The 72,089-nt window shown below is 35.7% G+C and overlaps 2 protein-coding genes across 2 annotated transcripts in view; one reads left to right on the forward strand and one right to left on the reverse strand.

Annotated features, from left to right (window-relative positions):
• The first annotated feature begins 4,463 nt into the window (after positions 1–4,463).
• On the forward strand, positions 4,464–35,953 carry ITGA4 (integrin, alpha 4 (antigen CD49D, alpha 4 subunit of VLA-4 receptor)). The gene is made up of 27 exons (XM_008940320.1): positions 4,464–4,478; positions 6,470–6,886; positions 6,985–7,114; positions 8,422–8,489; positions 9,169–9,298; positions 12,819–12,904; positions 13,227–13,286; positions 13,379–13,516; positions 14,576–14,687; positions 17,005–17,099; positions 17,473–17,563; positions 18,901–18,946; positions 19,314–19,468; positions 21,399–21,553; positions 24,667–24,816; positions 26,168–26,244; positions 28,910–29,060; positions 29,807–29,905; positions 30,373–30,452; positions 30,807–30,893; positions 31,445–31,535; positions 32,256–32,363; positions 32,630–32,749; positions 34,116–34,235; positions 34,744–34,842; positions 35,046–35,165; positions 35,861–35,953. The coding sequence occupies exons 1-27, from the start codon at positions 4,464–4,466 to the stop codon at positions 35,951–35,953; spliced, it is 3,093 nt and encodes a 1,030-aa protein (XP_008938568.1).
• Positions 35,954–39,684: 3,731 nt separating this feature from the next.
• The window catches only part of CERKL (ceramide kinase-like), a 50,645-nt gene continuing 18,240 nt past the window's right edge, over positions 39,685–72,089 (reverse strand). Inside the window, exons 2-13 of the mRNA XM_008940331.1 lie at positions 66,301–66,543; positions 58,711–58,842; positions 53,537–53,600; positions 52,005–52,147; positions 46,155–46,229; positions 44,544–44,721; positions 44,209–44,277; positions 43,886–43,914; positions 43,693–43,801; positions 41,955–42,051; positions 40,582–40,757; positions 39,685–39,862 (exon numbers count right to left, since the gene is read on the reverse strand). Of these exons, the coding sequence (XP_008938579.1) occupies positions 39,781–39,862; positions 40,582–40,757; positions 41,955–42,051; positions 43,693–43,801; positions 43,886–43,914; positions 44,209–44,277; positions 44,544–44,721; positions 46,155–46,229; positions 52,005–52,147; positions 53,537–53,600; positions 58,711–58,842; positions 66,301–66,543 (1,397 nt within the window). The 3' untranslated portion in view covers positions 39,685–39,780. The remainder of the gene's footprint in view (positions 39,863–40,581; positions 40,758–41,954; positions 42,052–43,692; positions 43,802–43,885; positions 43,915–44,208; positions 44,278–44,543; positions 44,722–46,154; positions 46,230–52,004; positions 52,148–53,536; positions 53,601–58,710; positions 58,843–66,300; positions 66,544–72,089) is intronic.

Consider the following 72,089-nt stretch of genomic DNA (forward strand, 5'->3'; position numbering starts at 1 on the left):
TGCGGGCGGTTTCTTACGGCTCCTTTCCAGATTAAATTGGCGTTTATAGGACGCTGAAGGGCGAGATAAACGCTATTGACGAAGAGCCGCAACGATGGCACCTTTTATTCTGTGAGAGAAATGAAAGGCACCAAAACTTGATTTAGAGAATTGTGACAGCTCCTGTTCCCACGGTTTTCTTTCGCACGTTTCAGCATTTAGTTCAAAAGTCTCGTTAAGAGTTTCGGTGTGTATGTATTTCTCAGCAGAAAGCTAGTGCAGCTTTCCGAGCAGAGGGTGAGTGTAGTTAGCTCAGAGTTCGGGGATGAAAGTAAGTGTCTAAGTCATCTTTTCTTCTGCAAAGCCTTCCCTTCGTAGAAACCAGCCCAAAGTAACTCTGAACCACAGTCATCTCAGAGACTAGTTCCTCCCGCTTGCAGATTTGTTGAAAAATTCAGGGGAGCAAAACTATCTATGAGTGAATTCAAGTTTTCCAGCTTCTGCATTTAAGCCTAATTCCTTTCTACCTCCCAGAGGTAGAAAGAAACTTCCCAGAATAGAAAGAAACCGCATGTTTGAGAGGTGTAACTGGATGCACTTCAAATTCCAAGTGTTTGATACTTGTTAAAAAGGAGAACAGTTTGCAATGGGTTACCATGAATATATGTGAATTGCTTTGGGGTCTGTTCTTGTCCCCCTTGCATACAGTGCTGTTCATTTTATCCCTATGCTTGCATAGAAAGCTTCCTGAACTTTCTACCCTGCTGTGACAGAGAGCATCCGATCCGTTAAAACCATGAACTTGCTGCGCGGGAAAGGATTTTGAAAATATTTGAACCAATGAAAGTGATAGTGCTCCATCAACTGCTAGGCTTTCAGGGCAGAAAGTGGTATTCTGTAACAAGAATGTTAATTATGTCTCTACGCATCTATTTATAATCCTTAAAACTGTCAGGTTATGCTCTTTTTTTTCCCCTACGGATAGAAATAAGTTATTTTTTGTAACTAACTAAAAAAAAAAAAAAAAAAAAAAACACAACCCTTCAGTGGTGCTTTACTTGTAGCTACATAAGGAAAAGGCAAGCAATTGCTCATGGAAAGAACTGCAGTTAAGCTTATTCTAGCCCAAGTAGGTTGAGGGAGGGGGGGTTTAGCTTCTTTTTTGTTTGTTTGTTTTTTCTCAATTTTCTTCCAATATTAGATCTAACTAACTAGTCAGCTAAAGTGGTGAAATAGCATATGCTAACAGGCAGTAAACCCCTGCTCCTGGATTGGAGGTAAAAATAGTCTTTCACTGGGGGGTGGGGTAGGAAAGGAGGGGAAGCATTGAAAGTTTCAGGTTCTTTGAAAACTCCATACATCTGTAGTACTTCTCTACTTACTCATTTAGAGCTTTTGATTCTCCACTGGCTAAAAGTAGCTTGATGGGGTTTTCCTTAGTAGCTTAGGGGATTCTGAATGAAATGTTGCAACAGGTGAATGAAATGTTTATGTGGTTCAAAAGGCTTAATTTAATACAGCTGCTATTTCTGAAGTTTAGAGGCCACAGGTTACACAATGATGTTTACTGTTTTATCCTGCACTTCTGAAAACAGTGATACCACAACAGACGTTTGCAAAACGTTTATTTCATTTAGTGCTAGATGACATCTTTTCATCACTAAGGTATGTCTACAGTATTTCTGAAGTTAAATAGGTACACTAGAGCAATTTCTTTGCTGTAAAACAGGTCACTGAGATCAATGAAACGGCTGTGGTGCATGGGATGCAAATGAAGTAGGATAGTATCCAAGGTTTGTTAAGCCTCTGCTATCCTGCCGAGTGGCCACAGGAATACACAAGGGAACCTGAAATTGCAAAGCTGAACTTAATTATCCCTTGTCTAACTCATTCAGGCTGTCAGCAACTTTTGGACATAATGGTTTTATCAATGCTGTGTCTTTCAGTCAGTGATCTCCCTGTTCTTCTGTTTGATTCTTGCCAGTGACAAGTTTGAGTTCTGATTTTGCAGAATAGGGTAATTTCCTTAAAAAAAATGTGCAAGGATATATTATATTGCAGGGGCAGGCAAATTGAGAAATAGCTGCTTCTATATTTCTCTTAAGTATTTGAATTCACACTTCTTTCAGTAGAAGAATCTTTGAAATACTAAGTTTCTAATCATGAGTCATAGAAACGTAGAGGTCACAACAGGCAATAGAAGTAGGTTTTTCCAAATGTTGGGCCTCTGTAATAAATGGACATGAAACACTTGGAGACATAAATACGTTGAAATGCTTTGTTACTATTTTTCACTAAAATAGCCTTGAAACTGGCATAACTAATTAATGAAGGATTCATGCACAATTAGGAAGCCTCTGATCACACAAAACTGCTGTTGTGTTTTTTTATGTCACACATTCTATCTGCTTCCTCAGTAGACAAAGAGTTGCTGGGAATAGTCCTGTGCTGCAGTCACACCAGCATCTGGAAATAACTCATCTGGACATACTTGAGAGAATTTTAATGTTCAAGGGGTTGCAGGGGCCTAGGCTGGTTTAGGAGCCAACAGGCACCATGAGATATACCATCGTAAGATACATTAGCAAGTCTGTTTTCTCAGCCCCTTGCTGGCACTTTTAAATCTCTCTCTGGTTCTTGAATAGAGAAGTCATGTTTTGAAAGTTTGTGTTCTAGTTCTAGTACTTGTGTCAGTTCTATGAACTATTCTAGACTGCCAATTTATTTGTATTGGATTATTTTTAAACATTGACTTGTTAGATGAAGAGGCTCACCTAGATCAAATTCTAGGCATAAGTACATAAGTGCTTCAGGTTTATGGTTTGGAACATTAAGTGTCCATCTTCTACTAGTTGGCTAGTGTGTTCAATTTTGAAACCTTGCCCTCGTCAGTTTGGGGTAGCCTTAGGTTATGGCAGAGGAACTTGAACAAAGTTCTTTAGATGTTTTGACCTATTACATTTTGGATTTGCAAAACATTACAGAAAGTCTTCAAAAAAATTGTTCTCACATTTGAGATGCAGTGATTAATTGGGTAAAAATACAGGAAACAATTCACAAAATTTGCCATCCAGTCTAAAAAAAAAAAAAAAAAAGGAAATAGAAAGTTTTAACTACAAGTGTACAGAATAAATTCGGTGTACATTGTTTAATGTAAGGCCAGAAAGCTCTGTCCGCAGTTTCAGCCTTCCACCCTTCAAGTCCCTGCTACAATTAACCTATGAACAAATTGCCCTCTAGCTCCCCCAACTGAATCATTACAATGGAAGTGTGAACAGTTGATGGTTCTTCCCAGAAGGCTGACCTGTGTTTGTTCAGGTTTGATTTCAGTAAGTTTTACCTTTAGTAGGTTGACTTTTTGATCTCACTTGCATTACTCATGCCCTGCCAATGATCTCCTGAGAAGTAGCGACACTGTTCCAAAGAAGACAGGACCTGCTGGACCTCATTCTGTTATGGAGTTATGGAAAGAGCTTGCACTTAAATGTTTTGGGTAGAAGTGGTTTGAGGGATGTAAGAAGGATAAGGCCTATCAAATCTGTGAAAAGAGGAAGTATTGCCCCAGATGAATGAAGAGAGTCAGATGAGGCCCTGACATCTATGAGCAGGATATCAGAAGGCTTGTCGTCTTTGCAGTAGACTTCATAGTTCTAATCAATTACCAACAGGACCAGAGGAGCTCTGGGAGGATAAAAAGGATCATAGGAGGCTGTTGGGTATGGAAAGCACCGGAGCAAGTTACATAAAACTGTTTTCTCAGATGGCATTGCAAACATCTGTATTAGAGTCCTTGAGGCCAAAGCTAGAAGTGGCTCTGTAAGTTGTGACCTTATTTATATGCGGTTGTGCTGTTTCTGTGGATGCGTGCAGCAGGGGTTGTAGCAGACGTGTATCTTCCAGCTGTGTAATGTACCCAGGCTGGGCAATTACTTATCTCTCGGTGACTTTATGACAGTGCATGCTCCTTTTCCCTGAGGCAACCAAGCTGCCATGTCCTCTTGAGCTTATGCAGTCCTACTTGGTTGTTTGTGCAGAATTCTCTCTTCTCACTCAATAAAGCTTTCATAATGTCATACCCTGAGCAGGGGCTTGTCATGATGTCTGGGATGTCAAGCTCACATTTCTCTCGCCCACTTTTAAAGGTGATTGAATACGTGCCAATCAGAGAAAGAGAGGAGACGTAAAACAGGACAGCAGGTCAGCAGAGGGCCAAAGTGAGCCTGAATCAAAAATGTGTGGAGTCAAGGCAAGGGGGCATACAGTCCAATGAGCGTGAAGGAATGCTGGTGTTTTTTCTTGTTATGGACCTCTGAAACAGGCACAGGAATGAAGTGCTGAGACGTGAGAAACTTCTTATCTCTCGTGTCATCATTATTTGGTCTTGTTTGACTTATTGATAGGAAGTCCCTGAAAGCCTCCTGAAATCTAAATTTGTGGTACTGGTCTTCTCCACTTCTTCCATTTCTTGCAAATCCATATACGCTATGAGCAAGTCCCAGGTAAGTCATTGTCATATGAGTATGGAAAGCATTGCTAGAGGGTAGTTACAGAAGTGCCTTTTGTGATTTAGAGGATTAATTGTTACACTTGGGAGTGTAATGGAATTTTGTTTTCTGAGGAGTTTTCAATCAGATTAACATGCTCTATAATTCATGCAAACTATGGAAATGTCTCCCTTGGGCAGTGAGGAGTTCTACATGACCTAACTCCAAAATTAAATTCCAAACCTAAATGCCAAACTTGTGTCTGAAAATGTTATATATTCAGTAGGCAGAAGTTCATCTCACTGATGTTAGCCAAGTATGAAAATTTGGAAGCTTATTGCTTAAACCTCAGTAACTGACAACCTGCAGAAAAATCAACTTCTTTTTAGTAGTTCTAAAATAATGTGTTTTACTTCATGCTTGTCTTGGAGTAAGAACCCACGTGTTGTTAATTACTATTCCTTAAGTGATCTGCAGGAATTATTAAATTACAAAAAAATCTCTTGGCCCAAAGAAAATTGAATGTGATGTTATTGTGAGTGCCGAAGGTGGTTCCAGTTTGCTTGGACTTTGCATAATATTTCCTTTATGTCTTGGGGGAAGGCATGTGTGGGAGGAAGTGGTAAAGAAGAGATGAAAGAGGGGCAGATGCCTCTTGGTCCTGTGAAAGGTGTTATTTTTAGTAGAAGGTAGAATGCAGTTGCAGTGTGCAGAATGTGTCATCCTCCGCAGTATGGTGAGGGGTTCCTCACTGCACTACTCTGGTGTCTCCATTGGAGAAGGGAGAAAGCATGATATTTGGAAAAAGACGTGGAGAGGTAGTACAGAAGTAGAAGAGGTAGTGCAGAAGTAGAAGAAACCAAATCTCCATCAGTTTCTTCAGACAAATGTCAGTTGCTTGCCCTGTCACAAACCAGTAGGGAAAAGCTCAAAGTAATGTTTGTTGGGTTTTATTACTACAAATGCCTCTCCTGGTGTTTTCTTACCATGTAATAAAGAATTATCTTGTTCCATTAACCTGGTCTTTTCTGTTGAAAAGTCCATGACTTCCTAGGTATACAATCATTTAAGTCAGTGTTGGTTGTGAGAAGGTATGTAGCAGGGCCCACAGTCATTAGTCTTTCTCCTGGCTACTGAATAGTCTAGATGTATCCCTTGATTCTGTTTCCAAACTTAATCAATATTGTGTATGTCCTGTAAAAGGGATTCAACAAGTCCACTAAATTACTCTCTAATGCATTGGACAGTAATAGATTTCAGCTCTGGTGCAAGTACGGATGGGGGAGTGTGTGTTTGATTTATTTTGCTTTCCTGTCAAACGCTGTCCCCACCAGCCCTGGTGCACTGCCGTCCCCACCGGCGCCCTCTTCTGGGCGACTAACCCACTAAACCCCTAAGTTTCAGGTTCACCAGTAACTGTGTGGAATCTGGGAAAGTTAAAATCCTGCAAAAGAGCTTGTTCAAGTGACATATGTTTCCTTTTTTTATAAGACGTGTTTTCATAAACTGTGTCCTGCCGATGCATAGAAAAAAACTTGTTCAATAATTTGGTTAATGCTTATTCATATGAACATCTTACAAATGAAAAGCTTGCTTTATAGAACTTGAAATACTTTTAAATGTGTAGTTTCTACTTACCATGGGTACCACCGCTGCTTTCTAGAATGAAGTAAATATGTGCTAACCTGGCAATACTGTAGATTTTTCAGGGGGTTAGAAGGAATTTCATTAAGTTCTCTAAGGTTTTAAAAATTTCACTCTCCTTAGAACAAAGAGCTACTGCTAAGTAACTGCAACAGTGCAAGAGATACACAGGACATTCATGCAACATGATCTGAGATCCCCTGTAGAGATTGCAGTCATACAGTCTTTATCTGATAGACATTTGCAGTAGAGATCACTTTAAGGCTAGCAACTGATAGATGTGTAGTTGGAGAGCTGCTTGCTTTAGGTAAGAGTTTAGGTAGCACTCATGGGTATTACTTGTGTTTCTTATGAACTTTTAGGCTGAAGAATACTTGCAAAGTCAGCCTTTCCATCAGATTGAGTGTAATGTCACTTTCTGTCCTAATTTTACTAGCGATGGAGAATCCAGTCCTCACTGCCAACCTATTGTGTTCAGAACATACATACAATTATATGTACCTTTGTTCAAGAAGGAATTGAAAAGTCTGCATGGCCTATATAAGAAAGAGCTCAAACCCATCAAAGCTGAGTTACTGCGGTCTCTCCGTAGAGTTCTGGTGTGCTCCCGTTACCCACCACAGGGCCCTTCAGCTTGTCCTCCTGTTCAGACCATTGGTCTTTGTGTCCTAGGCGACCCCAGTGGAGTGTTCTGTGGGAAGACGTGTTTGGAAGGGCGTGATAATCAGTGGCTGGGCGTCAGCTTATCGCGGCAGCCGAAAGAGAATGGATCTATCGTTGTATGTATTAACCGCTGGAGCTGCCTGTCTGTTTGTCAGACTTCCTTCACCTTTCTTACGCCTCTGTCTCAAACATAACGTTTGGTTTTTATCCATAGGCTTGTGGACATAGATGGAAAAATATCTTTTACATCAAAAATGATCACAAACTCCCATATGGTATTTGTTTTGTCATCTCTTCTGATTTTCGAACTGAACTGAGCAGAAGAACATGCCCATGCTATGTCGGTAAGCAGAATGCTTGGATCCCTTGTAGGGAAGGCTGGGATACGTACTTGCACAGTGTAGTTTGTGAAGAGCCTGTGTTGCTCTGAGCAGGCTTTCTGCAGCCAAACATTTGAAGATTGAGTGCTGATGATATGAGCCCAACTTACAATGTAACTTTGGGAGCAAGATGTTTATCCCTTCAAAGAAAAGCTGCTTTCAACAGACAAAGAAAATAGTTTACATAGGACATCAGAGTACCTGCTTCTTGGACTAGATCACTGAATGATGTGTGCCCCTCAAAAATAGGCCAGTAGAGGACATCCTTTCTTTATTCTGTCATTTGCTTGCTCTACTCAGAGGAGTGCTTCACAGCAGAGTAGCAGTAATACCTGCCAGTGATTGTGCCACCTGCTCCTTGGTGTTTGATACAAACCTGCTGTGGTTCCTCGACACAGGGTGTGTCTCTATTCTTTACTTGCCTTCTGCCAACACCACCACTGTGGCATGAGATCGTCAGTGGTCCTTCCTCAGAGGACTTCAGGAGCAGAATAAGAGTCAAATAAATCCATCCCTGCCTTCCCTTTCATACCCAAATCCCCATCCAGGAGAACAATCTTGTGACCCTGGTCCTTGCCAGTGCAAGGAAGACCTGACAATCTGTCCTTTCTGTGCAGAACAATAGAGTAATGCCATCAAATGTCCTGCTGCTCCTTCAGAGACTGTTATAGAGACTTGGTGAAATCATGCTTTTGTCTTCAGTGACTTTTTAATTGAAAAAATCTATGGATGAGATGAAGGGAGCCCAGATGGGAGACAGATCACAAAGAAATGCAGGAAAATATAGCTGGATGTAAAGATAACTGCTAGGGATGATAAGATACCAGTATGTCTAAGATAGCCATAACACAAGTCTTTAAGAGCACTAAGGGAGGATCAGGGCAACTCCTATCAAGATACATAAGCCTGTCAATCAGATTACACCAGAATTATATGGAATGGAAGAGAAGAGTTGAGCTTATCTAGCTGTCAAACAATTTGTACTATTTCATTCATGGAACAATTTAAAAATAAAAGTATTGCCTTTAAAGTCACAAGATTTCAAAGGCAGCTGTGATCAAGTGATACACAGTGCTTTGAGTTTGTTACAACAGTGTATTGAAGGTAAAGGCTATATAGTAGAAACCAGGCTTTATAGTTTTATTACAGAACTGAAAAACTATGTTGTCTTGTTTTGGTTTTTTACTTGTCTCAACTTCTGTTGAAGACTTGGGAACAAATTCTGGAACTACGTGCTTCTCACACTTTTAATATTTCTTGCCTGTTACTAGAACATGTACGCAAGTTTGGAGAAAACCATTCGTCGTGCCAGGCTGGAATGTCTACTTTTTACATTGAGGTACGTATTAAAAGATACCAGAGTTCTCTCTCTAGACAGACTTACTTATATGTATACGTACATAAAAGTGTATGTGTTAATGCAAATATTAACAGTCTTTTACTTTGGAAGGGAAAAATCAGTCTTTTCTAATTTCTTTTTAAATGAATCTTGATAAGACTTGTGTGATAATTCCCAGCTAGTACTTCTACATTTATTTTCAAGAATACTTTTACATCTTACTAAATCCAAAGTTACTTTCCATCTGGAAAAAGAACAGGAATATAACAAAGTATGAAGTTTAATTATTCTCTTCAAAAAAAACCTGTTTGATATGGCATTAACATTAATAATGCTTATCTTCTTGCTTTAAAGAGTTATATTCAGTATTATTTAATCTCCATTTCTCTCTAAGATTATGTTTTCTAAAGCTCTCTTTTGAGGCGAGAAGAGAATATCCTGTTTGTTGCACTCTTTTAAGTTGTTTGCAACTTAAAGTTTTTAATACCTGTGTTTTTAGAAAGTCTGAAAATTATTGTCTGTGAGCTAGTGGTAATGCACCAGTACTGACCCAGATGCATCTTCAGTAGCATTTCTTTGAATTCACAGGAGATCTAAAGAAAAGCATTTTGACTTGTTTTCTTTATTTTCATGAATATTTAAATATGAATGACATGGCTTTGTTTTATTTTTCTTTTAGGACTTAATTATTATGGGAGCCCCTGGATCATATTATTGGACTGGTTCTGTTTTTGTATACAATACAACTGCAAACACAATCCATGGTTATACAGATTCAAATAACCAAGTGAAATTTGGCAGTTATCTAGGTACTTACAAATATTTATTACTTGACAAAAATATAAGCCAAAGAATTATCTAAATAGCTGATCTTCAAGTGAGTGTGGTGTTTATGAATGCCTTCTTTATTAATGCCAGAAGCACTGGTTCTAAAGATGTGTTCTAATTTTGTTAAAATATTATTTAATTATAAGGCTTCCTCTCTGTTCTTTTTACACGGAAACTTCTCAAACATTGGATTTCTGTTTTTATCATCTCTCCAGTTTCTGTCAGTTCTTGATTTAGAAGGTAGAGCTATGCTTTTGATTAGCAATAGTTTGCACTTCACTGTTACATTTGAAATGCTGCCAAGGGCTTTCATAGGAATAGATGTAATTATTTCACATATGATAGAAATGTGAAAAGTTTGCTACAAGGAAATCTGCAAGGAAGCAAGTCTTAATTGCATTGTCAATAAGGGGAAGTAGCTATGACCTTTAAAGACAGACTTGCATCCAATCAGTTTTTGGGTTGTTTTGGTTTTTTTTCTTATTCCAACCATATTTTGGTTTGGACACACAGTAAGGCAAACCTTATCTATAAATGTCTGCAAAGAAAGCCATGAAGCTCCTACTCATATACCTGTATCTGTGTAATTAGCTGAATGTAGTGCTAGAATTTATAGGGTCTATGCCAAGAACCATCAACAGCTTCAGTTTTCTCACTACACACTAAGAAAAGCTTGTCTGTCTTTCCTGAGCAAGAATATTTTTGCTGTGACCATTGGTATTTGCATTTTCCCATTCGTAGGTCCAGTTCACATGGATAAACATTTCCTGTTTCTGATTTTACCCTTTTGACAACAGGAAGCAGGCATACATTATGAAATAACTATTAAGAAATCCAAAGTGGCTAGTGCTTCAGAACCCAGTACTGAGCCTTGCAGAGGCTGCAATTGGGCTCTAAGGGAAAGGGAAGCAAAAGAGATGCAGGGTGCTAAAAGGTGATCAGATACCCACATCATTATGGTTCAACAGTAGCACTCCTAACCTTTCACAGGACAAATGAAGAACTTCAGAGAGTGCTTGCTGCAGCTTTCTAGTAACAATCAGCAGAAAAAAAATATTGCACCTGTCTGGGGAAAAAAAAAATCATTCCAGATTTCGGCTCCTGCAAGTATAAGAGAGAGAATTTCTGTACTGAATGAATCAAATAATTGATAGCCAAAAGCCAGATACAGGCAAGTGGATAAAAGCTTGCATAAGGACCATGCTGGAGAGGGTGCAGGGAAAGCCTGCCAGGATATGGTAGAAGGTAGGTCTCTCCTAGTTCCCTTGGCCATCCAGGACCTGAGATCAGCTGGAGTTTACTTTACAAATGTTTCTCCAGTGACCTGGTGCAACTGTAACAGCCAGCATACTGGCTCGACAGAGCCATGTCTCTTTTAAACTGCCATTTCTGCAGGAAAGTGAAGAAAAGGACCTTTAGCTCACCTGTGTGTCTGTCTTTGCAGTAACAGATGTGATAAACCTTAAATTTTGCTTTGTTTCATGCTACTTAAGCCTCTGCTTTGTTCCCTTATAGTAATACATGATGTAGTTGAAAGTATGTGAAGGTATCTTTTTTCCCAATTCTCAGCTTCTGTTCTGTCACATCTTTGGCATTGTTCAAGGTCAAAATCTACTTAGAGTTAGTTCTGTTGACAAAGATACATTTTATTAAAGTCTGAGTGTGCTTCTCCCTTAAACAATGAACAAAAATAGCCTTTACAAGTCATGGAAGTATATTGTGACCAGAGTGCAACTCAAGCACACGACTAGATGCAATTATCTACTTGCACTGTCCTTATACTGGCAGGGACTGAGAAGTTGGCTTCTTTATTTTCATTTTTCATTAGACTGTCAAGGAGTAATAATAAATGAATTAGAGATTGCAGGAAGAGTGGACCAAAGCATCATAACATTTAACATTTTCTTTAAGTTGAAAGAAATAAATATATTTAAGTACTAGACGATTAGAAGAAAGAAGGAATTTAGAAAGTCAAGCTAGGAATACACAGCTTTTTGATAGTATTTCCTTGACTGCTTCAGAGTATCTTGGAGATTAAGAACTGAGTTCTTTAAAGGGAATTAGCCAAATAAGTCAGTCTTTCAGGTCAGTTTGGTCTGGTGAAAGAGTAACGTTAGGCATTTAACAAACAGACTTAAAGAAATCACAAAGTAATAGTTTCTTTCAGGAATCTGAGAACTGCAAGCGGTGTTTCAGAAAACTGAAAAAAAAATGTAGCACTGACAAAGAGGAGAGACTTCTGGAGTTGGAAATAAAATGGCATTTGACTATGCCTTTAAATTTAAAAGGTCAAATAATTAATTCTCCCTCTCCTACCCAACGTTCTAATACCACAGTAAAAATGAGGACTGTTTACTGTACCTTTTGTGTGTGTGTGTTTGGCTTTTTGGTTTATTTTGTTTTATTTTGTGGTTTGGTTTTGGTTGTTTGTTTTTGTGGTTTGTTTTTTGGTTTTTTTTTAAGTTTGTTAGAATTACCAATATTTACACTTCACCAAAACCAAAACAACTAGAAAATAAAGGTCAGAGGAGGTAAATTAAGATTCATCCACTTAAGTGTATTTTTTTTTTTGTCGAATGAGTAAAAACTAGGTGTAGACCTTTAAATGATAAATTGCCTTGTTCAGGTTTTTTACCTTAAATGATGAAAAGAAAAAGCTGTCTTAATGAGAGCTTGAATTCTAGACAGTTATCTTGACAGATGAAAGATTTAAGGCTTGTTCTCATCTGATCCAAGATGATTTTTTCATTTTCTTTGCGTGCTGTGAAAATCAACACTCAGTCAGTAAATGCAAGAGTTGCAGAATATATTAACTGTCTTCCCTGTTTCAACTTGGCCATAATGTATTCTGGAAAGGGTAAGGATGACTACAGATCAAGGCATTAGCTTTCAGTTTGTGATTCTGTGGCTGGATGTTTGCACCAAAATATGGTCCTGTTTGTTGAGACCCATCTGTACATGTAGCAATATGTTACATACATTCATTTATGCAAGCTGATGCAATGTTTTCTTATTACATAACCAAGATTTTCTTCCAGTTTCTTCCTGACATTTGCATATGTGTATATCTGTGGTGCCCTGTGTGTGTATGTGCACATGCGTGTAAGTAGCACTTTAATTTTTCTGCAGCCCAGTTACAACAACAGTCAAAGAGTAATAATTAAATCAAGAATTTCCACGTTGCACTGTATGAACTTTTGATCATTTTTATTTGTATTGTAATATGGACTCAGTGAACAATTGCAGACTATGTATTAACAGAAGGAGTTTGCAATTTATTTTATTAGCCTTCAAAGTATAGGAGATAATGAGAGCCTGGGAAGAAATGAGTGTTTCTGACATTTGCTTCTGTTTGCCAGAATTTACCATTTGTATTGACTTTGCTTATATTTGAAAAACTTTCTTTTCTGTTTTCATTGTGGTGTTGACATCTTTTATACGTCTCGCTATATTAAAAAAAAAAAAATTTCTATTATTGAATAGTGCATTTCTAATTTACAGGATATTCTGTTGGAGCTGGACATTTTCTGACATCAGCCAGTATAGAAGTAATTGGAGGGGCTCCCCAACAGGAGCAGACTGGTAAAGTAAGAAATTTTCTATATTATTGGTTTGAAGAATATCCCCCTCATACCCATGATTTTCCAATTTAGATTAACGTATTAAAGGCAAGTGTTGGATAGGCAATGATTTCTCACAGGGAGAAAAGTGAAATAAGGAATGAGGAGACATAGTCTAGATAACATTGCTGTAAACTATGGTGTTAAAGAAAGGCCCAGATAGGAAATAATAAATCGCTTTGCCTCGTGATATGTTGCTTTGCTAGTTCACTAGCATGTGTTGTAGAGAAAGCACAGGACAGTATTTCAGATTACTACTTGCTGAACACTTATTTTCTTTTCATTTTAGGCATATATTTTTAGCACTGAGAACCAAATAAATATTCTATTTGAACTAAGGGGTAAAAAGGTAAATCTTTCATACTACTTTTCTGCACTGTAGAACTTTCAGCGTGTCTTCATCAAAATTAAAAAATAATGTGATTTCTTGTTTGCACACAGTTTGGTTCTTATTTTGGAGCTGCAGTTTGTGCTGTGGACCTGAATTCAGATGGCCTCTCAGACTTGCTAGTTGGTGCTCCAATGCAAAGTACCATCAGAGAAGAAGGAAGAGTTTATGTCTATATGAATTCAGGTTCTGTAAGTATTTTCTCTTAAAAACACATGGCAACACAGTCACTCTAGCATAACGAGCTAAGAAGAGACTTCCTCTCCTTTATCATACAGTATTTCAGGATGTAGGAAAAACACCTGTAGAACCATGATGACATGGTTCAGTAGGACTCAGTAGGACTGTGGAGCACACCTCCAAAGACTAGCTGTGTAAACTGTAGCCTGTTGTTACTTACACTAGTGTTAGAGCTGAGGACAGACTGGCTGTGTTTCACAGTAACTTCAGGCAGTGACAGGCTGCCACTACGGCCTCTTCTCACGCCCTCCTCCATTACTGAGCTTTCTATATCAGAAAGCTGATACAGAAAACTCAGTTGCTCTTCACGTGCCAGTTCAGAAAAGTTATTTAGCACTTCAGAAACAAACAAGGAATGACAAGTTTTCATGCAGTTAGTGGTACCCATCAGGAAGGAGACTGGTAGTCCTCACTTTGGCAAATAAAGTAACGGGACAGATCATGCTTTAGAATTAGCTTCCTTTTATTCTTTTTAAGGATCAGAAGTGAAAGTACAATCCCTATTCTTTGTGTGATTTGAATTTGGCTTTGTAAATTTTATCTTCATATCTTACTTCCCTTTCTTCCTCTTCACACTAATGCATACTTATTCTCTTATTCTTGCAGTTAACTTTTTCTTAGCATGTTTTCCTCACAGAGAACTAAGTCATTCCATGATTCCTGCAACTAAGGCACACACAATAGCTCTGAAGCAGGTACCGTTTGCTACTTTTTTAGCAAACAATTTTCTCAGAGCAGCAAGCCCCTGTATTCTGATAGGAGCTTGCTGCTGTTTACAGGTGTTTGCTAAGGGAACACATTGCTCTTCTTTTTCTTAAAGAACAACCTTCTTATTCTTTATTGTTCTTACGCTCAGTACTGTTAAATATCTTTGATAATGCTTGCTTCTGCACAAAGGAGTTTAGCAGAATTTTATATTGGCATTCAAGGCACTTTTAACATTTTGAGTAATATTCCAGGTCACCTGGCAGATGCTCTGTTGATGTGCCATTGACTCTGTTTTCCTTCAGGAGGCAAAGATGATAGAACTGAACATAGAACTCAGTGGGAGTGACTCATATGCTGCCAGATTTGGAGAGTCCATAGCCAGTCTAGGAGACATAGATAATGATGGTTTTGAAGGTAAGTATATAAAGAAAACCCCTTGGGTTTTATTCTGTCTAAGCAGTGCACTGTTCTAATAAACAAAAGGATTATGGAAGTCACTATTTTGTCATGGTGACCTGGCCTTCCTTTTCTAGGCCACTGTTTGAAATATAGCTGTTTCAGAGTCATTGATGCATAATACCAAGAGATTAGGTTCTGTCACTTTAATAAAAAGCATGAGCACAAGGTGGTAACATAGTCTGAAACTCTGCGTGATAGACCTTCCAGGACCATTCACTGGCTGTTTAGGGAGCCTCTAAAAACATAGCTGACTGGGAGGCCTACAGCTAGGCTGAAGACAAGCAGAGGGGGCCTGGCCCAGTGGCCTCATTCATCTTGTCATGTTTTCAAACAATTAGGAATAGTCAGTATTCCTGTCTGAAAAACTGGCACGTGCTTCTCTCCAGCAGAAAGGCAGGCACAATAAGTTGTGCAGGACAGGATTTTTCTATTATTCAAAAATTAATAAGCAGTTTCAGTTTTCCCATTATCAAAATATGGACTGTATGCAGGGAGCTACTATCCTTTGTGCAAAAATTGTGAGCTGATTCTGGGTGGTATCTTTATGAAGTCCACACCTTTCCTCACGCTTCTGAATTACTTTATATATGGTCCAGGATTGTCCTTTCACTCTTTTTTTTTTTCTGTTCTTGGTCCTGTTCTGTGACCTGGAAAGCTTGGAACAGTCATTCTCTTCCTATCTGGTCTTCTGGTCTCCTTTTCCTTACAGTAGTTTGGATTTTAGTGAGCTTATTTTTTTGCTTCTCTTTTTTGTTTTTTTCCTCCTCTGGTACCTGTTCCTCAAATTCTTGTTATATTTCATTACTCTTGTTTTGCATTACCTTCACAATTCTATACACAAGTTTCAGGTTTTGCCCCAAAACATTTGCCAACTGCAAAGGAAAACTGTGTCTAAATACAGGGCTGAGGAACAGAGAAGTAAAATCAAATTAATAGCAGCATGGCAAATTAGATGTATGACACAGAATATAATGTAAAACAGGCATCCTAAAACTGCAGGGGAGGCAGAGCAAACAAGCGGATTAGCTTTTGAAGGGAGCAAAAACATTGAAAAGAAAATTAGAGTCAATATTGAGTGTGGCAGTAGGAAATTTTGTAAGAAAAACAGCTGGAAGCAAAATATAAAGAGAAACTGGGTGTTAGAAACCATTTGTCTGTAGTAAGTAATAAAAAAACACATCAGAGCCAAGTTCTTCAATGATCTAAACCTTGTGAAGATAATGGTGTGCGTGTTGATGTAGAATCTGACCTCCTCAAGAACATATGTGGAACTTTAATTAGCACGACTTGGCTGTCCTATTTTCATCTCACCAGTTGAGACTACATGCTTTGTGTGTTTGAGTCACCAAAGCATGGATTGAGTCAATATGGATTCAATCAGAGAATTGTTCAGTAAAACCAAATTGTCAGAGCCTTGCTTTTCCTGGGATTTTTGGTTTGTTGCAGCATACAGTTTTGCTGATTTGCAAGTAGTTCAGTTTTCCCTATTTGTGAATCAAAGTTCACAATTACTAACTTGTATTAGTGACTTTCAAGATGATATAATTCACCTCCCCCTCCATCCTTCCACTTTTTGATTAACAGCCTCTGGCTATTTGAACCATGGGACTTTCTGGGGTAAGGGCTGTTGAGGGTGGATGTGTTGGCTGGTTGTGTGTTGCCACATCTCTCTGGGATTAAATCATGCAGGCATAAAACATGTCCCTTTGTACAAACCAGCTACCTTCATTTACTTGTTAAATGCTTCCTCAAGCCTGTTATCACCTGTTAAGGACATTTTCTAGAAAAATAAAGGCGTCATTTCAGGCAGCTTAATGAGAGTACTTCTTGTGTTTTACTGATTTAATGCATGTGGAAATAGCAAAGTGCAGAAAAATCATCATAGTTCCCTGAATACAAGGCTTGGGGGGATTTATCTTTTTTTTTTTTTTTTTTTTTTTTTTTTTAAGAAAGGCCATGATAATTTTGGCTGTTCCTCATGATAGCCTCTTAACCTCTTAAGGGTCAAATTCAGCATTGGCATGAACAGAGTTGTCTTGAACAAAATGGCTGTGTTTGGCCCTTATGTTCCAGAAATTTAGTACTTAAGGCAGAGTCAGATTACTGAGCTGGTCTGCGCTATTTCCATTTGCTTTTTATCTTAAGCACTTCTTTTGAATTCAGTCAAATAAGTTTGGTCTGGCATTGCATGCATCATCACTTGGATTTCTTTAATTCTTCCTTGTTCATGTTTCCTAGTCAACTGATTATTGATAAATTGTTTTTTTCACAGATGTAGCAATTGGGGCTCCACAAGAAGATAATCTAAAAGGGGCTATTTATATATATAATGGCAGACAAGATGGAATAACACCATCATTTTCACAGGTACACTTTTTCAATAGAAAATAATCAATCCAGAAAAAAGTTAAGCTTAAATTTGAGAGAGCTTTCCCTTTGTTTAACACTCAGACAGTCTGATATACTTTAAAATACTTCGATTTTTTTTTTTTTTACATAGTCTGTGATTTCCAGTCATAATATAACCTGTAACAGAAAAAGAAATTGTTTTGGAGGTCTCAGTGTTTCTGGGATGTAACATTTGCAGTAATTGAGAAATGTTACTTTCAGAGGTACATAGATATAACTGCCCTCAGCATCAAGATGCTTGTACTAACATTTTTCCTTGGAAATTGCAGTTCAAAGATTAACTTTCCAAGAATAATTTTCTCTTTTGTTTTGTTTTTTTTTTTCTCCTCAGAGAATAGAAGGACGTCAAGTCAGTAATTCTTTAAGCATGTTTGGACAATCCATAGCAAGTGGCATTGATGCAGATAACAATGGTTATCAAGGTAAATTAGACAATTTTGTTTATTTTTCATTTTTAAAAGAGATTCATATGGAGCAACCCTACTGTGCTACTTGTTACTTTTAACAGAAGCAAAAACTGTTCTTAAGATGACATGTTGCAGCTTGAATTTTAGGAAGGGAAAGAAAAAAGAGGTAAAGCTGAGGCCAAGCAGTCAGTTTTCATGGTCATCTATTTATTACTTAAGAACTGAGAACATTGTAACAGGAAGATCATAGTGCACAAGAGGAAGAAAAACATAATTTTTATTTTTATGGAAGTTATCTTATCTGCTAATGTCTCAATGAGCTAGTTTGGGCACTGGAAGCAGGTTTGGTGTTCAGAGTAGTGTGCTAATCAAAAAATCTTAGTGATATTCACATAGTCTGGATTTTCCAGGAGTCACTGAGCTCCTCGACTCTCAGTCTGTGTGAACAAGACATTAACCTGACTCGGGGCTCGTGGAATTGGATTAAGACTGTTGTGGAGCTATAGAAGTGCTAATCTGGTGTAAAACAACTTGGTTCCAAGTATATGATCATTGGTTTATACATATTTTCAAAATATTCTGACATTTTGCAGAGAAGTGTTATGTCAGGTATTGCCTGTCATGCCTCTCTGGGTGTAAAAGCATCATGTTATCCTGAACTGCATGCTGTGTGCTCTGTCTGTGTCAGCAGAAAAGTTATCCAGGCTAATTTGAAGTGCGAAGAGGCCATGCACCAGTTGTCTTCTGTTAGGTTGCCTGTTGTTTACTGATCTGGGAGTCGCATCCTCAGACCCTTATATCATTTAGACCCATCTGACAGATGCACTTTTAACTGTCTCACTTACGAGATATATATATTGTGTGTATTACCTTATTGAGTGAATAGTTTTTAGTTAGTTTGAAATAAACTAAATATGTTTACTATCTACTTCTATGTATAATTTCATACATATAAGATATTATATATATAACTGGATTGTTTATGTATATGTGTGTGAATAGAAATTTTGAATATTTGGATTTAAAAGGAGGCAAGTACCTCCTGTTTAGCTGACTTGTCCTTCAGGATCAGCCACTTAAATGTGCAGTAGAAACCAAATCATCACATTACAAGTATCTGTAAGCTCATCAAGTTAGCACACAGTGTTAATGGACAAGGGACAAGTATTTGAGGAATCATAGTCTAGATTAAGAAGAACAGCTTTCAATATTATTATATACCTTTTAATAAATAAAGAGCAAATGGTGTTTTAATGCTGACCAAAAGGTGAATATGCCACAAAATACTTATACCTGAGAAGTGATTACTTTTGACAAATTCTACTCTACTGATTTTTTTCTTTTTTTTTCAGATGTAGCAGTTGGTGCATTTCTCTCTGATGCTGCTGTAGTGCTGAGGTGAGATTGCTGTGTTTCAGTGCTTTTAAAGCCCATACAATTTAACTGTATTTTTTAATACAGCTTAATAAAATAGTAGAACATTTTAACATCATGATATTCTTGGTGTCTTGAACTTCAGTCATTAGGCTCTTGAATGCTCTACTACTGAAACATTTAAGTAAACACTTTGAAGAAAAAGAAAATATTCTGAAACTTCTTGAGGCCACAGACAATGTGCATACCACTATTTGGATTCTGAAAAATGCAGATAGCTTAAAAATGGTAATCTGTAGAATATGAAAAGTATTCTGTCAGAGATTGTTAGATTCTAACAATAAGCTATTTCTGAAATGTTTTCTGAACATTAACTCTTTTCTTTTCTTAGAACAAAACCAGTGATAATTGTTGAAGCTTCTTTAAAACATCCTAATTCAATAAATCGAACTAATTTAAACTGCATGGAAAATGGCCACCCTGCTGTCTGTATGAATTTGACGATATGCTTCACCTATGCAGGACGAGAGGTACCTGGTTATATTGGTAAGCTACCCAGAAAAAATTCCAGCATATGTATTCATTTTAAATGCACCTATCTATAGAATAATCCTATTGGTATTCAGTGGACCATTAATCTGAGTTCAGAATAAAATGAAAAATTAAAAACATGCATACCTTTTTTAGCTTATAATTACCCTATAGTATCGAGTCATTACAGTTTTATTCAATTTAGAATAACAACACATTCCTGCAAGGACTACTGTAATTATTTGGCCTGGAAGTGATAGTGACATTAAAGAAGTGAGATATTGTGAGGATGAAGGTAGAACTTCAGAGTGCCTATTGCATTGATGTAACCTAAAGTTCTGATGGCAACTGATTTAGATGAAGAAAGACTCATTTTTAGCTAGATAGGTGGGCTGTGACACTGGTCACAGAAAGTTCCACTGGGACTGTGGACAACCATTTAGTAATATTTTCATGGGTTTTGCAGCAGTACTGAAACAGTGCCATCATAGGCTATTTCCAGTACCTGAATTAACTTACCTAACAGTGGTGTGATTAAATTCACTCATAGTTTTTGAACTGCATTGTAATGATGCCATTTCAGATGGTCCCTTTCACAGCATCATAATAACTATATCTACCATTTTGATAGTTTTTTTAAATGAGATATTATACCACTAGCGTTCACAAAAAAATAGACTGCACTCACTCTGTGAATGCTTTCTTTTACATAGTTGCCCAGGGACCATGTTCTGTTTTGCACAGGGCCCAGCAGGAGTGTTGGCCAAGTTTGTCTGAACTTTCCACTTGCAAATGTCTGAGCTGTTGCTTTGCAATTAGGTAGGGAATGAATGGTGGGTGAATGTCGTTTCTTAATGTAGAATCAAATGGATTATTCAGCATGGTATTCAGATGTCCTCTAAAAGCAATCCTCCCAGAGACTGACCAAACCATATGGGACTGCTATAAAAAGTTGTCTTACACTTAGCAATAGAGAAAAGATGTTCCCTTCAGAAAGCAGCTCAAGCACCTGATCATTATGTGAAAGAAGGAATGCAGCAAAATTACTGAAAAATATATCTTGTATTATATCTCATATAACGCATGTTTTGCCTTAGGCAAAGCCTGGTATTGCTTGAAGCAATATTCATAGTGAACTTATCTGAAATAATTTACTGTCTAAATTTGACTGTATTGCCTGGCTGCTTTTAACCTACTTGTAACATGCTATTTGTAAATGGGAAACAGCCCTGCAAATAGACTGTATGTAAAACTAAATTGCTTAAATCTTCAGTGTGAGAACATGAAATATATTTAAGGAACACATTAGAGAGCACATCCAATGATGAGCTGTAAGGTTCCAAGTTCAGATCTTTTGAAATTCTCATTTGTTGTGAAAGATGAGTAGTCAGGTTTACTCTTGCTGGACTTGGACATAAGACATTTCAACTTACATAAAAAAGACTAGAGGGAATTCTGCCTATCCTAACTCAACTTTTGGCAAACATTAAGAACTAATAGATTGGTAATGCTCTGAAACTTACTTCCAATTTGTTATTATAACAATTCATGCTAACTTACATAGAAAGAAAAAGATGAAGTTAAACAACACTTGTAAATGTCTGTTGACTTGTTTGTTTGAAAATAATATCAGCCCTGTAAATAACTGAAGCAGGTTCTCTTTAAATAGATTCTGGTAGAAAACTATGACTATAACCTGACAAAGCTATCCCTCATGTAAATGCATGTATCAGAGATCAGTCATGATGCAATCAATTTTCAGAGGACTAGAAGCTTTCGTTAAGTATGGATTTATGTCAGAGGATTTCTAAGCAGAGCATCTAAAAATTTATATCATGGAACATACTTAAGGAAACGAGTCAGAAGACAATTTTGATTATAAACTTCTGAAAATTATAATTCTTAAGCTTTTATAACTCTTGTTTTTCCTGGGTTTCATTTGCAGTTTTGCTTTACAATCTGAGCGTTGATGTAAACAGAAAAGCAGATACGCAAGCAAGATTTTATTTTTTCTCCAATGGCACATTTGATACAATCTCAGGAAATATAAAGATTTACAGCAAGAATATGGCTTGCAAAGATCATCCAGCATTTATGAGGGTAATGTAATTTTCAATATGTATTGCCCTGTAAATCCTTTGTTCTCTTCTGTAAAGCACACCTGTTGCAAAAGAACCTATTTTGTTTACAACTTTTTTGTAAGTAAAATATTTGTGCTCATAAGTTCCACAGTTAATCTATTTTAATTCTGATGCTTTCTTAGCTTTCTCTTGGGAAGTCAGTGGGTCTGCCATCTCCTAGTGAGAATGTGCATAATAAGAATCACAGCGATGAAGTAGAATATGAGCATTCTTGACTTTTTTTTTCCACACTTTTTCTTGGATGACAGATCATAGATTAAGGCCAGTTTGGAACAACAAAAAAGATACGGTAGAACATACATTTTATGATGGAACTTTCCTATGTACTCTTTATTGCAAAATCGTTAAGCTTGTAATTACACACAGAAAATGTTTATTATGTTTTGTCATTTGTAACTATTTCAGAGAACATATGTATGGTCTTGCTTCCCTTTTGACTGTTAAGTAGATGAGGTAGACTCACCTGATAAGAAACGAACCCATTCTTGACCCAGACAAAGTGAAAGAAGATGATTGCTTAGAAGGGAGCCTGTAAGCATGATCTGTTTTTTGAATTTGTTGCAAGGAGCCAAGGGTGCAAAGAACACTACTTCCTTGGGATTGTTAGATTTTTTTTTTTTTTTTTTTTATTTCCCCCTGCAAGGGATGCAGCACTTACCAAGGGAAATACTCAGGGAGTCTAGAGGTGGAAATGGGGAAGAACATTTGCAAGAGTTTCATGAATGAATTTAGAGCTGAACAATGGGAAGAATGTCCACTGTCCTGAAAAAGCAATCTCTCTACTCTTTTGCTCACCAAAGTGAAGCCTGCACAGATGTGTTCTTCTCCTGGCCGTATCAACCTGAATTGTGGACCAGATTAGTAGTGAATGTGGTCACATTCCTCTATGAAGGTGTAAAGACAACTTTGTTATAGAAGGAATCTGCTGGTAGAAATGCTTCAAAGGAGAAACCATAGAGATAGGAGTCCTGCCAGGGCAAGTGGGAATGCCCCAGGCTGTTGGAGATCTGCAAGGTGTCAGCTAGCCAGGGGTGGCTGTACCAACACCAATAAGAGAGACAGTACCAGCTGCTCAGCAGGAGAAAGTTGTCTATTGGTTTCTCCAGAACTAGTGTTCGATTCAACAGCAACCATCCTTTAAATTGAGGATGATACTGACTTGGAAACAAGTTAGTGAGAATCTAGTCAGTAGGATCCTAACAGCAATAGTAGTCACAAAGTCACTATTAGCATGGAGGAAATGAACTGTATATTCATGCTTGATATGTCCCTCTGAAGGATGAGTGAACGGCCTGTCTTGAAAGTAAAAACAGCAATCAGGACAAGGATGTAATAGTTTTTTAGGCAATCCACTGGACAAGAAAGAATAGAATAAAAATAAAAATTTTGGAGAACAAATGGCAATAATTTGAAGTCTTAAATCACAATCAGTGGACATGGAGGAACCATATTTTATTAAACTCAGGAAAAATAGACTTATTTCCTGTAAGATCTTATCTAGAGGGGAAAAGAATTCTTTAAAGAAATACTCAGGACAGGGAATATTTAGATGTAAGGGGAAACGAGTAATAGAATAATGGAATAGTTTACTTAGTCTTTTCTCTTAAATCTTCAAGGTTGAAATTCTGACCTTTAGAAGCAAACATCTGTTGGGATGACTGGTGCAGTTGATCCTGCACAGAGGCTGGAAATTAGGCAACTGTCTGCAGCTGTAGAGAAGCCTGCAGGGAAGAAGTCTTCTATATCTTTTTCTTCTTCCTCTTTACTTATTTTTTGTTTCTGACACTATTAGAAGAAAACTCTTCACAATAAAGCTTTGGGGTAGAAAGGAAAGCTTATGGTATCTACTGGAAAATTGCCCAGATGCATCTCAGCTGCTAGTTGCACCTAAGGGAGTGTTACTCACAGGAGCAATGGCAAATTGGCATGTGTAAATGTTTTGTAAGCTAAGAGAGATCTGACTGACAGTCGACCTTGTACAGATTGCTGTACCAGCATCAGCAGGTATTTGTGTAGGAGGAAGGGTATGATTTGGCTCATCACTTCCTATAGTCTGTCATTAGTATTTTTTCCTTCATATAATTCAGTTTTCTTTTTAAGTCTTAATTAATAGCATTACAAGCATCTCCTTCCACCCACAGAGATTTCTGTACTTGTATGAAGCACCTAAAGTTAAATAAGTGTGAATGTCTGTCAAGTACAGTCTTTGCAAGAGATGATGTACATTTTATGTATTTTGAGTAAAGACTAATTAATAGCTAATTAGTATAATGGAAGTAATATAAAGCAGATGCAGAGAAGACCTTGTGGAAAATTATTATGAATTAGATAATATGTGATTTGGCCAAAGTAAGCTTGCAGATAAGAATTAATGTAGTGGCCATGTGGAGCGACAATCAGTGTCTGTCTATCTCCTACACTTAGGGAATCTTTTAATCAGGTTTGCTATTGTTAGTACTCTGTCCTTCAAGCTGTTCAGTTTTCACAAGTAGGTAGTTTGGACTCTGATCTACAACATTCCTACACAGTTGAGGCTTAATGTACAAAATGGTCGTGTATTAAGGAGTTCAACCTTCTTAATACAGAATAGGAAATGAAGAGAGAGAAAAACAAAAACTTAGTGGTACTGTGGGAGAACTACTTTTCATTTCATACAGAAATATCCATGGGGTTTGTCTGGCATTACCCTACTGGTTAACTTCATCTATTTTAGCCAGCTTTTGCCTGTTTTTTTCTGTTTGGGCAGTACAGCATTTCATAGGTATGTGTAAGGCATTGTTATTGACAGAAATAGGTTCACTAGTCAATAAGATTTATTTTAATAAATGACTCTTCCATTCTGAAATGCCTGATGCTGTCATTGAATGTATTTTGCTTTTCTGCATTTCTGATTACCTCTTGCAGCGACAAAGATGTCTGGAAAAATATATGAGCCATATGGCATATGAAATTATTTTACATGTAAAAAATCCTCCTCTTTAAGTTAGTTCTAGAGAACCTTGTAATCTTTAAAACAGAAGCATACATGTCTTGTCTTATATGATTAACTCATTAGGTTTCCAATTTTCATAGAAAGATGTAAGGGATATCTTGACTCCTGTGCATGTTGAAGCAAGTTATCATCTGGGGCATCATGTTGTACAGAAAAGAAATGCTCAAGAATTTTCACCACTTCAACCTGTTCTTCAACAGAGGAAAAAAAAAGATCTTATAAAAAGCAAGGTTAGTGTATGCGTTCTCTTTTTTCAAAAGCAGTAAGTAAATATTCATATTTAAAAAAAAAAAAACTTCACACATATGAAGCAATGTATTTGCTTATATATAGCATGTGAAGGAATGCCTTTTCCAGACCAGCACCCTAAGGCCTTGTTCTTAGTTAATAAATCAGCATACTGAAAAATGCCTAATTTTCCACCAAAAAAAAAAAAAATCTTTCCAGAAACAGTACAATTTGTATTATGATTTAAAGAAAAAAAGTTATGTACAGAGAACATGCAAGAATGTAGAATACTATATACCTCAGAACACACAGGTATGAAATTGTCTTTGAAATATTAATTCTTCTATTTCATTTCTTATTTCAATCTAAAGGATGAGTCACTTCTCACTATGAAATTGTTCTTTGAAATCCTGTGTTAAACATTCAATATCATATTTGTATTAATCTTGGAAGTGTTTCAACAATGTTGCTGAAATATTTGTTCTGTGAAGATATTGCAGGTTTTCAAACACAGAGTCTCTAGGGGGAAAAAAAGAGTGTATTCTTTGTTCTTAAATGAGTATGAAATTAATTTTTTTCTCAAAAAAAAACCCCAACTTACTAAGGGTTAGTAGGCTTTTCGTGTGACTTAAACAGAAGTCAGGATGCTCTGAATTTTTGACTACTAAGCATATTACGGCTTTTCAAAAACAGTAAAATTCATATAATTCAGATTTCATGAATAGTTATATATATATATATATGAATTATATGAAAGTCTGTTAGAAGCCTGAGATATGTAAAAGCTCCTTTCAAATGGCATGCTGCTTCTTTTCATCTTCATTAAAAATTTTGTTTTAGAAACCACAGAGTTAGAGAGAAAGAGGGTGTTGTGACAGATAATAGTGACAGAAATGTGCTCTATAGCATACTGATAACCAGGGCATGGACACATGCAACTCATGGTGTTCTCTAGTCTTATCAAATAGTACTAACAGTATGATAAGTTACGTTTGTGTAACAGAACTCTCTTGCAAAAGTTAACATGCTGTATCATAGGAGAGACTGCAGAGACCTCAGTTCTGGGCCCTCCAAATTAACCTGCCATTTTTATGTACTGACCATATACCCACTGCTTTTTGCCTGTGAGAGGCCAAGCCTGTAAAGTCTCTCTCTTGCTATTCTGGGCGTGCTGAACGTGTTTGGAAAATGGCAAATCGTAGCCTGATTTAACTGGTTTTAGGAGCAAGAGCTATTAGCTTATTCCAGATACCTGGTAACAAGGTGATAGGTTTTTTTCCTTTGGAAATACTTTTATTTTCTGTAAAATGCATAATACACTGAAGTGCTTTTTAAATTATTTGTCTTTTATAGTTTGTTTTTGCAAGATTTTGCTCCCAAGAAAATTGTTCTGCTGATTTGAGAGTTTCTGGAAAAGCTGTTTTTCCAAAGTAAGTATAATGTGGCTTTGATTTTTTTTGAAGGAGATTCGATAAGATTTTATCTAAATTGTTGCTTAATCTCTTGTATGTAGAGAACATTAATTTGCCCAAATAGACAATGGACTCCCTGAGGAAATACGAGGAATAAAGCTGTGTTTAGGTGAAGAATATTTTAAAATCATAAAACTTCCAGGAAGCATAACAGAAAAGTATGTGGTTGAAGAACCGTTCTTGCATTAGAAGATTTTACAGCTCATAAAATACATGTTCTTCACAAAAAGGAAAAACTTGCATTCTACACTTCATATATAACTGGGCTAAGGTGCAGCGCGTGATGCCTGCTCAGTGTGGAGATGTCAATTTAACAGTAGTTATGACAAGCTATCCATTATTTCTGTGGCTTTTATGAAGATACTGTACTTGCACTGTACAAATAAGATACTTTAGTTTTGTCGTAAGACATTGTTATGTTTAATTTTTCAATTATAAAATAATTCAGTGGCTCTTCTTCCTCATTTACTTAAGAATATTACATCTCCAGTTCTATATGGCTGATTGGGGCACCAGATGGTTGATTATTATGTGAGGTTTAGACTTTTTCGCTACAAGAGTTAGCTTGCATTTTCCAAAATTCATCTTGTTTTGTGACTTTTTTTTCATTTACATCCCTTTTTTGTTTTTATATATACCCTTTAGTATGTTTCAGTTTTTCCCAATCCATCAATTACATACCACATTTAAATCCTGTTACTATGCAAAATAATTAGTACAGTTTCAAAGTATTGAAATAGAATAATTATCTTGCAGAATCTTTATTACACCAAGCAATACTTTGTGAGATATGCGTCTATTTAGCAACATCTTTGGGAAGTTTTAAGTCATGTACCATCATTTCTATTCATAGTGGATTTTAATTATTTAAGTTATATTTTATCATTACAAGCTTATTCTTTGTTGAGTATTACACTTTAAAGCAAGAAACATGGGCTGTCGTTGTGCAAACAGAGAAATTATACCTGTGGTAAATCTCGGCTAGTTAGGTATTTTGTGCGTGACCTGCATTTTCTTCTGTAATTTATCACGTTTAAAGTTGATGCTACTTTAATCAAGGTACTAGGTCGAACAACCCAAAATGCCACCCAAAGATGATGACAATCACATAATGCTGATTAATCACACCAGTGTGATCCTGAGCACAAGCTTTTTCATCTTCACAGATTTCAGAATAAGATTAGTATCTTTCTGCCTACTTTAACACATGGCCTACAGCATGACTCTTAAACCCCTTCATTTGCGTAGGCTTAGAAGGTTATTTCATTTGAAGGATCATGTATTTTTCAGAAAGAAAAATGGTGTGGCATTTCCATTTGCGACACTGGCGATACATTTTATAAGCACTTGCAAGATCTAAGAAAGGAAAACAGTTTACAAAGTACCTGCTTGGCATTGGAGACCAGTAGCAGATTTTCAGTGTAAATAGGCTAAATATCTTGATAAAGTGTGAAGTATCACCTTAAATTACATTTTGCTCCTAGAATCTTGATTAAAAACTAGTTAGCTGTGAAGCATTAATTTATTTTGTCTAGACAGAATGCATTCATTATCCTTGAACAGCAAAGCAAACACTTTTAGTCTTAAAACAATGAAATCAAATAGGAATGTCAATGTAATGCATATAAGTCTTCATGTATATGCTATCATGTTTTGTTTAAATTGCTTAGATTTTGGCCTGCTCTGTAAATTTCTAGTCGGCATCCTCTATTTTTTTAATGAAGAATGAAATATGATTACCAGGGAAAAGCTCTAGTTCAGCTTTGTTGTAGTCCCAGATGTGCACCTGGTGCTTTTGTGTACTTGTGTGTTAAGCTGGGAAGCATCTTTGTGACAGCATCTTGTTAATGAGCTTGGCTTTAATGCGTAGAAGAGGACTGAATGGTAAGCATATAACTAGTAAAAGAACTTTAAAATTTAACCCAAACTTAATCAAGCTACTGAAACATTAACATTTTTCTTGAAATCGCTTTTGTTTTGGAACCTATCTGCTTATGCAGTGCTTTTACCTTCTGTTGCTTTTCTAAGTGCCAGCTTCTTTCCCAAAGGTGTTCAGTGACTAATGCTTTGGTTTCAAGCCAGAATATCTGATAAATGTCTATTTCTAGGCAGCTTTTCTACAAGTCTTAATTAAACTTTAATGTCAAGCTGAAGTTTACTTTTAGCCTCCCATAGGGTGTCTGTACTTGTAACATGATTATAGAACACTACATAGATCATAAGATAGGCATGTTCACTTGACCTCTTTGTGACCTGTTTCATATTAATCCTATGCTTCGAGTACAAAGACTGAATTTTTAAATAATGTCTGAAAATACTGTAGCAGTAGCACATTGCTATTCTTGTATGTAAAGGAAAGGATTTATCTTGTAATAGCCAGAAGCATGACTGGTCTGATGATTTTCTTGCTCTTGCATTAACAACCTTGGCCTTTATAAAAGTACAGTACTGGAGCCGACTGCCATGTAACTGGTGTAGTACCTTCAGTTACAGGTCTGAGTAAAAACTATCCTAATGATCTCCAGCTAAGCTTTATCAAAACCAAATGAACCTAAGAGCCATGGAGGAAAATTGGTGTGTACAACCTGTATATAGAATTACTTTTTACTTTTTATTTTTATAGGCCTCATGATAAGAAAACATATCTCACTGTTGGAGGTGTGAAGTCTCTGTTGTTGAACATTTCTCTGCTTAATGCTGGAGATGATGCATATGAAACTGTCCTCCACATTCAGATCCCTAGAGGTCTTTATTTCATCCGACTTTTAGAGCTGGTAAGAACAACAACAACAACAAAAAATCTGCCAAAGAGCAACCCTTCGATATTTTTTCTTTTTCAGCCGGATATTTTTCAAATTGTGTTAACGGGATTGTTGAGTTTCTGTAGATACTGACAAACTACACCCCCTCTAAGAAAAAAGTTGGCAAAACTCCAGTTACATTCTCAGACTTCTAGTGGCCTTAACTCTGTGCAATTTAATCAATACAGGTGACTTAAATAATTTGAATAACAGGGTGTGATGGTTGCAACAATATTTTTTTTTTTAAGAAAGGTTTCTAAATGTATTTCAGGATGTTACTTGCTACTTTTTTGTCCGATGATCATGTTTTCTGTGATCATAAAGATATTGTTGAATCTTCTGGTTTTTGCAGACCCATAGTTTTATAAAGAAGTCACAAATCTAACTGTTCTTTTTCTGCCTTTAAAATTACTGCTCTCTGTAGAATCCCTGACACCTCTCAGAGGTTGGCATTAAACTTGAGTGGGTCTGGGTCTGATTGCACTATTAGCAAACAGAAGATGAAGTAATAGGATGCAGTAATCAATATAAGGACATCTTAAAGTAGTAATGAATAATATGAATGGTCTGTATATTTGCATCAGTGATAACAAATATACAACAATAACAAACACCTCATTCAGGAAAATAAAAACCACTCAGTTTCAGTGCATGCATGGAATATGAAATGCCAGAAAGAAGTTTTATTTTAACCATTAATAATCTGTGCTTTGTTTTAGGAAGAAAAACAGATACATTGTGAAGTATTAGATAAAGAAATTCAGGCGGTAAAACTTGAGTGCAGCATTGGCTACTTATATGTAGATCAAAAATCAAAGGTAAGCTATGTATGAAATTCGTAGCTTTAAAAATGCTCTATCTAATTTAGGATTTTCAGGGAAAAAAAAAAAAAAAAAAAAAAAACAAAAAAAAAAAACACCTTGGTTTTCAGAATCTCTCCTTCATTCCAAACTAATGTATTTTAACATGTTGGTATCTGAATCTCTCTGCTACTTTCAAAATCAGTTGCTTATTCCAGGGAGTGTCTGGAATAATTCATTAATGGACAAGATAGTTTGTATTATGCATCAGTGCTTTGCTTCCTAGCAAAGCGAGGTGTCTAAGGCTATGAACAAGCACGTTAGGCCAATCGAAAGGCGATACAAGACAGAAAAAGCATGTGGTTTCTTACTTCTGATTTTTTTTAGAGCAGTAAATTCTAAATGAATTTAACACAATATTTTTATTTAAACTATGTTAAGACACACTATTACTTGATATAAAGAAAATCTTATTTGTTCTACAGCTTGATTTTAGTTTCCTCTTGGATGCAAGCTCGTTTACCAGAGCAGATGACGACCTCAACATCATCATTAATGCTACCTGGTAAAAACTTAATAAAATTGCTCAATGTGAAATATTACTAGCTTTGGAAAACAGAATAAGGGACACTGAAAAGGCTTAGCAAAGCACAATTGTGAGAAAGCGCATTGCTTGCAAATTTGTAGAGAGAGGGAAATTGGAGGAAAAAAAAAAAAAACCACCAGATAATAGGTATTTAAACAATGAGCACTTTTTTTGCCTGTATAAAATGGTTTTTTTACTGTCTGCCATGTTGTTACCAACAAAAAGTTTTGTTTTAGTAAGCCAAAAGATCTCTTTAGCATGAGTTTATTGAAATATTGTGCAGCACATGATCATGCCTTCCATACTCATTTTCCTCTTACTGTGTCTTTATAGTAAAAATGAAGATGAGAACATGTTGCTGGACAACACACTAACTTTAGCTGTACCTCTAAAATATGAGATTGAATTAAATGCTCATGGGTAAGTCAGTTATTGCTGTACCTGCACCTCCTATGCCTATAGAACTGTTGTCTTGCTACTATTTTAAAATCCCAAAGCTTTTAAGCAGAAGCATGATGTAGCTGAAGAATCCTGGGAATGAGATGACACAGCTATCCTGAGGTCTCACCCATACACTTCAAAGATTTTGTTTCCACTACTCCAAGATGTTACCAGTGATATTTATAGCACTTTCAACTTGTCTCTAAACAGACTAATGTTTTTTAAGAACAGGAATATATTTTATAGAAAGAGGTATTTATTAAGAGCACAGCAGACCCTCAGATTCCTTCCTTAATATGGATTTGTTGTGGGGCATTCATAGAGCATAGTTTTGGGTGAGGATTTATGACTTCTGATTCATCTGTCTTTTTAAGAGGAAAGACTATGATGGTAGAGATGTTCCTAGATTAACATAAATGCAAATTCAGGTATTTGGAATCAATCTTACTGGAAATGGATGGCATGGAGCAGGAAGTTATGCTAATGATATGTAGCAATTCTATTAATTAACAACTTCTAAACCATTGCAGATTTGTATCACCAGCTTCATTTGTTTATGGAACAAATGAGAAAGATTCACCAGTTACATGTATGAAGGAGAATATCAACTTCACTTTCCATGTAAGAGTTTCTCTTTGTAAACCCTTTTATCATTGCTTTGAAGGTTAATGCTTATATTTCCAGTGTGTCTAATGACACTGCACAGTTAGTAAGGGAACTTTTAAGAATACAAGGGCACGGTGAGCAACTTTTGTGCATTACTGATGGGAAGTGGCTGTTAATACCTCTTTGAACACTTTTTTCAGTCTGGACAAGGTTTGGAAAAGCCTTTCTCTGAATGGTCAGAGGAAAAATACTTAGCACAAGCAGGATTCAGAGTGGTAGAGCAGTTCTGACTCCCCACTTCTACCATTAAGAAATACTTTAACAGGAATTATCTTACGGTTACGGTGAGCAAAGGAAGTAGGAGCTCCTCATAAGAGGATCTATAGGTATCAGATTTGTCTCCAATGGATTAAAAGCAGGAGTTAGACATTAATCTCTCATAGTTCCTTTTGCATATTCTCTCGGAAGGCAGTCTGTATGACCTCAGGGTAGTCATCACAGCTTAACACTACTTACTCACTGGGTTCAGAGAAGGGTTCAGTCAGCCTACAGAATGAATTAAGCAAAAGGTTACAGCTCCTAGCAGAATCCACTTTCATGACAGCATGACAATGGAGGTGCTACCCTATTCTGTGATGTTCTATGTATTTATACTTTATATCTTTTTTGTTTGTTTGTTACTTGAATAATTACCATGAATTAAAGCTTTAAATATATCACATTCTTTCTCACAAGGTTATCAGTGCAGGACCAAGCATGGCTCCAAATACAAACTTAGAGATAATGATACCTAATGCTTTTCCACCCACTGACTTCAAATTATTCAATGTATTGGATATCAAGGTAAGCATAGGTTACTTAATTATATTAGCTATTTCTAATTCTATGAAGAAGAGGAGCAGAGCACAGCAGAACTGCTAAGTATGTGTTCAGTTTGTTAGCTATAGGGAACCAGAATTAACAACAGTAGGATGATCTTCAGCCCCATGTGCTTCAGAACTCTCAACGTAAAATTTGCATTCCTTTTGAGCTTCTTGCTTTTCAGAATTGTATATTCTGATTATCTGATCTTTAAAGTCTAACACTGACGACGTTATTTTTATTTCCAGACAACAGTTGGACAGTGCTCCTATAATAAATATCCCAGAAACTGTAGTGCAGCAGAAAAAAATGAAAACATATTGAAGGATGTTGTCACTTTCTTTTCAAAGCCTGCTAAGAGACAAATGGTAAGGTCTGTCTTTTGGTGTCAGTAGGAAATAAATGACTGTATGAAAGAGCCTTAAGAAAAGGTATCTCTTACGAAGTCACCAGAGCAGTCTTCCAAGGATTTGCAGTGAGATCTGTGATAAGTTCAGCATACTCCTAAGTGACCTAAGTGAAAAGGTAAGAACTGAGACAAGAAAGTTGATTAATGATACATCACTGAAGTCAGTGTGGATGACAGTCACATGTGGAGAACTGCCAAAGGGTTAGGTAACTGAGTGAGGGGGCACACAGAACGGCAGATGGAAGTCAGTAACAAATCAAAAATTAGGCATCGGGAAAAACAGTCTCAATTTTAGTTATGTGAAGTATGGAGATGAAAAATCCATTGCCTTTTCCACATCAATAAAAGTGCCATCAAATGTAGCTAGTGCAATCAGTAAAAAAAAAGTACTCATGGTGGAACTGCTGACCAAAGGGTGTTATGAGTCCTAAAGATAAGTGAATTCCAGGGCAGACTATACAATTAATGGGATTGAAAGTCATTAGGAATTAAAATGTATATGGAAATCATTTTTGGCTCAGGAACTTCTTACTAAAAATGTTTGGGAGGCTGGGAGGATATCGTTCATTGCCTGGCCTGTTCAAGCTCATCCCTCTGCACCTGCTCATAGACCCTGCTGGAGATCGGATACTTGACCGGTCCAAACCAGAACTGCTATTCTAGTGTCACATTTTTGAGGGTTTGTTCTCACAGAAATATGTGTTCTGCAACTTGTGTTTGCTAAAGGACGATTTTGTTTAATACTTTAATCTTAAAGGAAGCTGGATGTTTTTAAATATGTTAATTTGGGACTTCAAGTAAGCACATTACAAAGAACACCATCCAACCAATGAGGGACAGCCTGCACTGGAATATCAAATCTGAACTTAGGCATTGCAGTCTTGGACAAAGAATATAGTCATGTACAGGCTTGCTTGTTTTCCTTCTCCAGAGTTTAGTGAAATGGTACTAGCTGTCAGTGTAAGGATCAACCAGTCATACTGTTTCTACTGGATATCATATAGTCATTGCCACATATCATTCTTTAAAAGCTAATTTGAAATAAATGTTAAATAAAAGCCATATAACCAAATTATAACATTTTTCAGTCAAAACAAAAATTAATTTTTAAGAAAAACAGCTTCTTGTCTTCTGTAACAATTACATTGGTCCCTTATACTGTTCCTTTAGCACCTATGGATCAAAAAGGACAGGTGACAGCATAGCACCCTGACTTTTCAAGAGCAAGCACACATCTTTTTGTTTTACTTTATTCCTGAGTGTCTTTAATGCTAAGATGATAAAGTTGATAAACTTAAGTTTTATTCTTCCCTTCCCTTCTACAGTACTGCATGAAAAATGACAGCCTGTGCTTACAAATACGTTGCAAGCTTGGAAACATGGAAAGTGGAAAAGAAGCAACTGTTCAGCTGCATCTGGAGGCTACTCCTTCACTTTTAGAAATGGTAACACATGAACTTTTCACATATGAGGGGAATATTTGAAGGCATATTTACAGTATTCTCTGCATATAAAACCCAGGTATTAATATGTTTGCAAACAGTATGTTTAAATCCAAGTCGTTTAGGTGTTAACCTATTTTATGTTTTCAATGCTAAGTCTCAAGGTTATAGATGACAAGTGAAAACCACTGAAAAGTATGTATTTTAGATTACCACTTCATTTTATGGTATTGTTTTGCCTGTTCTGGACAGGTTATTTAGGACTGGGATTTAATTTCAACTCATAATTGTACTTTGCTAAGAAAAGTAGCATGGATGTGGACTTAAGTAAAATCCAACTGGGCTGCATTCCAGCTTCTGGTACTAATTTGTTTTGTGATCAGAAAAAGGCACCATTGTGTGTTTGTATGAGATTCTGTTTCCGTGAGCAGCTGTGTTACCATTTTTGCTGAGTAGGAATTAATGTGTTGAAGTTATTTTTTAAAAAGATAGGATTTTTTTTTTTAATCAGGATGATGCATCAGCATTGAAGTTTGAAGTAAGAGCAACAGCCTCAACAGAAAAAAATGAAAAAGTTATTGAGCTACACAAGGACAAGCAAGTTGCATATGTAAGAATTCTCTTAATGCATTTGAGATAAACTTGTTAAAGTAGAAAAACCAGCAGCAATTATAATTGTGGAATTCTATACCTATCTATGCCCAGTGTTAATTACTTAAGAATGTAATTAATTTCCCTAGTCTGTTTTAGTACCTTTTAAGGGGAAAAAAAAAATGAAATCAGTTAGCACTAAACTTGTTTTCTGCTTTCCAGGTCTATTTGGAAGGAGTGCACCATCAAAAGCCAAAATACCATGTTACTGTGCTAATTATTGGAATAGGCTTAATAGTTGGTGTTACCTTGTTTTTGCTTCTTTCATTTATATTATGGAAGGTAAGTGTTCAGTATTTCTCAGTTGTTCTCAAGTCAGGAATTCACACAGCTCTTTGGACCTGTTAATGCAGGTTAAGGGATAAATAATACGTTATTATGATCTGTCCTTTCTAAAGAAATGGAATTCCTCTTGTGATGTGTGTTCTTTCAAAATACTTCTCTATACGATGTATTTCATGCCAGAATAAAATGTTTAAAGATTTCAAACTGCAACATAAATGCTAAAAAAATCCTGTGTATGTGTAAATAGAAAACTATGAAGGATGCAGCTTCTCTGACAAGCAGTTAAGAGATTAACTTTTTTACCTCCATGCGGACTTTCTCCATCATTTTTCCCAGGGAAGTGTAGAAAGGAAACTTAACAAGAAAGCTTTATTACTATTTCACATTTTAAAAAAAAAAAAAAAAAAAGAAAAAAGAAAAGAAAAAAAAATGGATTCTCTGGACTGTTATAGTTCACAAGCCCATATATCCTTATTCCTTGCAGAAGAGTATTAGCCTCTCAAAAAAGTAAAAGAAAGAGCAAACCCACTTTTTTAATTGAGTAACGCCTGATTACCTGGTATGACAAAGGAATGGCAAATACTATTGTTGCTAAACACCATATATATGTATGTTATTTTAGTTCATCCTTTATGGTTTAGATCTGATAACAAATATATGCTGATAACAGATTCCAAAATTATGTATTTCAGATTGGCTTTTTCAAAAGGCAATACAAATTGGTCCCTCAAGACAACAACAGAAGAGACAGCTGGAGTTTTACAAGTGGGAACAAAGATGACTAAGGTGGCAAATAAATGTATGATTTTTAAACTAAGAAAATAAGATTCAGGTTAATTCACAGGAGAAACATCACTGACAAGAAAGTTGGTCTTGAGCTCACTTGCTCTTACAATATACATTTAATTTCCGTGAACTGTATGGAGGACTACACCTTAGAGTACTGTTCTTTTTCTAATCTGAAAATGGTAAAACAGTTTGTTTTGAAGTCTCACAGTGATATTTGATATGCCATATGTTTTCAGTCAGAAGAACACTAAATATAAAGAATAAATTTAAAGAATTACTTACTGGAAAGAAGAATCTCTAGGAAATAATAACTTTGGGCCAATCCTGGAAGATAAGATCTCAAACACATTAGCATGAGTTATTTTATTCATTTTCTAGTTTCAGTAACCTTTTGATTAGACATAAAAGAAGAAATTTTCATCTTGCTTTGGCAGTTTTACAAGGGTAAATTAGCTTAAACCAAGAGAAGGACCAGAAGTAGAGAGCAAGGATGTAGAAAATGGCTATCAGAAGCTTTCTTGGGCTTCTGATGGTAACCTCATGAGCTTTTGCTTCACAGGCACAGCCACAACACTGCAGAGACTTAGATACCCAGGCAAGCCAGGACCAGGAAGGTCAAAGGTGGATCCAGAGGAGGGAATTCTGTGAGGTATCCTGGAGATGCAGCGCAGAAGCCTCTCTTAGCTGTAGAAAGAGTAATGTACTGGAGCTCATGATTTCTATCCATCTTTAATGTGGTACATGCAAGTACGACAGAATGAGTTGTTTCATCCATTCCTCAGATATTGCTGCCATGATGTTTTGGACTTCTCCAATGAAGTATTTTTGTATTGGGTGTTTTTCAAAGCAAGTATTTATTTTTATTTATTTGAAGAATTTTCTCGTGTACTCAGCATAGTAGTTATTTAGCACTGCCATTCTTCCAGAACAAAACAATTTCTCATGATGGCAGAGAAACACATACCCAAAAGCCTCCAAATGCCAACCGTGCTGGGCCAAATTTTATCTCTAGATGTGCCACCCTTCACCTGAAAGTACTTAATAATGAAGCCATTTGGAGAGCTAGCTGGAGTTCCTGTGAAGTTGCCAGATAAATACCATCCAGATAGGAATCCTCAGAAGCCCCTCAGCAGAAAGGCAAATGACTGAATAGAAACGTGGTTCAGACCACTGCTCTGCTACTAAAGGAAGTTTCTTCAGCTGGGTGAGTTTGCACTGTCACCTAGCTCTGGGGAAACAGTGTAATCTGGGGCGGGGGAAGGGAGGGAAGTTGCCTCCCGGTACAACTTGAGAACCTACAACTTCTTCAGCAACTGAATTTATTGCAACAGCGGTAGGCAAGGCGGCCTCTCCTGCCATGCCTTTGATGTCTTTCTAACTGCAAGGAGAAACAGATGTAGCGAGTACGTACACTCTGGACGTTCACCATCACACAGAAATTAGCCTGACACTCAAAAGCAGTGCAGAGTGCCTTCAACAAGCACTTGTAAACAACAAGCTAAGAGTGTTTGGTGCCATACAAGCCACATTGTCCACAGATTCTAAAGGCAGTGGGGACCATTTTGTAATTTCCTTTCACTTCATTTCATGCCAAAGATGTGGATAACTCTAAAGTATATTTTCCCTAAAATCTTCAGCATAAGGACGAATGAATGTGCTTATATTTAAAAAAAAAAAAAAAATGTGAACAATGAAGTATTATCTTTCAAGTCTATGAAAATAAATGCAAAATGCTTATCTTCAAAAACAGCTTTAGTGAATTTTTGCACTTTAATCAAAATATCTTTGAACAGAAATCAGTTTGATATTAGAGCATCTTGTAAAAAATATACCTCAAGTACTGGAATAAGCATTAACATCCTTTTTAGTACAAACAATGCAAAGAAGTGAAATTAAAGGGTTTTATTTGTCTTTGAAATGGTTTACATAAGCCAGTACATGTCCAAGTACATATTGCCTTGGAAACTGTATACTTCTTAGTCAGATTTTATTATTAACTTGTATGATATGAAGCAAAACTCAGTTTTTATAAATCAGGTTGTCAAAAAAATGAATGTAAAATATCCTGATGATAGCAAAGTTGTAAAGTATGACTTGATTTCATTTTATTAAAAAGAACCTCAACAAGTTAAGCACATGAATGGTGTTTCTTCTGCAAATTCAATTGTTTTGTTAATTTTCAGTTCTGTAATAAAACCAGTTATATCTACTAAATGTACCTGGAATCTCCTTCTTAAATAATTTTAGGAAGTTTAGTTTGAATTGTCTTAGCATGTTAAAAATATTTGAAGTGATGTAGTATCAGTTATGGTGGTTTAACTGGAGAGTACTCACTGAAACTCAGCCAGCAGCAGCTATAAAGTGAAATGAGAGGTTCCAACTGGACACGAGGAAAAACATTTTCCTCCTGAGGAGAGCTAGGCATCAGGAGTGCACAGAGGTCCTGTCATCTCCATCCTTGGAGGATTCAAGGCTTGCCTGGATGAAGCCCTGAGCAAACAAACCTGATCTTGTAGCTGGACCCACATTTGATTGTCTATGATTTTGGCCTTTACTGCTGGTCAGCTTTGTCAGCAGAAACCACATGAGATTTCCACTAAGTTAACAGCCTATTCTTAGGAGTCAAATAATCACCTGCAGTACTTTATGTACAGAACTTTTTTGTCTCATATATTTATCATGGGTAAGAATTTTTCTCAAGTAGTATTTAAAATGAAATAAAATACAGTGGCTGTAGATCCCATGTAAAAGGTTTGGGCCTTTAATTTAGCAAAATCTTACAGGACTGGATTTCACATTATACTTGACTGCTTACTGAAAAAAGAACTTAAGGAACTCACTCTAGCCATGAGACAATGCAGCTTACATACCATTATTTGTCAGCTGCCTTCTGAACAATTCACAGACAAGTGACCAGGAAAACATTCATTGTCCCCATGGTCCTGCAGACAGACAGTTGGTCTGCTATTTTTCATCATCACAGAGAAAGCCAGTTCCCAGAAAGAATATAGTCTTAATTAGCTGTCATCTCAAATAATTGTATTAAATATTTAATAAGTTACAAAGAACCAAGCACTCATAAAAATTATGTCTATGCCCTATAAAGAAGGTATTGAAATTTAAGTCATTTCTATGTTATTTATCCTAACTATTCCCAGCAACAACAAAAACTATGCTGAATATCAGTTCTAGGATAGATAAAATATTTTTAAATATTTATTTCGTACAAAGACTGGTCTTTAAAATACATCTCAAAGATAAGCTATATAAGATATCAGCGTATTTTTTATTACTGTTTGACTATAAATTATTTGAAAGCAAATACATTAAGGCAACATTAAAAATGATAACTAGAAATAGAAGAACTTGATTAAAAAAAAAAAAAAAAAATCTATGTTTTTCCACCATTCTTCGGCATGAGATGGTACCACGGCTCCACTCACCAGCTGTATTAAAATTAACTCAGTTCAAAGTCTGCTACTGCTCTCCATGTTGTCAGCTATCTCATACTATATTTATTGCAAAAGCTAGAATAAATTTTAAAGGAAAAAAAAATTATTCTGATGGACACTTCTTGAAGTTCAAATTTATAAGAGACCAAGATAATCAGTTTTCATTTTGTCCTATTAAGCCTAACAGTTTCTTTACAGTTAAGTACAACCTGAGAAAAACATAACTTGATAAAAATTTAAACCCAGAAATACTACAAACATTCAGGCTAAGCACCACTGAATCCACTTGAGTGAAAGACCTGGGGCCTTGGAAAGCTGTGCACAGAGGTAGGAAAAGGATTCTTCAGTACAGAACTTGCAGAGTGTCCCTTTTATATGCAATTGCATGTTGCTTGGGAACTCTCTAGGTCATCAGTGTTCACTCCATAGAGATTGATGAGCTGAGGATGCACCCTGTGAAGGGAGGAAGTCACACATTATCAATTTCATGAACTCTTGCAATGTGTGTGCTACTTTGGGGGGTTTGTGGGGAGAACCAATACGTAGGAACTGCTGTATGGAACAAAATAGGGTGGATCACATTTTGACAATTACCATAAGGTCATCTTTAGAGATATATATTGCATGTCCTATAATGCAATCTATGTTTTATTTTACACACCAGACTGTTGCTCTTAGCTCTGTGCCTTCAACTAATCCTGTGTGTGCTGCTGAAGAACGTGCCACTGCCCATTTAATTCCACTAATAATCCTATTCACAGTCTCTTCTTAGATCCTAGATATTGAAACTGTTCTCAAGCAGCACTGTTCCCCACAATTGAACAACTACGTGTTTTTATTAACCTTACACACACTGTTTTCCAAGCAGGAATCCTTCTCCCAAAAGGTGCTCCTCCCACAAGTCACAGACCTTTGTATCTATCTGTTCTCTTTATAGCTATCTGTTGTGGGTCATAACAAACCTTTCCAAAGATGGGCACAAAGCAACATGGCAGAAGCCCAAACAAAGGCAAAAGGATCAGACTGTGCAGTGCACACCAGGAGTACTCTTCCAGCTTTTACAACACCCAGTGTTGGTGTCATCTGTGTTATGTACAGCTGTATTACATTTAAAATTGCAGTACTAATCAGTTACAAGTATACAGCCCATAAAGGTTAATACTTAGCCTTACCGAATGTGAACTTCTGATGCTTCTTTCATTAAGTCTCCATCTATATTCCAAGGGTAATTTCCTTCTGCAGAAGCAGCATTCAAATATGTATTTTCTTTGGCATCAAGCCCACTTTTAAGCCTTGGCTGTACTTTTACTTCTTGGACCGTGTAGGTCTCAACAAAGGGAAAATTGAACTAAACCAAACACAGACATATATTAAATGAAGATGAAAGATCTAGGTGGTAGCTTAGCAACAAACTGGATTACTTGAAATTAAAAAGCTTGCCTTTTTTTTTTTTTTATTATTTTGTCTTAAGTAAATGGGAACACTTAACTCAGACTTTGACCCCGTGATGCGTTCTATATTCCAGCTAGCATTTGTAGATTAACATGCTATTTTCATCCTAAGGAGTGACTCAGAAAAAATAGTAGTGTGCCATTTGCATTCCCATGTTGGACTCTGCAGGTGAGGTGGTATATTTTCCACACTGAAATTGCATGTGCTCTCAGGATATGATAAAGTCCAAGTGGATTTCTTCCTGTGTTCCATATCATTATCAATACTCCTTTCCTAAACCAGGCTAGTTAGAAGTCTAGCAAATGGTCAGCTAAAGTTTAAAGGAGGGACCCCATCTCCATGTCTAATTTCTAACTACAAAGGCAGAGAGAAAAGCAAAGCCTTTGTCCAAAAGCATAACTGGAAAGCATCAACTAAATGCAGCTGTTAGTGCTGTCACATGGCATTGTCTTCTACCTCTCCCCAAACTCTGACTGTTGACAAATTCAAACCTAAACCTTCTTGTAAAAGTGATTTTGCATAATCCTGAAGCATTTGAATGAGTACCAGCATGCTTAGCCTGTGCCGTAAGGCACTGTGAATGGATGCGTCATTTTTCTCTTCAGAGACAGAAGAGTGACCACAATTTTGAAAGGCAGTTCTGCAAATGTGCATTACTAGATGGAAGGCTAAAAATTAATGGTCACAATCCACTGCTACTGGCATAGCATGCAGTGATCTGCTGAAATTATGGACTTTACCTCTTTCTGGCGGGGTTGTATGATGGCCCCTCCATCTGCATTCTTGATTTCTACTACACAAAATTGAAACACAGCACGTGTTTCCTCTGTCGTGGTGAAAGGGCTTTACACTCATAAAACTATGGTACAACACAAATACAATTTAAACCACAACAGATGGGCTGAAATAGGCTAATCGGTATTAGTCTAGTGATTTAAAAAAAAAAAAAAAAGAAATCAGATAAAAAGGGGGCTAATGTATTCTGACAGGAAGCTAAGTCTCCTTATGAGGATGCTAACATTAACTCTTGCAGCATGTCTACCTTCATAATTAACTGCTCTTTTTATAATCACCAGAAAGAAATTAACAGTACCTGATTTTTTACACCAGCGTACCTCTTCAGATGTTTTATAAACTCTGTTCTAGAAGTATTTTGTACGACAATAAGGGCCATGCTTCCATTATTCAACCTGAAAAGCAGACCAATTTAGTTAGCAAAATAAAATTCTTTAATTTGGAGGTTTAACAGGCTCTTTAACAGTCAAGATTAAAAAAATATAGAACAGTCTCAATGTTTTTTAAAATCTTTTTGCCAACACCCCCATAATCAACAGAAACTAACTGAGGTTATTTAAGATTGATATATTTATAACATACACTGTAATAATAAAATTGTACTCCCTTATCAATAACCATAATTTATTGAACATAATACATATAATTAAAAAACAACTGCTTCTCTACTTAACAGATGGTTTTTAAATATGGGCTATCATAAATTTATCGTTCTGCTTTTCTCTCCAGAAAAGCATAAAGTTTACCACAAAGGCAGAGCTCCACCAAGAAACCACACCCGTGATGCATGCAATCACATCCCCATCACATAACCCAGTGCAGACACGCCCGTTCACCTCCTCCATTAACGCTCTTGCTGGACTAACAAAGATGCTGATTTTCAACCACACCACTATTCAAACTCTTAGCAGTTCTCAGTACAGTTCTACTTATGCATTTCATAAAGCACATAAAAGTTAAAAACTAAGGTAAGGGAATTTTGTACAAGATAAAACAATCAACCAGATGGATCAAGAGATCCTACAGTGCAGATACTCAACAGTCCTAGATATCAAGTCACCATTGATATTTTAGCGTCTTTGAGAATTTGGGTCCGGCAATGACCTAGTATCAGTTCAGAGATTCCTTAATGCAACTGTACCTTGTTGCAGAAGCTAACCACCTGAATCTTGAAGCAATTATGCCCAAGTCCAATTTAAGTTATAGAGACAAATCAATGTTCAACAAGAGTACCTGATGAACAAAACAGACTCATTCCTTGAGCTTCCCCAAGTGTTTGTTTTTTTAATGTATATACACACACACACACATACATATATATCAGTTTCTGCCTTCTTGTTTGAGGGAGCATGTTGCAGTTCATTTACAACTACAATGTTTGTACTTGCTGTTCCCCTTAATCCTCAATTGGATACATTAAGTACAAATATTTATCATCTAACAACTGTTTTGATCATCACAAAGCATGTTCTCAACAAGGAGCTAAAGGCAAAATGAGTCAATGTTAGCAGCTAGAATACATATTCATTTCCTTTAACCCTATATGTAGAAGCTGCATTTCCCAAGTTCAGGGGAAAAGAAAAAGTAAATAAAAAAATACAGAAGACAAGTGTGAATTTCAGTTTTTCATAAGAGGAGAAAGATTCACAGTTCATTTTTACTGGCTGTGGTAGAAAATTAGGGGCATCTTTATATTTGAAAAAATAAAATAAAATCTGAGAATGAGTTTCTACAGATAGCCAAATCCTATGACAGATGACTGCTCGATAACTACTACTTAAGTCAGACTTGCTAACTAATTTAATCACAGCAATTATCCACTCATTATTCTAGTTAGACTGCTTGACCTTATTTGCCTGATCCAAAAACTGATTACAATTCCTGGGATTATAGAGTCTGCTGCAGTCCATGCTCCCTCCCCCATTCCAGAGGATCTAGACTACCTAAACATAGGCTCATATTCTCAGAAAAGCCAAGGTCTTAAGGTAAGATGTCAGAATTTATAGACATGACTAATTCTCTAAACCCCTACTGACCTCGTATTAGGTGCCAAGCCTCTTGGTGCCATTGAACACAGACAAGGGATTGCCATAATGCTCACATTCAGGAAGTGACCCTGAATTCTGTGCCATTGATCCTTGCTACCTAAATATAACAGAGTAATTCTATGTTACTCAAATTTAACCAGCCACAGCTTGCTTTTAAATAACCATAAGAGCAAAAACTCACCTTTTTTTTTAATTTTCTCTTTCTTCTTTCTAAAAGGGTAGAAACACGTAAGTAAAACAAAGTAATTTTACCACATGGAAACAACATCTACTTTAGAGAAGAAGATATTAATGGAACTGAACAAACCAATAATACTGCTTTGTAAGAAATCTGCTATAGTCTATAGGGAACGTTTTAGAAACTAAAAGTTTGCAGTTGACAGAATCTTTTTTTTTTAAAATATTACCTGATGATCAAATTTGAAAAAAAAAAAAAAAAAAAGTACATTTTATCTTCGAAGACATACATTTTTTTAGCTTTGGAGTCGACTCAGTTTTACTTACCTGTCATTCTCATGAGGGTCTTCCTGTGGAATTTGTATTGGTAGAAATGATAATTCACATTCCTCTGGCCTAGAAAAGAATTTATAGTTACTATCATGCAAACCAATGTCTGACTGACAGACAGACTTTTTCCAAGTTCAAATGATTTTAAGGAAATGCTGAATATGCATGAACTATCTCCTCTTTAACTTGCAAGAGGGATATACATCACATATGAGTTAAATCTGTCAGTCAAGATTTCTAAACTACTGTTGTCTGTATTTTTACCACATTAATTATTGCATCATCCTCAAAAAATTATAAGTACTTGAAAAATATGACAGCTCATAGCATACTTGAGATCTGCCAGTGTTTTGATGAAAGCAAAATCCTTCCTCTGATTGGAGGGCATCCAACGGTGTTTTTCAGCCAAAGCTAGGCTCCTTGCACCAAAACCAAACATAGCTGAGAACCCAAAGCGCAAGAGCTTGCTTGGAGTACTGAAAGTACAGACATCTACTGGTTGAATATGTCCTAAAATTTCAAAGACAAAGATCAAAGATCAGAAATTACAAATAACATCCGTATTTCAAACAGAATACCACCTACCATTTCTTATTCGCCTAATTTAGCAGCAGGAAAAATCTCCAGATTCTTCTTTATTTAGGAAGCCGAGTTTTATTATTGGAAACCAGACTCAGTCTAGTTGTTATTTCAGAAAACAGTGTTCAGATGCTTCAAAATTTAAAAAACTTATGGTAAAAATTTAGCTACTTCATCAGGCTGCAAAGGGTCTGATTTCATTTTATTCAAATTTTCAACAATTCATATCAAAGAAAATGTAATGTTGCTCCACAAATATTTGCAACCGTTTCACCAAATACCTATAATGACTGAACATTGTACTGGAGGAGATACAGAAACTCTTAAAACTATGTTTTAATTCAGTTCAAGAGAGGGTATGTAACCTTCTTCTGTAACAGAATGTAGGTGGTTTCTATTAGATTGAGTGTCTCTGATTAAAAAAGACAGTTTTACATTTTGCCTGTAAAGGTTTGTGTATTGGTTTATTTAAAAAAAAAAAAAAATAAGGCAAAGGCTCTTCCACTGCTGACTACAAGGTCTAGAAAACAGATATTAAAGATGGATCCTCCCCATTATTCTCTTTCATCATTGGGGGCTGGGGGTGGGGAAGATGTCCTAAAGAAAAATTGCTTTGAAAAGAATATTAACATTGCTCAGCTAGGTATTTTCTATTTCCTAAGACCTGAAAATAGGGTTTGGACTAGCAACCTAGGTTTGGTTTGTTTTGTTTCTTAGCACAGTTACATTTACACATTCAAAAACCTATTTGTTGTGCAGAACAAATAGAAAATGATACAGTTTTTTCTACTAGTAAAGCTTTCTTACAGAAGCTGTTAGTATTTAAAAGAAATGGACACGGAGTGAAAAAGATGAATGATACTTTCTCAGAAATATGACAATACTTTCCTAAGAACTCCAATCCTAACCACTTCCTCAAGCTGAAAGTATTGTATATTTTCCTATTGTCCTCAGCAGGTACATTAAATTAAAATAATCGAGAGAACATGCAACCAATCATTGCATAATAACACCCACAGAGTAACATCCTTCACACAATCACGTCTGGAAAAGGTTATTTTTTACATTAAATGAACATCAGTAATAAGGCACGGATGCCAGAATCAGATATTACTCCATAGCAGATTTTAGTAACCAGAAGATGAAATTTGCAATCTTTGCTACTAAACTATACTCAGAGAATCATACTTTCCAGTACTACTATAAATCAGAACAGAATAATTTGGATTTAAAAGTTTTACAACGGAGTTTACAGTTACATAGCATAATAGAATGCCTTTATTAAACAACTGGTTATGGCAAACTTCTAAAAAAACCACTGCTTCATTATTTAAAAATCTGATAATGTTTGTAAAAATATTTACCCATTATAATGTGCAATGTTGCAGTCACTGCATGCTTAATACCATAGAGAGTATGGGCCAAAATATTGGTAGTACCTGTAAATGCAAACACAAACTACTGTAAAAAGAAGAGAGATACATAATAGCAAGAAAAAAACATATACAACGTTTTTTTGAATGAAGAAACTGAGACATTTACTGCATTTATAAAAAAGAATAGCTGCCCCACAAACTACTTAGTTGTGGTAACAGCAGAAATGCTGAATAGTGAAAATTAAAACCATTAAAACTTCCAGAGGTCTGCAAATCCTCTCCGCAAATTCATTCATAAGTGCCATAAGAACCAATAAGAGGGAAGGGGAAAAAAAAGCTTTGCAAGCATTGCCTTTTTTTTAAACCATCTCTGTAAACATCACTACTTCTATACCTCAGCACTGTACTGAGGAACTGTACTAGAAGGCAGATTATAAGATATATTTGGGGGACATTTTTAAGCTGGAAAAAAATAATATAATACCCAGCTACTGTAAAAGCTGTTTCCCAGACAAAATTCTACCAGATCTAGTCTAAGACAGCTGCTGTGCCTCTTGCAGGCTACATTTTAGATTCTTAGAAGCAATAGTGAATAAAATCCATCACTGCACATCAGCTTTATATATGAGAACACATTAATCACTGAAAAACACACACACACAAAAAAAAAAAAAAAAAAAAAAACCAGAGAATTTGATGCATGTCTGACAAAAGGTTCACATTTGGTGCATTAAAACTGACCCACCTAACTTATTGCCTGGACAATGCAGAGCAGTTGTACTAGTTGACACAGGATAGAAGAATTAATATGTTTTGAAACAAGGGAATGAGTAGTAAATCAGAAATAGAAAAGAGAAAGCCAAGAACTAGCAACATCAGCATGGAGTTGGAAGAGAGAGTGGAAAACTAGCTATTCATTGGTAAAAGAAGAAGTGTGGTTCTAGTGGCCCATGTTTGGTGGTGACTGATACATCAAGTCACTTTACCTGAGAAAGGAAGATGGATATACATGTTGATTTTGCCCTTCTGCTTTAATATGTGGGACATAAAGTACTATCAGCTGACTTTTAAACAGCAATTTATTTTTAAAATCCTGGACAAGGAATTGTTGCATCTTTCCTAAATGAGTGCAGTTTAAATAGACTTTCAGGCTGATTTTTCTCATTGATCACATCTCTGACATTTCTTAAATAAGCAGTGGAGCCATAGGATTCACTCCTGCAAAAGGCAGAACACCGAGCTTCTTCATATCACTGATTAAAGGACGAATAATTCAGTAAGAGATTAATTAAACTAAGAAAAATTACAAAAGAACAATTTAGATTCCAGATTGGAACGAGTTCACGTAGATTTTTCAAATCACTTTCTTGTTTCTTGAATTATTTAATATGTTACAGCAGCAACAGACAATTCTGTATGCTAAATTTGCCTTAAGTTTTATGGAAGAATTTAAACTTGTCTTTCAAAAGTGGAGGAAAGAAGAGAAGACGGGGAAAGACTATTGCGTTTCAAACAAGAGGCACTCACTACTTAAATAAGCACTTTAAAAGCATCATGTGCCATACTGAAAAATTATGCTCATCCCATAACTCTGTAATCTTTCAAGTCACAATAGTGGTAAGGAAAAAACACTAAATTTGAAAAGACTGCTGTAATTACAAAGCCCTAAAAGCATCTTGTAATTGTCATTCAGGAATATATCCTTCAATTTTTTCAAAAATTTATCTGAATAAGAATTTGTAAAATAACTGGGAACTGTATGTCAGTGTCTCACAGAGCACCTGTTACATCCCTAGAGTGTATTAGTCTCTGAAAGTAATTCAGAATATTCAAAACCTCATGGAAACCCTTCATAATGTCAGAGAGGAGCTCTGTGTAAGGCTCTCAGGGTTCCTACTATGAAGGAAATTGACAACTTCAAAACCTGAATGCAAGTCTTCACTTTTTTTCTTTCAAAACACAGTCTCTCTAGATACACTAACAGGAAGGCCAGTTTGTTAAGAATATCACAAATTCAAATCATTTATAACCAGTAATTTACATCCAACAATTCAACTAAGTAATTTGAACTTGCCTTTCTGCCTGATACCCACAAAAAAAAAAAGATAAAATTGTAGCTCTAAATACTGTTTAATACATAAAATAGTGAATTTTTCAATTCCGTGAACATAAAATAAGTTCTACAAGGAAAAGTCAGGGAAAAGTTAGGTTTGACCTAAAAAGCAATTCTTCACAGAATAATAGAGTTATAGGCCCCAAACCATTTAATGTTTGAATGATTTATGAGATTTAACCTCTAGATTCAATTAATTCTGCTTAGCCAGTGAAGATAGCTAAAGAAGTAGCTCAAAAATACCCAAATATTTCCTTGATCAAATTTTTGCAACTATTATCAACTTTTTTTTTTTAATCTCCAAAACAAAGGAAATCACAAACACAATCAGCCAACCCTTACAAGTCATGCAAATCAGGTGTATTTTCGTGTGAATTGACAACAGGGAGGTTGTTTTTCTGAAAAAAAAATATATTTCCTTGTCACTGAAGATCAATCTAGTAAAGAGGAACAAGGAGGAAGATCAGTCTTGGTATGTCTTAAAATTCCTCATTTAAGTAAGAGTAATTTGTCGATACAGATGGCAGCAAGATAACAAATGACCATGTCTGAAGTCAATACCAATCTTCATACTGACTTTAATGAGAGTTAAATCTCATTCCTACTAGACGGGATAGGCACAGTAATTGCATCCTTCTCTTAAATCTCTGGAGCTCATCAGCATTTGCAAAAGTAAACAAGGCAAAACTCCACCCTTTCATGACAAGTTCTGTGTTCAAAAACCTAAGTACTCATCCACTCTTCCACAAACTGAAGATCTAGAACAAGCACAGTTTTCAGCAGCAAGTACCATCACCTTCTCGAAAAAATCCTCTTAATACATGCCTAACAGTATTTTGACCCCAATAATGACTGAATAATGTGTCACATTATGTAGGCCCTATACAAGCAGGATGCCACAGAAAACAAAACAAAAACAGCAACAGAAAAACAACCAGAGCAAACTCAAGGAAAGTTATCATACAAAAAACATGATCATACAAGCTTTGCCGATTTAAGCGGTGATCCAATAATAATGGGTTTAGTGCTATTATTCATCTTCCCAGGTCATCTCTTTCTGCCCACATAAGCTCAGAATGTTATTTCCCAATAACAAGATGGTTCCTCTGAACTCTATCATATTACTTCAGAGACCAATAACCTTCTTGGATGGTCATGTATGGGCTTGCACTCCTCACAAATTAAGTCAGATTTTTAGATCTCACTCCAACTACTCAATTTACTGTAAAAAGGTTTCATCCATACAATCACAGCATCTCTGTTACCAGCATTTTTTTAAAACAAAAACAAAGAAGAGTTTATTCTTCCAAAAATAATATTCTGTTCAAAATATGAACCCATTTTCCTGACATTACAAACAACTTCCTAAAACCTCCTTCCTATGAAATGTGCAAAGGCATCACAGTAAGGACAAAATATCTGCAGGTCATGTAAAGCATGACGGATGAAGGTACCAAACCGAAATTGTAGAGAAAAAAAAATTGTCCTTGGAAGTGCAAGCACTTCTGCAGTACAATTAACTTAATTAACCAGACATCATGAATATTCATAAGGCTGTTAATGTCTCCCCCATCCAAACAGATAAATGTGATGTAATGACTTCCTAGTCAAGCATAGCTAAAATTCTGATGAAAACTGCACCAATATTTTGGTTCTTTGCCTGACATATCACAGAAATTAACGGTCCCTCAGTAATATTTTATTTTCTGAATTAATTGGAAATCATGAATTTATTTAAATGAACCATTTAGGACCAAAAGGTTCACAGCCATCAGATATAGATTGTCTCTTGCTCTGTAACAACTGGATAGGTTTTTTAATGTCCTTCCAGTTCCCCCTCCCCTTTCTCCTTTTCCCCCTCCATACAGTTTCTTAGCAGTAGTTCCCATAGCAACAAACACTCCTGCTAATGGCCAGCAGTACAACTGCAGGCTTCCCCACATCTCATCCATCCGATTTGGACCAGAATAAGGCAGCTCAGTAGAGTATTTAACAAAAAATATCCACTCCTTTCTGGACCTTTATCTTCAGGAGGTAACTGCTACAAGAGCAGCTCCTTCCCATAAGTTGGCTGAAACTTCAAAATGCTGTCTTAACTAATTAAGATTTGCTTTTAGGCTCTATTATAAGCCACTCAAATGAAGCTTTCATCTAATACAGTTTCTAATTTTACTCAGCTGGTGAACCCTAACAATTTGGAATAAAAAAAAACCCTGAGCATTGAGTTCCATTTCTTCGTGTACATGTGTCATACTTATCCATTTCCTGAGTACTTTCTGGAATATCAATAATATGGAAATAAAGTAAGCTACAGATTATTTTTAAGAACTATTCAAGATTTTCTTACACTTTCATTCTATCAACTGTTCTCACCCTCTTTAAACAAAGTCGATGGCATTCTCTGTAACAAGCCATACAGCATTCTTTTGGGTTTACAAATACTTTTTGATTACAACACATTTGTCTTAAACTGAAAAGGGTAAGCACTAACGATGAGGCACAGTGACCTAAGCATGCTCAAACAGCATGGAGTCAAGTACTGGAGAAGTTCCATCTCAACACCATCAAGATATTCACAGCAACTGAAGTGGTAAGCCATGGTCCAACTGCTGTATGAAAATTCATTTGCTTTATGTCTTTGAGACTACTCTATCTTTCATCAACACATTTCCAAGTTTTTTTAACCTGAGTAAAGCTAGTGTAATCTTGCATTTCCACAAGCAGCTAGTCCATGTCTTGATGCTTTCAGAAGTGCAAAGCAAGTGAGAGCACTTGAAACCTTCTGATCAGTTTGGAAGTGATTTTCTCCTTTTTTTGTAGGAAACTGAAAACAACAAATCTCTGTTCAGCCGGCTGCAAAAATATTTTCCTTACTAGTGAAAAATATCAGAAATTACATCAAGTAGTCACATCAACATCTGCACTGGGGGCTCGCATCCAGGAAAAAATACTCCTCTTTTAAAGAGAAGTGATTCATATATCAGTCCAGAATCCACCCTGCCTGTACTAAATCTAGCTAAGCCTCTCTTCCCAAGTTATACTCTGAAAAGGGCAAACAGAAATTTTGGGAGGAGAAGGGACACCCCTCTCTCCCTGTCAGCACTAACAAACAACTAAAAAACCTACACCACAAGATGCAAGTGCAAGTTAATAAAGGAGGAAGACTTTTTTCAAGACAGATGGGTACATTTTCAGGCCTGTAGAAGTAAAGGAGAGAGAAAGAAGTTTTTTCTGCACAGTATTTATTTTTTTGTTTTATATAATCCACAAAATGTATTCCTGGGAGACTATTTAAAAATAGACCATAAGCACAAATCCAACTGATAATCCCACCAAGAAAACTGGAGAGAGAAGCAAAACAGCATGGCTTATATTAACGACATTCTAGACAAAGGTTTTGTTTACTGTCATTTCTGGCAGCAAATAAGAGCAAAAGTTGCTCTCTGCATGCATCAGCTGAAAATTACTTAGTTTTCTTCTTCCCTGAGCTTCTTCCTTTAGGCAAAGAGCTCATCTGTGCCATTACTATAAATTAGCATAATGATTTAAAATCTAGTCATTTGCAATCAATCTAAGTCACTAATTTTGGACATATATTCAATAGCTCCCTTAAGTAATTGAAGCTTTAGCACCAAGAACTGCCTTTAGTGGCCAAAACTGCAAAACATGCCAGAGGGACTTAAAATAGATGAGTTGCAAAATCTAACAGTAACTTTCAGTCTCACCTGCTGGTATGACTCCAAGAGGAACTGGTGCTCTGACAGGTGTTGGTACATAGTCTGTGTCTTTTCCAGCATCTATCTGAGCTTTAAGTAGTAGTCCATGAGCAACTTCACTGACAGATCCATCTCCACCGACACAAACTACCCTATTACAAAACAAAAATGCTAAACAGTTCAAAATAAACTCTTGCATAGCTGAGCAAATAGTGGAAGGCAGCTATCAAAAAATAGCTAAAACCCACTCTTTAAGAACAAGGCTTCACTGTCAGATCAGTGAGTGTTAACTGAGAAGACAGAAGCATCCTTACTTCTGCATTCTTCTGAGTAGGAGCAAATGTAATTAACAACATACAACGCGTTTCTTACCTTGTCACACATTATGCACATGAACTGATCAGATGGAAGAGTTAAGTGCAGGTTCAAGTGCCTCAGTGGACAAATCCTTTAAATCTTTCAGTGTTGACTCACACAAGCATTCCAACACTTTTCAACTGCCCTTATAAATAACAACTCACCAAATATTACAATAAAATTAAAAATGTTTGAAAACAGCTAATTCCACACACTACACAGGCAGTTGAGGGATTTAGCAAGGTATAAAACCCTAATGGCAACAATCATTTGCATGAAGGTGCTTAATCACTGCTTCTGGAGCATGTAATTAAACTCCCACGTGCTGTGGCTATGCACTTGTCTGTAAAAGCTCTGTTACAGCAAACATGTTGGTTTTTTTTTTTTTCCTGATTTTGTTTATTCAAATAGCTACTAAAGTAATTCTCCAAATTAGTAGTGTTTGAAAGTTAAAAGTTTACTGTGTAAACACATCTTAATGATAAAAAGAGTAATACTACACTCCAAAGAATTCACAATATAAATGTCAGATTTACTTTAGGAGGCATTTGCTTAAATATCTTTTTTTCATATATCTATGTGAATGTAGTTGTGAAACGATGTCAAATAATTCAGCCAGATAAAACTGGTAAGCTCTAAGAAAATACTCATTATGGTATTAAATATTTTAATTAAATTATCTCAGCTCCTTCAATGTTTTTTCTTTGGTTTCTATTGTTTCCTGGCTATTTTTTAATTTCTAAAGTTTTAGGAATGTTTCTGCTATCTAGCTAAACATTGCCCACATTAGAAAACAAACAAACAAACAAAATGTCTACACAAAAAGTTTAGAGCACATTTGCTTCCTGCTCATAATCCGGAGTCATCTCCTGTCTTTTGTCTCATTTTGGGTTTTGATTACATTTTATTTGGGAAAGCCTGAAAATATAGAGATTTAAGCTTTCATTAAGAATAATTAAGTAAGCTTTATGTTTATTTATCATTATTTGTGAATCTAAAATACATATCTATTTTCAGTAAGTAATAAAAAGCTAAGATTCTAATAAGAAGTGATCTTCTCTGGCTTAAAATATAAGTGAAACAGAATAACTTGTGAAATATCTACTAGCATAGTATTGAATGGAATGCGAATAAAAACTATTATGATGAGGTTTACAATTACTCATTGTCACTAACCAGCTTACCCATCAAATGCCTGGAGTTCACAATCTTTAAGTACTGAGAGAGCATGTCCTTCATATTCAGTTACTGTGGAAAATAACATTATTTAATTATCAGAAGATTAGATAATTTAAAAGGTTTTCTACTTTTTTTGTCCTTCTAACATAAGGAACATAAAACAATTAAGATTTTTTTAATCACTAAATGCATTAGAAGTACGATAAGGTATGTTTTACAGTTACACTAGCTAAAAGGCAAGACATTAAAACTCAGCTGCCATCAGACACACGGCTATTTTGGGCATTTAAATTCAGAGAAACAGAGAAAATGTTTGTTGCATCAAAATGCAAGTTTTAGCATTGACACAGTTGGTAAACTTCAGGAAAATGTAAGCATATCCTCAGCTAAGACTGAATTATTTCAGTATCAATCAAATTTAATTGCCTTTGTGTTAGTATATGCAAATTGCTAAATCAAAAATATGAGGAGATAAACACAGAAGTATGAAATCAAGCCAAATACCAGTGACAACGGAACATAACACACAGAGGAAGGTGGCACAAGTATACACCAGAGTTCATAGCCTCTGGAGGAAATGAATCTGTCACTCTACATTGATGTCTCTGTGTTTGCTGATACCCTATATAGTACTGTAAATGCCAGTGAAGACAGGATAAACTGGCATACTACAGATGGCACAAAGCATCATAACTACATTTAGCATTTTCTAAGGCAGCTTTGCCAGAAGAGACAGCCCAGCTGCAGCCACCCATCAAAGATTTTTGCTGACTGACATGACACTTGCAGATGGATTTTTTGTGTAAGAATGTGCATCATTATATGCAAAATTACATTAATCTTTCATGCTTGTCTGTCCCTGGTGCTAGCATAGTTCAAGGCTTTTCTCCAGTGTTTCTAAACACTGTTAAAATTATTAGTCTTGGTGTCTAAAACAATCATTCCGTATCTGGACCTGTTATAACAGTATTTCCACAGACTATTCAGATAATGCTTACCAGAATTGAAAACACCTCTTTCTTTGCCTATATAGATATATATATATACACACATACACACAAGAATACATGTATACATAACTTAAAAAAAAAAATAAAATATATATATATTTTTAAGACATCACACTAAACAATTCTATGTGACTTCAAAATCTCCCAACCAGTATTGGCAAAGTTCTAGTGTTCAGTGTTTTGGAAATTCTTAATTACAAGCTAGTTGTTTTGATTACATCAAAGGCAGAGAATTACCATTTTGCTACAGAAATGCCTACCTGCCTACCACTATTGCAGCTTTCAGGAGTTACTTAAAGAAATTACTTTCATGCAGGACCTCTGCTGGAAGATCAAAGTACAATATTTAAGGTATCATACTCAGTTTTCCTTTTACCAGTGGAAAATATCCTTTTCTCATTATCTGTAGATTGTGAAAAAGGTGACCAATAAAATTGTATCATACAAAAATGCAGAAAGATTCAAATATCTTACCATTGCTTAACTGTGAAAGCAACTCTTCCCATGAAAACAGCTGGCTACCAGGTTTCATATTTTTTTAAATGAACACGATAACATTTAGAAAGTTATGAATACAGTCTAATTAAAATACTACAGCAAATAAGATTTAATTTTGTAATAGAAAACACACGTAGTTGTTTCCTAATGTAATGTATGTAAGTCATGTTTACTATTACAAAATTAATCCACTGGAAGAACAAGGATGTGAAAATAAAGAAGACTCATGTCTACAGAGAAATCAATAAAGGCAGTAAAAATGACAAGCGTTAGCCAGATTGATGGGGACTCAAGCCTCTTTTCATCTGATAGTTTAAGTTTGAAAATTATATTAGAAGGACCACTATAATATAGGGGTAATTCCCAAAAATGTAAAATGTGATGAGTGACAGAGGTACACAGCATCTGTTTTGAAACGTTGTGACAAAGAGGTAATGAAAATGTGAAGTTTCCAGGAAAAACTTCATGAGAACATACAGAAAAATTGATCTAGGAGAAAAAAAAAATGGAAAAAAATCCACCACAGACATAAAAAGATCATGTCTAAAAAGTTTTCTGCAGTCTTGACAACCTCCAGGGGGACACATGAAAGTTATTCTGATAGCTGGAAAAAAAGCTAGATGCTTGAATAGTTGGTCCTGTTCCAATTCTGGGGAAAACAAAACAAAACAAAACAAACAAACAAACAAAACACACACAACACACAGGTGCAAACACAAAACCACTAAAAACAAAACAAAACAAAACAAAACAAAACAAAACAAAACAAAACAAAACAAAACAAAACAAAACACACTCCATAAATTATGGTAACAGGAAGAAAGAGCTTCTTCCACAATTCGAGGAGGATTTGATTTACACATTTGGCAAAAAAATTATAATGAAAGTATTATTTAATGCTTTTTTTCAACCATTTTGAGTGCATAATTGAAAAAGATTTCCTTTTTGTAGGACATTTTGTTCCCAGTTTGGAAATTCCAGTAGGCATTAAGTTTCAATACCATTCTGAGAGAAGGGCACTGACAGTGTACCTCATGTGAGCAGAGTCATTTAGTCCAAGACATTGTAACACCCTATTTCAGGTAGACAAAAAGAAACTAAGAGTTCAGACACTACATACAAAAAAAGTTAACATATAGTTAGTTCAATACTTCAAAACATGGGACACTTCCATATGACACACATAAATAGTGGCACTTATGTCACAGACTAATGTCAATAGGATTAAAACTGGTAATGATAACAACAGATCAACTGGTGACGACACTGGATGAAAAAAAAATGTTATTTGTCCAATTTCCTTTCACTCTTTTCCTTTGTGATTCTGCCCTAAAACTAAGGTGTAGTGAAAGGCTCTTTTGCTTAAACATTCAGCTTGTAATTGTGCATCAACAGAAGCAGAAGTCAAAACTATGTAAATACTGGTCATGTGTCGAAGAAGCAGTGACAGCGAGACGCACACTCCAACTTCACAAAATCCAAAACAATTATGAAAGGAAAAAAAAACCAAAACAACAGACTGTTCAATTTATTCTAAATGAGGCACTTAGCTTTATTAAAAGATGGTACCAGGAGACAAGACTTTCACTCACCATCCACCACCACCACTCCCTTCTTTTGTTTTTAAATGCATAGTTCTTTCTTTAGTTCTCTACTAACATTCAAAACTCTAATGTAGTTTTCTCTTTTTGCCTGTAGGAGGAGTGTTAGGCAGCTAATAAGCACAGTATTATTTGGACATTGTCAAAATAATCTTATTTTAACTATAAACCATTAAACATCTATCTGGCTAAAACCAGAAGTTTCTTTTTGAAATTTTAAAGAAAAATATTTTTTGAAAATACACTTTAGGTTGTTTTTATTTAAAAAAAAAAAAAAAAAGTTTTTAAAACCATGACGAAGTGTATTCATAGCTTACATTGAATTCTACTAATTAATCTAAAAAATTATTTATACTATTAATTCAGCTTAAGGATTCCAGGTGACATCAGATAGCTAAAAATTTAATCTTACACAGATAAACAATAATGCTGCCTTTAACAGAGTCTAACAAACAAGGTTATTTTCACAGAAGAGATAAAAGAAACATTAACCATTAGTAAAGAATACAATTTTAAAAGGTAATTTTCTTTAAATAGTTGCTTAAAGTAATAAATTATTTAACAATATGACACAGCCATCTCTAAGTTATGCATGACCAAAAAAAAAAATAGTTTTCAGACAATGTAACCAAACAAGGTAAAATTCAATTTTAAGATAACAGCATTATTATTATTAATCTGTTTACACTATCATCTATGCCTTGTAGGTGAAAAAAATACGTTTGTGAGAATCAAAACTTATATAGAGCTGTTGGCATTCCCTTATCAATTAAGAGAAGTTAAGAAAGTATCACTACATTATTCTAACAGACAAGCAATCTTTTTCACACTTATTCTCATATGTCTTTAATCTTCACTTGATTTTACTTCAAATTGTGGGCTAAGTAAAAAGTATATAGACACGGGTAATAAAATTAACAAGATAAATCTCATACAAGCATTTAGTGCATTATTATATCCTCATGCCTAAATCAGATTTGCTTAGAACAATTTTCAGCCTGCAGTCTGAACTAGTCATGATTTCACAAGAACTTTAAGGGACAACTGTGGGATGAGCCTTCTGTCTTATAATTGTTTAAAGCTGGAACTGATTATTTTCCAAGCCAATTGCAACAGATATAAAAAAGGATTTTTTTTATGTTAAAATATTTTGCACCAGGGCTTACATTTCATACAGATATGAAATGCATAATCAAAAATTAACAGTGTATTAAAGATGTGATACTATGGTTAAATATTATTTGGAATGGGAAATACTATTATCATTTCTCTGTAAACTTGGGTGGTTTGGGGGATCAAATTTGGTGCAGCATAAGTTTCAGTCTCTTCACAGAAGGGGGCAGAATTAACAATAAGATCCTTAATGTTTTACTGTTTTAAGAAAATTAATCATTTCCTCGTTCAATGTCTTACAAAAAGTCAATCAAATTAAGTAGCCAAAGGTCAAATTCAGGACATGAAGCAGAACTCTGGCAGAAATTAAGGCCTTAAATCCAAACCTGCTATCGGGAACTCACTACCGAGCAGAAGGCAGCATCACTACAACAATAAAGTTGTACCTGTGTGTTCTCCAGACACCAAGTCATGCCCATGTGCCTCATGAGAACTGCCCTTCTCATCACAAAACTTAATCACTTAGGCTTCCAGGTCATCCCTGAAAGTGAGTCAGAATCCAGAAATAATGTGCCCTTCAGATAAGCCCCTCTTATGATGATAGGCCTATAGATATTCTCAGAAGGGAAGTAATATTTAAGGACACATGCTTCTCAGAATGCAGGAACTCTTAGCAAGCATATACAAGATTGTCAGACATTAAATGCTTGTTTCTTTTTATAGAATGTTTGCTTCATAAAAATAAATTAATAGTATTGCTGGCTGTAGGGGAAAAACATTTAATGAATAACACAATTACTACTTTTTTTGATTAAATAAAATGTATTCTATCAACTATAGCTCCAAATGCACTACTTGCAGGCAAAGATGGTAAGGATTAGCAGTAAATTCAAATGGTCTTGCATGCTGAAGTATTAGCTCCACGTAGGATTAAACTATGCATTTGAATCATCTTACCCGTGACATCTGTTTTGATGTCAGCAAGCTTAAAAAGAGGTGCAACTTGTTCGTAATAAACATGAGTGGCTTCTCTTTTGTGGCTGCTCGGATTAACAAACACTTTTAAGGATTTTGGTCTATTTTTAAAGCCTAAAAAAGAAACAAACAAACAAAAAAATTAAGATTACACATAGCCTAGATAGTTTTTACAGTTCAAATGAATTTTTGATGTTAGAACCATTACAGTATTGTAACAGGATAAGTAAATTATTGAGACTAAAAGAAGTCTTAATTTCTTCTTGGTTGTGCACTATTTATCTAAAAATTACAGTACTGATTACTTGTGTGTACAGCTAATGAACAGTAGAAATGCATCACACTAACAAAAACATTGTAGGAACAAGAAAAAAAAAAAAAAAGCATGTGGCACAACCTAGTTAAACAGGGGCAGGGTGAATGTGGAGAAGTTATAAGACTGGGCAACAAAAAAAAGCTCCATCAAAACACATCCTTTTTGGAATTCAATATGAAACACACCCAGAAGGCATATGACAATAACACCCAAAAAAACTGATGTGGCAATCCAATACTTTTCTTTTCTGAAACTGCAAACAAAACAGCACAAAGGAAATTTCTTCATCTTGAAAGAGGTCCAAAGAAACACATAGAAACAGAAAGTTTGGTAATATTCAGAAATATGAGAATTATTGTTAATAATAATAAATAAGAAAAGCTTCTTCACTGGAACAGGCTGCCCAGAGAGGTTGTGGAGTCTCCTTCTCTGGAGACTTTCAAAACCTCCCTCGATGTGATCCTGTGCAACATGTTCTGGGTGAACCTGCTTTAGCAGGGGTGTTGGACTCGATGATCTCCAGAGGTCCCTTCCAATCCCTACCATGCTGAAATTCTGTGAACAGTTCCTCAGAGAAATAGCTAAATACTATTTCAGCATCAAAGGGGAATATATTCCTTAAGATCAAAACATAATAATGAGAAAACTCCCATGGATTATTTTTTCACTTATTCAAACACATCAAAGAATCTGGAAATAAAAACCATAATTTTATCCAGTTTGTGTTAATACATCTTAGAAGGCTTCTTAAAGATACTGGAGGAAAGTACTGGATCAGTTTGCTGCTATAACATGAAAGCATACAAAAAAAACCAAGATTTCTAACTCTGTTTATGGCAAAATGTTACACACAGTGCTGTGTCATTGCATGGCAAATTAATTCTGATGAATCCTTAATGCCTGATGAATACTGAGTGTCTTCAGTAATAAGCATTAGTACCTATATTTAAAAGTATCTCCTTTAAAAAGGAGATTAAAAAAAATAAGTAACTTGGTGAGGACAGCAGACGAGCTGGAGGGCAGGGCTGCCTACAAGGACCTTGATTACCTACAGGAAAGGTCTGACAAAAGCCTCAGGATGTTCAATAAAGAGAAACATAAAATCCAGCACCTGGCCCAGCAGAACCTGAACAATGCAGGCTGGGGATCAACCTACTATGCAGCTCCTCTTTAAAGAGCACCTGAAGTTCCAGATGGACAAGAAGTAAAACACGAATCAACAGTGTGCCATTGATGCTAAGAAGGCCATGTGCTTACTGGGTTGCAGTAACAAGAAGACAGTCAGCATTTCAAAGGATATCAATATGCACTTGTATTCAACGTTTCTGGACCTACATCTCAACAGCTACATCCATGTCTAGGCCACTCAGCACAAGACTGGTAAAGTGGGGTTAGTTCAATGGAGAACTGTGACTGCAGAGGAGGTGGAACAGGCCACATACAAGAGGCAGAGGTAGCTGGCTTTGTATAGCCTAAATGCTGCCCTTAGGTACCTACTGTTGGAGTAAAAAACACCATCAAGACAGACCTGGCAGATGCAAGGACAAAATGGCAATGGACACAAGTTGCAGCAAGGAATATTCTTCCTTTCCCATCTAAAATAAAGAAAAAATGTCTTCACAATAAGTGTCGTTAAGCCACAAATCACATTGCCCAGAGAAGCTGTGGAATGTCCATCCTTAGAGATTTTCAAAACTTATCTGGACATGGCTCATAACAACCTGATCTTAGAAGCCCACTTGGTCTGAGCAGAAAGCTGGAATAGATTCTTTCCAGAGGTCCACTCCAACCTAAATTCTTGCTTCTCTGGAAACAGAAACAAGCACTGCAAGTATGAACTATAGTGTAATTTCTAATCACAGGAATTACAGCACAAATAACAAAGACTACAAAAAAGTTCCCAAAGACTATTACAACACATAAATCATCAACATAAAGACATTATAATCATCATTATTCAGACACCTAATGGAAATCTGCAATCTTGTATTGTTGCAGTCTTTTAAAAGTCCTAAAAGTATTAAGAACAAAAAAAAAAAAAAAAAAAAAATGTATCATTTCTTTGACTTGATATTTTACCTAGCGTGTCAATAGACATTAAATTGAAAACTAGAGGAATAAGGACTCATTAATTAAAAGAGAAGACATTTAGCCATTTTCATAAATGTGCTGTCACGTTTCAAATCTTCTCTACAGGAACTCTTACATATGATCAGTTGGCCTTAAATGCTCAATCCCAATCAACACCCAGAGCCACAAAACTGTAAAACCTGACCACAGAGTCTTTGATATATAAGTAAAGCATACCTTTAATCTTTAAATATAATATACAAAAAGGGAAAGAATAGGAAAGTACAGAGTTTGTAGTAGAGAAAGGTGAAGAAGTGTTGTAGATTCTGTTACCCAGACAGTTTGAGTTACAATACTGGCAAACTACCTTCAGGAAAAAGCTGAAAGGAAAAGGGCAAACATCACTATCTCACTTAACCTGTTTTGAGTGTAAAATTTTAAGTCCCAGGTGGCACTATAAAGTTGTAAAAGAAAGCATAAGCAGGCAAATGAATACATACTTTTCAATTGGTAGAGAAAATAAATCTTAGATTTTTAAGGAAAAATTTTAATTTCTGGGGTTTTTTGTTGGTGCTGTTTTTGTGTTTTTTTTGTTGTTTGGTTGTTTGTTTGGGTTTTTTTGTGATTTTAGGTTTGGGGTTTTATTTGTTTTTACTAAAAAATAATTCAGTAAATGATTCTAAACCAGAATTCTATTTGTGATTCTATATATTAGGCTATTGCTGAAAAGTACATCAGAATCAAAACATAAATCCTAGTGATATTTTCAAGAACCAAATGAATTCACAAGATAAAAGTGTTACAATATCCTGTTTATGGCTACTTGAATATCAGCCTACTTTCTTAGAGTCTTATACTATTTTATTTATGGAAACCGGTATCACAAACAAGGCAGAGAAGATATACAGTATGCTGCTGATGTGGTTTTGTTTGTGCCAAATGATTGCCAACTGACATGAAACGATGATCACGATAAAATCATTATTTATCATTCCCAGCATGCACCAGACACGTTATAACACACCAAACAACAGAGTTTAATGAAAGAATATCCAATAACAGTGAAAATTTAAACTTGTACACAATGATACAGTAAAATTTCTTTAAAAAGTATTTTTAAATAATCATCATCTTTTAATTTTCTTTAAACGACACCTATCTGAATGAATCAATGCCATTTACTATGGCCTGCAACTGATTTCAGTCTGTCAGCCTTTTGGTGTGCTCCTGACTGGTATCCTGTTATTGTTTTCTGCGGCTGCTCCATTTGAAATGAACCAGCAGCCTAAAGCAGGAAGGCCAACTGTTCCTCTAGTACTAACAAATGTGCTAATATGCACTAGTTTAAACTTGATCTGTCAAGTGAATCAGTGAACCATGAAGGGTGGTGGGTCAATCAGGGTGTTCTGAAAACAAAGGCTGATAGGGCAGCAGAGACGCTATGCTCAGACATACATCTGTGCTGCTTTCAGTGCTTAGCTTTATGAAAATGGGTTTATGTTACAAAAGTTAAGAGGCTGGAATCATGTCATTACTGCATACATTTATAAATACTTCATACAACAGTACGAATATTATACATGAGGAAAACTAATAATATCAGAGCATTTGTTAATGTAACTATGGAGACACCACTGTTAATATTAACTAACCAAAGTTAATGTTTAACATTAATGGTTTAATTAAAACTTCATGCATGAAGTTGCAGACATTCATATCAAATCCCTGTGAGAGAGATGCTACAGGAGCAGCTAAAAATAAAATCTACTTCATACATTTTTTGCTACTTTATCATTCATTCTTAACCGTATTTACTGTCTCCCATTAGATTACAGAGTTTTTAAGTAAAACTTTTTCAAATTAACTGTTAATAAAAATAAGTCTTATATTGCTAAAAAAATATTTTTTTAATGGATAAGCATTGATAGTTATGCACTTTTCTCATTTCTGGTCCTGTCTTAACCCTTACCCCAGGCATTTGCATGCATAAAGGACTTTAATTAAACAGTGAATTCCACTGATATGGTATGTTCCCTCTGTACATGCCCAAAAGTCCAGTACAAAAAGATGTGATGTATAAATGGAAATCAATGAGTCAGGTGTACAGCAGGAGTAACATGAGATCCACAGCATACTAGAATCTAATTTGCTGTTTGGAGCTTTCCAGAAGCCAGTGCAAAACCAAGGCTCCATAGGTCCATGCCTTGAAAGTAGCAGTGGTGATTTTCCATCACTTTGGATGCAAGATTCAGAAGATCAGCTTTCCTGAACACCCTATCCTTGAGCAAGCTCTTCATATCTACCTGGTATGCATCTGAAGAGAGGCAACACTATGTGGAAAATAAAAACCTGTTTAAAAGTGGGAAGATGGTAGTACATGTGTTTTGTTACCTTGTCTCACACATGCACAATAAGCCATAATAGTAGCCACTGTAACTACATTCTAAACAACTATATTATACCTGTGTATCACTTATATGATGACAGACTTCATGAAAAATCATTTCCTAGTTAGACTTTAAATTAAAGTACCAATTCCAAATTCAAAGCAACAGAGGATACTCACTATGACCAGAGTAAGAATGCACAGGGAAAACCATGCAAGTAAACATTTGCCAGACAAAACACACACTAAATGGAAAAATATAGATAGACTTTCAGGAAAAAAAAGAAAACTTCATTAAAACAAAGATAAAACTCTGTCTCTTACCATCACTGGAAAACTTGCTATTGTTATTCTTTAATGAATACACATGAAAAACTAAGAACTTCTCAAAGAGTAAGGTAAACACATAGAAATTGCATTTCTTTTCAAAGGAGACACCTTTTAGCAATATTTATCCATTCTGACAAATGAAAGTACATGTTTACTGACAGCCATATCCAAACACATACACTCTACTTTGGTAAATCACCTGCTTGTAATTTGCTCCAGTCTAGGAAAAAAAAAAACACACAAAAAAAAAAAACCCTTCCAGTAAATAATGCAGCAGATAATGAAAATTTACTTTGTGATCAGATAGATTAAGAAAAAAATGTACACTTAAATTTTGGCTACTTTAGAAGGATAAAATTTTAACTTTATCCTGCAATTCCTATGAAAACCAAAAAAGATACAGTTTGAGTTCATTAACATAGATGTCACAGGCACTATTGCAAAAACAAGCTGCAAAAAAACCTACAAAAATTCAAAACTGTTTCAAGTGGAGCCATATCAATGTGCCTTTTGAGACTTCAGTTACTGAGGAATCAACAGAACTTATCTGCATTTTATACTTTTAGTCCAGACTTGAATCCTACTGTGAACTTCCTACCAATGTTTGATATATTTTCAATGAGAAGACTTTTTTTCTGAACTGTACCATTACTATTCCATCACTGTTTGAATTACTGATAATGTATCTCTGCTACAGTGAATGCAGAAATGCTGCTGCTTTTTTTGTGATTTTCTAGATAGAAAGGCGGTTTGAATATCTGCTCAGACTTCAGAATGTAACTGTGAAAACTACTTTTACTGTAATCACAGAGCGTGCAATATACATATTGGTAAATCATATTTTGGGGGTTGTGTTTGGTTTTTTTGTTTTTCCTCCCTCTGAGTCCTGACTATTCCTGAAGTAGAAGGAAAGGAGAAAAACTTACTGCATAGAGATCACGAAAAATTTGCACAAGGTTTGAGGTTCTGGAGAAAGACTGAAGTTGAAAGAAGAAGTATAAACAGCAGCATTTCACAGAATGCTTTTTTCAGGTTCAGGTGGCTTCCAGTTACATAGCTATAAAACAGAGACTGCACCTCGAAGTCAAGGCAACCTGAGCAAGAGATACTGCAGCTTTTTTTCTGTGAACATATGGTATCACTGCTCCTGATGGATGGAGGGTAATCTGGGAACAAAACAGACATTTGCTCCTTATGCAAATGTCCTTGCCTTTATGGGTAGCTGGAGAACTGCAAGAATCTTGGCACTTCTGCAGGTTTAGATATTTCATGATAAATTCTCTCAAAAAGAGGCAAGGGAAGGCACTTTTTAAGTAAGCATTTTATGTGGAAAATCCAAAGTATATTGTAAGCAAACAATGTAAGAATGAATGAACCATTAATAACTGATGTTATTTTACTTTAATATCTGCTTTTGACAAAGTTTCTTTATTACAACTACTTTATTGTTATTGAAAGCGTTACAAACACTACAGATGTGTAAGATGTGAATTTTGTGATCTGGCTCAGTATTAACTATTCAGCTGGAGTTTGCTATAGTCTGTAAACAGAGACATAGTTTTGAACTAAATCAGAGTGTTTGGGGGGTTTATTGGTTTGGTTTGGGTTTTCTGTTTGCTTGGTTTTTTTTTTTTTTTTTTTTTTTTTGGTCGGTCTTTTTTTCCATTGTATTCCAATTTTTTAAACCAGAAGTGTGCTACACTTTGCATCTTTCCAATATTGATGGTATTTTGTTGTGGTTTTTTTTTTCCTAAATGGTGAATACTTTTTTTTTTAAATTTCATACAGCTCCCAAGAAAGAAATGCAACTATAAACAAGGGTTTAAACAAAGGGTTAAACAAAGCATCCTGAAGCTGGCATTGGTCCAGACAAACAGAAAGAAATTTTTAAAATAAAGAACTGCCATTCATCACTAGCTAGTGTCAATAAATTTTGTATCAAATTATACAAGAGTCCTACAAAACCTTAAGAGCACTTCCACCTGTGAATTTATGAAGAGAAAAGCCTCGCCCACTAGACTCTGAAAGAATCTGCAGGTCTCAAGTGGGAGCTCCAAAACAGTCACCGGGAAATCCCCAAAGAGTTCCCAGGACTGCAACAACTGTAGTACCATCAGATGTGCTGCAATTTCAAGTGAAAACCAATACAATATTTTATTTCTTTAAGAAACAGATTTTCCAGAAGACTCATCAGTCAGAATACAGTAAGCTACCTATTTTCAGTAGCTTCTAAACTATTGCATCAGCTTTTTAATTTTTTACAGATGTATTAGCCAATTGTCACCGCTTTCCTAACTTTTACACTTGACCATGTAAGACTTTAGTAGTAAACATTTCACAGCAATAATATTCATATCTGTGTCTTAATTGCCACAAACAAAATATTTTTCTGCGTTTCACTCAACTTTATGCATTGCCAATAGAAACAAGTCTGAAATAATAATGACATTGACTTCAGTTAGATACTTACCGTTCAAAATTTCCTTCAGATGTCTAAACCATGAATGACAATGATCTTCACTTAAGTTATTTAAATGGATAGCACAGTCTGTTAGTTTATTCTCTTCTTTTTTCAAGCATTTAAAAATCGTGATACCCAGCAAAGTACCACCTTTTTTCTGCCCTACAAAACGACGACGTTTCAGTTTTACTGAAAATACATCTTTCATTTCAATAATCTCCTCTTGAGCCTGTAAAGCCATGCTGGAATCACCTGTAAGGGGGAGGAAAACAAAAGGGTTATCAATATGATTAGCAGTAATAATGAAAAGAAAAAAAAAAAAACAAAACTGTAAAAAAATATATAGCTTCATGTCTAGCTTCAATCACTGGTCTTATATTTTACCAACTTTCTGTTACTTAGGATAAGTATCCAGCCAGACAAATAACAAAATTTCAAAAGAGTTATTTAACCCCTTTTCCAATATTAAAAAAAAAAAAATAGAATAAAATTATACACTCTTAAGGAGAATGAACCACTTCTTTTTCTATTTGCATTCAAAAGCAAATTCATTGCATTCTCCTAAATCATAGCAATCATAGCAGTTGTATTGTCCTTGATCATAGATCAGTAAGTGTGCTACGACCCACGTCGACTGTATGCTCAATGTATTTTTTTATTTGTTATAACTGCTGCCTTTTGGGTTTAGACTAGACACACATCAGGAAAAAGTCAAGCAAAAATAGAAAAATAAATGAAAAGCATGTCACCTATCTTGTCTTTCATTTTAAAGTTATGGGTTTACTTTAGAAGACAAATAAAAGAAAAACAGTTTCAAATTTTCTGGTGACAGTTCAAAACCTCACCCCAGTGGAGGTTTGTGTTAGGCTGGAACATTAAGTGAAGGTTTTCTTGGGGCTGTTCTACACACAGACCCTGTGGCTGCAGACACTATCAGTTCAGGTGGCACTAGTTGCAAATGTCTTTTGAAGATACATCAGCTGAACCACTGTGGTACAGGCTTCTCCTTTTTCTGCTCTCTTGAGCGCTAAAACATCAGATTCCTCAGAAACAAAGTCCCATACACACACTGAGGGAAAAATGTCACCATTCCTGTAGGTGTCTGATACTCTGGATATGAAAAGAGAAGTTTCCCTGCTTTCTTTGTAATTATAACAGATGCAACAGACTAGACCAATAAAGTTCTCTTTGCAGCCCAAGGCAAGAAAAGCTAGAAACCACAAACCTTTTCAAAATCTAGCAACAGCTCAGTCAAGTGCTTTCTCAATAGCAAAAGCTGTAGCAGATTCTGTTGGATGAACAGCTGCTGCACACCATACTGAAGTGCCAAGGAGAACCTGCAAAAGCCTATTTTAACTGTCTTCCTGGGAGACAGACAGCACTGTGGGTGAGACTGCAACATCAAGTATCACTTGCTTCATTACACTACCTGAAGCTGAGGGCTTCATGAAGTCATACTTTTTCTGAGCAGGAAAAAGAAGCTTGCATCAATTCTTGTAACAGATTGACACTGGCATTTCTCAACATCATTTCTTGAACTAGACTAAGCAGTGATTGCCTTTCCATCCAGACATCCTGGAGGACTGCACCTCAGCAACACTGACACAGCTTAAGCTCAAGCCAGTATTACCTCTCTTGCCAATTCTCAACCCACCCATATTTTTCCTGTTCCATACCAAATAACCCGATCCAGATAGAAGCATGACCTCATTATACTTCTGACATTTTTCCAACTTGTTGCATTTTACCATCTTAATTTATCTGCATGTCAGCTACTAAGGTGTAAAATTGGTGTAAAATAATTCTATTCTTAGCAGGAATACTGTGACAATTAAATGTTTGTGTGCACTGAGATAGTACACAGGAAATTGTGGCGCAATTTTTCAGAAGTATGCAGCAAATAAACAGGAGAAAACTCACCAAACAATAGAAAACAAAACAAAAAGTACTGTAATGACTGCTGTAAAAGTATTTTCTGTAAGATACATAGAATGAAACCAGGGGACTGCAGGGGAAGGAAATGTGTAATTCCATCTGAACTACGAATTTGCACAGAGTCAAAGGGTGAACAGACACTGTACAAGCAACCTGAATATTAACATTACCAAATCTGAGGGTTTTTTTTCCCCCAAAACTTTGTGTTGCTCTTCTAAAGCATTTTAGGGCAAATAGTCTCCGTAGGCCTTAAAGGAAATATACAGTTGTGATATCCAGAATCATTTACCTAGAATTACAAAGTTTAATACCTTTAAGACTTGTTTTAATTTTAAAAACATCATTTTCAAGGGAGTCCCCATTTCTTTTTCAGAAAGTGTCACTTTCAGATATGCACTGAACACTGAAAATTCCATCATGCAAACTCAACATTCTAGGAAAATGGGTAAAAATAAAGACATGTGAAATACCACTGTTTTGCTGCAACAACTGAGCTGAAGCATTTATTCCCCCAGCTCAATGCAAATATGCTAAATGGGTTTGCTTTTTAAATGTTTTTAAACAAATAACATTTTTTATTAAACTACATCTTGCTGAGACTATCACAAATTATGTTCTCCTAATGTTATGCATATGCATCAAAAATATATTACAAACATTAGCTTATTTGTCCTGCACAGATCAAGTAAAACAAAGGCCTGTTAATATAGTTTTTATTCCCCCACTAGCTTTCATAGAATGACATTTAGTTACAGGCCAGGTAAGGCTTGGCTTATCTGTTCATGCTACAATTTCAGCCAGATTTTTATTTGCTTTTACACAGAATCATAGAACAGTCTGGGTTGGAAGGGACCTTTAAAGGTCAATCTTCCTCTTCCTCTGTATTTATCAAATTATTGTGTTACCCAGATAGAGATCGAAACTTTTGAATATTAAAATAATACATTCTTCCTAGGCAGCACTACACTTTCAAAAATAGTAGTTTATCTAGTTGCTCTACTGGAATACATTTCCAGATACAGCCTGGAGAACAACATTAATTATAGGAATACTGAATCGCTCAAAAGCATCATACTCAAGTTTTAAATTATAGAAGAAATACTAGTAGAAGAAATAGCTAGTAGGATTTGGACAGCCAAGTTTTACTAAATTTGGAAAGAAATCTGCATTAAAGTCCCTAGGCATATTCGATAGTTTTCAGTAAAAACAGAGGATGAATATAAAATAATCACAAATGCTGTAAAAATTCATAAAACAATTCAGATAAAGAAAATTGAAGTCATGAGCTACATTTATGAAATATTTCTAGTATGTCATAACAAATAAGTTTATTTCAAAAATAAAGGATATATTGGATTAGACACATTTTTAAATCTCAAAACCCCTATTGGTTCGTTAGTATCATATTGGTTATTGCTAGCTGTTTCAGGACATTAACTGTCCTCTCACATTACTTAGAAAGATATTGGGTACCATCTGTTCTTGCAAGAGATTTAAGTATACATCTATTAGATATCATGCTATTTATTTAATTCAGTACTCACTTCCCATTGTTGTATCTTCTGGAAAAAAAAAAGTCAATTTAATTACAAGGAATAAAGATAATCTCTTCTACCAGGCTGCCCTGTCATCATGAGAGCAGAGAGAGAACCTGTATAAAGTAGGTTACAGGCATTAGGGAAGAGTAAAACTAACAGCACTTAACATTTAACAAAGATCTAACAAAACCAGAATATATGGCACTTAAAAAAAAAAAAAAATAAAAATTACTATAAGCCAAGGGTTGTCTAAATCAATCTCAGCACATCTGTCTGATGTAGAGCGTAAACAGGATTAGAGTTGGATTTATCTGCTTGACGCTAATTGTACTCACAGTTTCTGCACATGTCCACTTTTCTTTTTTTTCTAAATACAGCATGAAAAAAAGCCTGCCTGGATATATGAATTTCTAGGAAGTTTTATGCCCCTTATTTATCCTCTCACTGATTTCAAGCAATGAGTTCTATCTTACATGTTTCTTATTTATGGTAGTCTAATTTCTTGTTTAATAAAAAATTATGTCTAAATATACCACAGTGAGCTAAATCGAACGGTGAGAGACTAATACACTCAAATACAGTTTCACTGTAAATAGTAAATCAAATTTTAATTAGTTAAGAGTGTTAAACTAGGCTTTAAATAAATATATTATCTGCTGTTTACTGCAAAATCAATGAAGATATACACAGAGAAAAAAGCACTACTACTGAAAAACAGAAAATTTTGTAAAGAGAAGTGTGTTATCAAAATATAAACACCAACAACTCAACAACAAAACACTTAGAGAAACATTTCTCTATTATAGAGGCCAAACATCTAGAACTGGTATTTGAGGACTTAATTTCCATAACAAAGACCTGGAGTACATGGAAAACTGTAGAAAATACACATGAAATGTGACCGTACAATTGAAGTACAAGAACTGGACATGAAGGAAAATGTGTTATACTTCCTTGGTCATAAATTCTTCCTATGAACTTTGGTAAGTCACCTAGCCCTACTTAACTACACTTAATATATAAATCTCCTACATATTTTAGGCTCTCTGTCCCATTACACTCTCAAAGTTGACTTCTTTCATAGATGATTGGCACAGTTGAGTGCAGACTATAGCAAAGAAAATACAATGATCAGCAGCAATTATTATAGAATTTATTACAGATCGTCCTACACTGGGTGAACAATATTTTCAAAGTAACCATTCAGGATATACAATAAAATATAACTGTATTAATATAACACCAAAAAGGAAATAAATAGAATCAAAAAATAAATTAGTTTTGACAATATGTCTACAAATTTAGTCTTAGGAAGACTTTAATATGACAATGCCTAATGCATATAAAACAGTAACTATTAACTCATTAATTACTGAGCTCATTTTTCCCTTTACTGTAGTCTGCAAAGTGCAATAAGTAGCATACAACTTATTCATAATACATCTACAGTTTTCAGCTATAACTTCAACTAAGGACTGGCAATGAGAAATAAAAAAGATCAAGTCTGGCCATTCTTGCCAGAAGAGCTGAAAATCACTGTGTAGCTCATCAGGTTTTTTAAACTGAAGACTCTAAACATGAGACAGAAATGCTGTCTCTGAAAGAACATCTGTATTTTCAAGATATTTTTATTTCAAAAAGACAGGTCATGCAACACTTTTGGCAAAAATTGATGCTAGGCCTCTTACTCTCTTCCACAAGCAGAGAAAGCAAAATTGAACCTTCTGCTTGCCAAGATTATCAAACAGTAAACTGAGGAGAAGGTGGTACAGAAAGTGCTAGGTTGGGCAGGGGCTGGTTTTTCTTTGAAGATTATCTTTTCACTGCTCTATTCCTTTCAAATGGTGTTGTAAGAAAAGTTCAACACAACCAAGGCCCCAGTCTAGAAAAACATTTCTCAAAGTGCATGTAGTGAACTCCTTGGAATGAAAGAGTTCAGAAAGTGATACAAAGTACTCAAGAGATGTATCTCAGTTCCTCCAGAGCTGGAGAGTAAAAGCAGGGTATGACTACTAACTTCATCATTTAATGGCAGCTATTCACTTGCAGCAACAGCTCTATTCCCTCAGGGCAGGAAACTGAGCTTAAAAACATCTGACAGGAATACAACCAGTTTTCATTCTCCTCCTCTAGAGAATCTGAGGGTGAAGTGATGTATTTTGCCCAGCCAATGTAACACCTTGCCACTAAGCCCTCTTCCAATGCAGGCACCCACCTTCACTCACCTGCCACAGCTATGTAGTCCTGCCCTCTCCCTTATGTCTGCCACTTGGCAAAACCAAGCTGAGTCAGTTCAACTCCCTAAAATAACATAGATTGTCTCCC

The sequence above is a fragment of the Merops nubicus genome, unplaced genomic scaffold (assembly GCF_000691845.1).
Source record: "Merops nubicus isolate BGI_N331 unplaced genomic scaffold, ASM69184v1 scaffold37990, whole genome shotgun sequence".
In the NCBI taxonomy this organism is placed as follows: domain Eukaryota; kingdom Metazoa; phylum Chordata; class Aves; order Coraciiformes; family Meropidae; genus Merops; species Merops nubicus.

Bases quoted from the DNA above. Each gene is read 5' to 3' on its own strand.
- ITGA4 (XM_008940320.1), top strand. The intron at 7,115-8,421 runs GTAAGCAGAATG...GCCTGTTACTAG, and splicing joins AACATGCCCATGCTATGTCG to AACATGTACGCAAGTTTGGA. The intron at 30,453-30,806 runs GTAAAAACTTAA...GTGTCTTTATAG, and splicing joins ATCATCATTAATGCTACCTG to TAAAAATGAAGATGAGAACA.